The sequence below is a fragment of the Scyliorhinus canicula genome, chromosome 12 (genome assembly GCF_902713615.1).
Source record: "Scyliorhinus canicula chromosome 12, sScyCan1.1, whole genome shotgun sequence".
NCBI lineage: Eukaryota > Metazoa > Chordata > Chondrichthyes > Carcharhiniformes > Scyliorhinidae > Scyliorhinus > Scyliorhinus canicula.
Genome location: NC_052157.1, coordinates 59,158,724 through 59,230,812, shown reverse-complemented (window position 1 = coordinate 59,230,812; position 72,089 = coordinate 59,158,724). Strand labels below are relative to the sequence as shown.

Here is a 72,089-nt window from a genome sequence, read left to right as displayed (position 1 = left end):
AGGGCCTTGGGCCAGTGGGCGAGTTGAAGTTCCAGGAGGGGATGCATGCGGTCGGGATCAGGACGTAGGACTCCGTTTTCCACAACGTAGCCAAGGATGGCTAGGCGAGTTGTGCGGAAAACAAATTTCTCCTTATTGTATGTTACGTTAAGATGCTTGGCGGTGTGGAGGAAATGTTGGAGGTTAGCGTCATAGTCCTGCTGGTCATGGCCGCAGATGGTGACATTATCCAGATACGGGAACGTGGCCCGCAGCCCGTACCGTTCAACCATTCGGTCCATCTCCCGATGGAAGACCAAGACTCCATTGGTGACCTGAAGGGGACCCTGAGGAAGTGGTAGAGACGGTCATCTGCCTCGAAGGCAGTGTATTGGCGGTCCTCCAGGCGGATAGGAAGCTGGTGGTACGCGGACTTCAAGGTAAGATTTTTGAGGTGGCATTGGAAATCTGGACCTAGTAGTAGGGCAGCGCAGAGTTGGGGGAGGACGTAGAGCTTGAAATTTTTGTGCACGACGCCCCGTACTGTAAGGGTTGAGACACAGTACCCACGGACTTCCATGGAATGTGATTCGGAAGCCAGGGAGACGGGTAGTGGTGATGGTCGCTGGGGAACCTGCGGGTGCCAAGTCCCGAAGTGAGACTGTGTCCTCCCACCAGGAGGTAGTCCATTCAGCCCCCTGAAGCCTGTTATACATGAACAGGAGGAGACACATTCTGCCTCCTTGAACTTGTTACACTGTCGATGGTAGCCATGATGTGGAGATGTCGGCGTTGGACTGGGGTGGGCACAGCAAGAAGTCTTACAACACCAGGTTAAAGTCCAACAGATTTGTTTCGAATCACTAGATTTTGGAGCACTGCTGAGGAAGGAGCTGTGCTCCAAAAGCTAGTGATTCAAAATAAACCTGTTTGTACTTTAACCTGGTGTTGTAAGACTTTTTACTTGTCACACTGGAAAAGGAGGAGGCCCAATCCACCCCCTCGAGCCTGTTGAACAGGAACAGGAGGAGGAAGCCCATTCAGCCCCTGAAGCATGATTCATTAATTTGGTTCACTAATATCCTTCAGGGAAGGAAATATGTCTTCCTTATCTGGTTTGGCCTACATGTGACCTGTCAACCCACAACAACGTCACAAAGAGTGAACTGCTTTTGCGGGCAATAGGGAATGGGGAACAAATGCTGACCTCTGCAGTGAAATTCAGATCTCTCACGCAAGAATAAATAAGAAACTGGAGGAGGCCCATTCAGCACCCTCGGGCCTGTCACACGGAAAAGGAGGAGGCCCATTTAGCCCCCACAAGCCTGTTACACAGGAACAGGAGGCTTCCCATTCTGCCCAACCGAGCCTGTTACACAGGAACAGGAGGCTTCCCATTCAGCCCCTCCAAGCCTGTTACACAGGAACAGGAGGAGGCCCATTCTGCCCATCCGAGCCTGTTACACAGGAACAGGATGAGGCCCATTCAACCCCCTTCAGTATTTTACACAGGAAATGGTGGAGGCCCATTCAGTCTCCCCGAGCCTGTTACATAGGACCAGAAGGTGACCTATCCTGCCCCCTTGAACTTTTTACACTGGAACAGGAGGAGGCCCATTCAGTCTCCCCAAGCCTGTTACATAGGACCAGAAGGAGACGCATTCAGCTCCTTTGAAGCTGTTACATAGGGACAGGAGGAGTCCCATTCTGCCCCCTCGAGCCAAGAACATAGGAACAGGAAGAGTCCCACTCAGCTCCCTCAAGCCTGTTAGACAGGAACAGAAGGAGACCTATCATGCCCCTTTGAACTTTTTACACTGGAACAGGAGGAGGCCCATTCAACCCCCACAAGCCTGTTACACTGGAACAGGAGGAGGCCCATTTAGTTACCTCAAGGCAGTTACACAAGAACAGGCGACAGCCCATTCAGCCCCCTCGAGTCGGTTACACAAGAACAAGAAGAGCCCCATTCAGCCCCCTACAGCCTGTTATACAGGAACAAGGGAAGGCCCAATCAGGCCCCTCGAGCCTGTTCTAGAGCATCAGGAGGAGCCCAACCAGTTCCCTGGAGCGCGTTACACAGGAACAGGAGGAGATCCATTCTGCCCCCTTGAACATGTTAAGTGGGAATATGAGGTGCCCCATCCAGACCCCTCTAGCCTGTTACACAGGAACAGGAGGAGGTCCATTCATCCCCCTCGTGTTTGTTGCATAGGAACAGGAGGAGTCCTATTCTGCTCCCTCGAATCAGTTACACAGGAACAGGTGGGGCCTATTCAGACCCCTCAAGCCTGTTACACAGGAACAGGAAGAGGCCTATTCAGCCCCCCCGATCCTGTTATACAGGAATAGAGGAGGCCCGTTCAGCCCCCTCGAGCCTGTTCTAGAGCATCAGCAGGAGCCCAACCAATTCCTTCGAGCGTGTCACACGGAGCATGAGGTGATGCATTCAGCCCCCTTAAGCCTGTTACACAGGAACAGGAGGAGACACTTTCTGCCCCCTTGAACTTGTTACACTGTCGATGGTAGCCATGATGTGGAGATGCCGGTGTTGGACTGGGGTGGGCAGAGTAAGATGTATTACAGCACCAGGTTAAAGTACAACAGGTTTGTTTTGAATCACTAGCTTTCGGAGTGCAGCTGAGGAAGAAGCTGTGCTCCAAAGCTAGTTGTGGTGAACGTATTGTATTAACCATTCACCATGTATTACACTGAATCACGCTGTTGCCCATGTGGGCTCCACCTATGGACCATTGTACAATATAACCTGGAATGTATCATGTTGGTGCCCTTGTGGGCTCCGCCCCTGGCTCCGCCCCCTTGAGGGGAGGTATAAAGAGCAGCTGCCCTGTAGGCAGCTCTCAGTAGCAGAGCAGTCGCACACAGGCACTGTTCTAGTCGATTAAAGCCACTGTTCACTTCAACTCTCTGTCTCGTGTGAATTGATGGTCGCATCACTTGTGATTTAAAATAAACCTGTTGGTACTTTAACCTGGTGTTGTAAGACTTTTTACTTGTTACACTGGAACAGGAGTAGGCCCAATCCACCCCCTCGAGCCTGTTGAACAGGAACAGGAGGAGGAAGCCCATTCAGCCCCCTGAAGCTTATGATTCATTAATTTGGTTCACTAATATCCTTCAGGGAAGGAAATATTTCTTCCTTATCTGGTTTGGCCTACATGTGACCTGTCAACCCACAACAACGTAGTTAACAGTGAACTCTTCTTGAGGGCCATAGGGAATGGGGAACAAATGCTGACCTTCGCCCTCAGGAAGAAATAAGGAAGAAACTGTAGGACGCCTATTCGGTCCCCTCGAGCCTATTACACAGGAACAGGGGGAATCCCATTCTGTCCATCCAAGCCTGTTACACAGGAACAGGGGGAATCCCATTCTGTCCATCCAAGCCTGTTACACAGGAACAGGGGGAATCCCATTCTGTCCATCCAAGCCTGTTACACAGGAACAGGAGGCAGCCCATTCTGCCCATCCGAGCCTGTTACACAGGAACAGGATGAGGCCCATTCAACCCCCTTAAGTATTTTGCACAGGAAATGGTGGAGGCCAATTCAGTCCCCACAAGCCTGTTACACAGGAACAAAAGGAGACCTATCCTGCCCCTTTGAACTTTTTACACTGGAACAGGAGGAGGCCCATTCAACCCCCACAAGCCTGTTAGAGAGGAACAGAAGAAGGCCTATTCAGCTCCCTCGAGCTTGTTACACAGGAACTGGAGGAGACCCATTCAGCTTTCAGCTTGCTCGAGCCTGTTATACAGAAACAGGTGAAGGCCCATTCTGCTCCCTTGAATATTTTAAACAAGAACAGGCGAAGGCCCACTCAGCTCCCACAAGCCTGTTACACTGGAACGGAGGAGGCCCATTAGTTCCCTCAAGGCAGTTTCACAAGAACAGGCGGCAGCCCATTCAGCTCCCTCGAGTCGGTTACACAGGAAAAAGAAGAGGCCAATTCAGCTACCTCGAGTTGTTTACACAGGAACAAGAAGAGGCCCATTCAGCTCCCTCGAGTCGTGGACACAGGAACAAGAGGAGACACAGTCAGCCCTCTCGAGCCTGTTACACAGGAACAAGAGGAGGACCACTCAGCCCCCTCGAGTCTGTTACACAGGGACAAGAGGAGGCCCATTCAGCCCCTTCCAGTCTGTTACACAGGAACAAGAGGAGGCCCAGTCAGCCCCCTCAAGTCTGTTACACAGGAACAAGAGGAGGCCCATTCAGGCCCCTCGAGCCTGTTGCACAGGAACTAGAGGGGGTCCATTCAGCCCCCGAGAGCCTGTTACACAGGAACAAGAGGAGGCCCATTCAGCCCCTTCCAGTCTGTTACACAGGAACAAGAGGAGGCCCATTCAGCCCCTTCCAGTCTGTTACACAGGAACAAGAGGAGGCCCATTTAGGCCCCTCGAGCCTGTTCTAGAGCATCAGGAGGAGCCCAACTCATTCCCTCGAGCGTATTACATAGGAACAGGGGGTGACCCATTCTGCTCCCTTGAACATGTCAAGCTGGAATATGACGTGCCCCATCCAGACCCCTCAGGCCTGTTACACAGGAACAGGAGGAGACCCATTCAGCTGCCCGATCCTGTTATACTGGAATAGAAGAGGCCCATTCAGCCCCCTCGAGCCTGTTCTATAGCATCAGCAGGAGCCCAATCAATTCCTTTGAGTATGTCACAGGGAACAGGAGGTGGTCCATTCAGCCCCCTTAAGCCTGTTACACAGGAGCAGGAGGGGACACATTCTGCCCCCTTGAACTTGTTACACTGTTGATGGTAGCCATGATGTGGAGATGCCGGTGTTGGTCTGGGGTGGGCACAGTAAGAAGTCTTACAACACCAGGTTAAAGTCCAATAGGTTTGTTTCGAATCACTAGCTTACAGAGCACGGCTGAGGAAGGAGCTGTGCTCCAAAATCCTGTGATTCGAAATAAACCTGTTGGTACTTTAACCTGGTGTTGTAAGACTTTTTGCTTGTTACACTGGAACAGGAGTGATGCACGATCAATTGGACAGAGACGAGAGTAGAATACAACTGAGGCTTTATTGCTCTAAGATGTGTGGCCTCCCACAGCAGCTGACGAAATGGCTGCTTCACGGAGGACACACATATTTATACTCCGCCATACCTGTAGGTCGTACCACACATCACCTAATATAGGTGCAACAGTGGTTCACCACATTCACTCCCTGTTAAAATTGAGTCCGGCGGGCGTGGTGGAGAACTATATACAGCAATTGAATTTTACATATACAATATTAGCGGAAATTTTTTTTAATTTTTGAAGTCCAGTGAACCAGTTAGAGGTTTAACCGATCCGGGGCCTTGATGTGCCGTTGGGAGCGATGCAGTGGTGGCGGCGACGCCAATGCTGGTCTGGTCTTCGGTGACTCTGGGAGCGTGCCGAAATCCTCTTCATCCTCGAGCGTGGGCAGGGGGAGAACGGATGGTCCTGGGGGCGTTGCAGCTGAGAGTGCCTGGGGAGGGCGAGGTGGAGGTGGGCCAGATATGTGTGTGTGTGTGGAACCTGCTGGTGTCAGATTCCTGAGGGAGACAGTATCCTGCCGGCCGTCGGGGTACGCCACATAGGCATACTGGGGGTTCGCATGCAGCAACTACACCCTCTCCACCAACGGGTCCTCCTTGTGGAGTTGGACTTGCCTGGAGCTGCGAGCCAAGTCGGGAGCGACACCCCGGATGTGGACTTCCTGGGGAAGGCAAAGAGACGTTCATAGGGTGTGTTGTTAGTGGCGGTGCACAGTAGTGACCGAATAGAGTGTAGTGCATCAGGAAGGACCTCCTGCTAGCGGGAGGCCAGGAGATTCCTGGACCGTAGGGCCAGTTGGACAGCCCTCCGGACTGTCCCGTTCTCCCTCTTTACCTGTCCGTTTCCCCGGGGGTTGCAGCTGGAGGCGATACTCCTGCTGAGCAGGAACTGACGCAGCTCATCACTCATGAATGAGGATCCCCTGTCACTGTGGATGTAGGCGGGGAAACTGAACAGAGCGAAGATTGTGTTGAGGGCTTTGATGACGGTGGCAGACGTCATGTCGGGGCATGGGATGGCGAAGGGGAATCTGGAGTACTCATCGACCGCACTGAGAAAATACGTGTTACGGTCGGTGGAGGGGAGGGGCCCTTTGAAATCCACGTTGAGGCGTTCAAAGGGGTGGGAGGCCTTCACCAGGCGTGCACGATCTGGCTGGTAGAAGTGCAGTTTGCACTCCGCACAGGCCTGGCAGTCCCTGTTGATTTGTGTACTTTCTCGACGGAGTAAAGCAGATTGGGGGCCTTTATGAAATGGTACAACCCTGTGACTCCCGGGTGACAAAGGCTGTCATGCAGGGCTCGGAGTCGGTCTACTTGTGCGCTGGCACATGTACCTTGGGATAGGGCGTCTGGGGGCTCGTTGAGCTTGCCGGGACGATACAAAATCTCTTAATTGTAGGTGGAGAACTCGATCCTCCACCTCAAGATCTTATCATTCTTGATCTTGCCCCGCTGTGTGTTATTGAGCATGAAGGCTACCGACCGTTGGTCAGTGAGGAGAGTGAATCTCCTGCCGGCCAGGTAATGCCTCCAATGTCGCACAGCTTCAACGATAGCTTGGGCCTCTTATTCGACGGATGTGTGCCGGATTTCTGAGGCATGAAAGGTGCGGGAGAAGAATGCCACGGGTCTGCCTGCCTGATTGAGGGTGGCGGCAAGTGCGACGTCTGATGCGTCGCTCTCTACTTGAAAGGACAGAGTCTCGTCTACAGCGTGCATCCCGGCCTTGGCGATATCGGCTCTGATACGGGCGAAGGCCTGTTGAGCCTTGGCTGTCAGGGGAAAGTGGGTGGACTGTATGAGTGGGCGGGCCTTGTCTGCATAGTTTGGGACCCACTGGGCGTAGTATGAGAAGAACCCCAGGCAGCGTTTGAGGGCCTTGGGGCAGTGGGGGAGGGGGAGCTCCATGAGGGGGCGCATGTGGTCGGGATAGGGCCCCAGAACTCCGTTCTGGACCACATAGCCGAGGTTGGCTAATCGGCTCGTGCTGAACACGCACTTCTCCTTGTTGTAGGTGAGGTTGAGGAGAGTGGCGGTGTGGAGAAATTAGGCAAGGTTGGCATTGTGGTCCTGCTGATCATGGCCGCAGATGGTGACATTGTCTAGGTACGGAAAGGTGGCCCGCAGCCCGTACCGGTCGACCATTCGGTCCATCTCCTTTTGGAAGACCGAGACCCCGTTGGTGACGCCGAAGGGAACCCTGAGGAAGTGATAGAGGCGACCGTCCGCCTCAAAGGCAGTGTATGGGCGGTCCGCCTTACGGATGGGGAGCTGGCAGTCGGCAGATTTGAGGTCTACTGTTGAGAAGATCCGATACTGTGCAATCTGATTGACCATTTCAGATAGGCGTGGGAGGGGGTACATGTCGAGCTGCGTGTACCGATTAATGGTCTGGCTGTCGTCCACGACCAATCTGTGTTTCTCCCCAGTTTTAACTACTACCACTTGGGCTCTCCAGGGGCTGTTGCTGGCCTCAATCATGCCTTCCCAAAGCAGCCGCTGGACCTCGGACCTGATGAAGGTCCTGTCCTGGGTGCTGTACCGTCTGCTCCTGGTGGCGACGGGTTTGCAATCCGGGATTAGATTTGCCAAGAGGGAAGGTGGATCGACCTTTAGGGTCGCGAGGCCGCACACAGTGAGGGGTGGTAGGGGCCCGCCGAATTTCAGGGTTAGGCTCTGGAGGTTACACTGGAAGTCCAGGCCGAGTAGTAAGGCAGCGCAGAGATTAGGGAGGACGTAGAGGCGGAAACCACTGAATTCTATGTCCTGGACCGTGAGTGTGACCTACAGTACCCCCGGATCGCCACGGGATGGGATCCGGAGGCCAGGGAGATTCTTTGATTGGCGGGGTGTACTGCGAGGGAGCAGCGCCTTACCGTATCCGGGTGGATGAAGCTTTCGGTGCTCCCGGAGTCCAGCAGGCCAGAGGTCACGTGTCCATCGATGCGGTTGTCAGGTTGTGCGGACGAGACTGGTCGATGGTCACTGAGGCGAGCCGTAGTTGGTAGTCGCTGGTGTCGGATGATGGGGTGCCTGGGGGCACGGGTCCTGGAACGCTGATGGTGCCCATGTGCCATGGGGGAGACAAGATGGCGGCGCCTGAAGATCTTGTGGAGGACGAAATGACGGCACCCATGGGCCGCATGTGGCGGGGGTTGAAAAAGATGGCGAGGAGGGGAAGATGACAGCGCCCATTGGCCGCACTTGATCTGAGGGGGAAGATGGCGGCGCCCACTGGCCACGCATGGTCTGAGGGGGAGAAGTTGGCGGCGCCCACTGGCCACGCATGGTCTGGGGGAGTGTAGATGGCGGCGCCCATTGTGCGTAAACAAGGGGGGTGGGGGCGATTGCTGTGACTGCGCAGGCCTGGCACACCGCGGCGAAGTGCCCCTTCTTACCGCAAGCCTTACAAAGGGCAGCGTGGCCCGGGCAGCGTTGGCGCGGTTGTTTTTGCTGGCCGCAAAAGTAACACCGGGGACCCCCGGGGTTCGCTGGCTGGCGCATGGTGCTGGCGTATTGGCTGGGTAAGGCCCTAGCTGCGGTAGCCGTTTGTTGGGTCCACGATGTGTAGGAGGGGTGGGCCACACGGCTGGGGGCATAGGCCTGAATATTGCACGAGGCGACGGTCATAAAGAACGCTAGCTTCTTTGTCTCTGCGAGATCGAGCATGGCCCCTTCTAAGAGTCACTGGCGCATGAGGTCCGACGCAATCCCCGTAACAAAAGCGTTCCGCATAAGGAGGTTAGAATGTTCAGTGGCCGTAATGGCCTGACAATCACAGTCTCAGACTTGTGGGATTAGGGCCCGCCAGAAGTCTTCTATGGACTTACCAGGGAGTTGAGACCGAGTGACGAGTACGTGTCTGGCAAAGAGCGTGTTCGTCTTCTGGGCGTAATTTTCTTTAAATAGCGCCATGGCACGTCCTGGATCAGCGGAAAGACATTGGAGCTCAACCTCGAGTACAGTATCTGTATTTTCTGAGCCTCCGGAACAGGGCTTGGCGCCGAGTTGATGTACGCCTCGAAACAAGCTAGCCAGTGCTGAAAGTCCTTTTTGGCGTCGCTTGATTGCGGATCAAGCTGCAGGCGATCCGGTTTGATACGGAGGTCCATCTTCTGAAAATCTTAGAGCAATAAATTGATGCACGATCAATTGGACAGAGACGAGAGTAGAATACAACTGAGGCTTTATTGCTCGAAGATGTGTGGCCTCCCACAGCAGCTGGCAAAATGGCTGCTGCACGTAGGACACACATATTTATATACCGCCTACTGGGCGGAGCCAGCAGGCAGGGACTACTGCTCTACCTGTAGTACAGGTCTTACCATACATCACCTAATATAGGTGCAACAGTGGTTTACCACATGGAGGAGGCCCAATCTGACCCCTCGAGCCTGTTCAACAGGAACAGGAGGAGGAAGCCCATTCAGCCCTCTGAAGCATGACTGATTAATTAGGTTCACTAATATCCTTTAGGGAAGGAAATATTTCTTCCTTATCTGGTTTGGCCTACATATGACCTGTCAACCCACAACAACGTCGTTAACAGTGAACTGGTCTTGAGGGCAAAAGGGAACGCGGAACAAATGCTGAACTTAGCAGCAAGATAGATATCCCTCAGGAAGAAATAAATAAGAAACTGGAGGAGGCCCATTCAGCCCCTGTGAGCCTGTCACACAGGAACTGCAGGAGGCCCATTTAGCCTCCTTGAGCCTGTCACACAAGAACAGGAGAAGATCAATTAAGCCCCCCTTGAACCTTTCACACAGGAACAGGGGAAGGCCCATTCAGCCCCCTCAAGCCTGTTACACCGGAACAGGAGGTGGTCTCCTACATCATGGCGGCCTGCTGCGTCCTTCACAACATTGCGCAGCAGAGGGACAACGTGCTGAAGGATGAAGATGAACGTCAGGCCCCGTCCGACAAAGAGGATGAGGGGGGAGAGCCAGGATGGGCAGGCACCGAGAGGCCACACAACGTGTGTGTGTGGGCCGGCATGTACGGCACTCTCAAATCAGCTCCAGGTTTACTGACTGGGGACCTGGACAGCAGCACGGACAGCCCATCCCAACCCCAGAGCCCCCACGCCGGCTGGCCACCACCTCCCATGTTCACCCCCCAACACTCCCCCTCACCCCCTTTGCAAGCCCCTCCGTGATTTTTACCTGCCTGACTACAGTGTGCAGGCTCTAGGTTGACAGTAACACTGGGTCTGGTCCATAGGATGGAGGGCGATGACAACCCGCTCTGCGATGAGCTCTGATGCTCCGCATCGTTTGACAACCTCTGACTCCTGCCCACGGTGGCACTTTCCACCGACAACCTGGGTGATCGCTGCATGCGAGCTGGCCATTCCATCACTCGGTCCCGCCAAACCCCTGGGATGGTGGTGGTGGGGGTTCGGGGCAGGGGTGATGGGGATGGGGACCGTAGCAGTGAGCGCTGGCCATACTGGGGTCCGTGGGCCAAGCCCCCCGATTCTCTGCCCAGCACCCCCACTTGCCACCTTGCGAGATGTTGCAAAGCGAATCCCGCCCATTGTGGGGAGATGGCGTTTTGGCAAATCTGCATATTCGAGTGAAACAACTAGTCTCCTAATATTCAGTTTCCAGAGGCACTGGGATCTATCGCCTTCAACTCGGAGACTTCGGGCGAGTGATGCTCAGTACTGGTCTCCACAAATGAGGACCTGGCAGAACGGTACTTGTGGGGGTTTCCCAGGGGATCAGAGGCCCCAGGTGCTTGCCTTATGGGCACGGTAGCACCTGAGCACGTGCCAGGGTACCAGGCTGGTACTGCCAAGGTGCCAGGCTGGCATATTTTGCACAGCGGTGTTCGGGCCGGGGTGCTCTGCGTGGGTGTTGGTGGGTTCCTGTGGACCCCCTCATAGAGTGTTGGGCCATGGTGGCGGGAGTGGGGGTGGTCAGAGATTGGATCGGGGGTTCCAGAGATCAGGACACCATTCATAAATGGCGTCCCAATCTCTCGCTTCACCAAGGAGTTCTGGTGAGTGGAACACCTTGGTTTAGAAAATGTGGCTATGTGTGGCTTCGACTGCGTGTCTCCCACTAAGACCCCTTATCTAACCGGGGGCGCATTTCATAGCATGGTCTTTCTCAGCGCTGTGATCGCCGGGAAACATGTCGCTAAACGCGCTCACTATGGGACTTTTTTCCCAATTAGTTAAATCGCACCTCAAAATTCCTCATTCAGAGGTGAATGTGCTGCGTTAATCTGATTAGGTGGTAGGGTCGACCCAGCATTGAGGGCATTGGCGATTGTGGCTCGTCAGAGCTATTCCTCATCATCCTCCGTGAACCTGGTGGCTATCAACATGTCACGTGCATGCATGCCTTGTCTGGCCCATGCTATGGCCTCTTCCTCTGGAGACTCAGCTTCCTCGCCCTAATTATGCTGAGCCCTCTCGACATCCTCCTCATCGGAGAGGACTTGCGACTGCTCCGTCTCTTGTTCTGACAAGGGAAGCATGTTGTGTGGAGTGCAGTGATACTGTGAGAGACCCTCTGGGAAGAGTACTGGAGAGCGCCGCCTGATCTGTCCAGACATTGAAAATGTACCTTCAAATTGCCAATGGTCTGTTCAATCAATGAGCATGCTGCAGAATATGTAACATTATAGCTCTCCTGTGAGGCACTCTGTGGCTGATGAAAGGGCCATCCTTTGCCAGGACTGTTTGTCACTGAGGAGCCAACCCTGGATGCGCTGAGGGCGCTCAACAATCTGTGACACAGTCAGCAACTCAAGATATACAACTCATAAGAGTTTCTCACACAGATCTGCAATATCTGCTTCTAGTGGTTGCAGACCAGCTGATATTTGAGAGCGTGGAACCCTTCCCTATTGATGAATTGCAGTGGCTCTTCCCAGGGAGCTCCTAAAGCCACGTGAGTGCAGTCGATGGCATACTGCACCATGGGAATCCGGAAAACGCTGCAAATCCCATTGCTATGGCAGCTTAGCTGACTTCCTCAAAGGAGAACTGGGTATAATTGTGCACCTTGCTAAATAGAGCATCCATAACATCTCGAATGCCTTTGTGAGTAGTTCCTTGAAAAATCCCACTGAAGTCCACAGTGGAGCTCTGGAATGAGCCAACCACAAAGAAGTTCAGAGCAGCGTTGACTTTTAGAGAGCCACTGGCCTCCCAGTCCTTGCAGCGTCAACTCCTCCCGGAGAATGTGGCCAGTGAGACAACACATCCTGGTGTGTGGAGGTATCTGTGGCACTGTCTCACTCATCTGGAGGTATGAGAAGCATATTTTCTACAACCTTGGTCTTGCCAAATGCCTCCACTCAATGGCTCTGTTAGCCTCAGCCTTTGGGTCTTGAGGGAGCCTCAGTTGGGCCTTGTTCATTCAGGTGACATTTTTCCCTTTAACAAGCTGGGTGCAGATGGGACCTTCTGCTCCTCCTGAGTTGCCTGATTGCCAGGATAATGGCAATGTTGCCTGCTCTACCCAAGAGGCACTTGTACTTTCACCATAGTGCACAATGTGAGTTAAGGCCCCGCATAGGAGGCGGTTCAGGGCAGGCTCACTTGGGTGATCCCCAGTCTGGGGGATTGTCTTATGAGCAAAGGTTAAACAGGTTGGGACTCTACTCATTGGAATTTAGAAGAATGAGAGGTGATCTCATTGAAACATATCGGATTCTTAAGGGGCTTAACAGGGTAAATGCTGAAAGGATGTTTTCCCTCATGGGAGAGTCGATGACCACAAAGAAGTTCAGAGCAGCGTTGACTTTTAGAGCCACTGGCCTCCCAGTCCTTGCAGCGTCAACTCCTCCTGGAGAATGTGACCAGTGAGAACACATCCTGGTGTGTGGAGGTATCTGTGGGGGTAGTCTCAGGTTAAATACTGAGATGAGGAGAAATTTCCTCTCTCAGAGAGTTTTGAGTCTTTGGAAGTCATTGCCACAGAGAGCTGTGGGGGCACAGTCTTTCTGTATGTTTAAGGGTGAGATAGATAGATTCTTCATCAATAAAGGAATCAAATATTATGGAGAAAGGGCAGGAAAGTGGACGTGAGGAATATCAGGTCAGTCATGATCCTATTGAATCGTGAAGCAGGCTGAGGGGCCGAACGGCCTAATCGTGTTCCTATTTTGTATGGTCTTAAGGACAGGCATGCCAAACACAGTTCTCTAAACTGTGGCCCAACTCCACAGGACTAACTATGCTCTGTAACATTTCTGGAACACATGCCCAGGACTATTTCTGCTTTCTGGGCCCTGACGAATTCCCTTGCGCACCCCCCCCCCCCCCCCCCGCCCCTGAATTCCACCATGTACCTGTATGCTGTCGTCTCCAGTCATTCCCCCCACCCCCCCCCCCCCCCCGCCAACCCCCCCACCCCCGCCGAGCCGTATATTAATGTGTCCTCCTCCCCAGTCATCCCTCCCAGTGAAGTCTTTCTTCTCCAGTCACTTCTCTTGCCTCTGTCTTGTCACACCACCTCCTCCTCCCACCGACCCAAGTCAAACCATTGCCTGTGGCATTATCATAAATGTAAAAAAATGCAAGGGTTAATGTTATGCCCAAATAAGCCACTAGAGGGAGCTAGATGTAGAACGAGAGACATTAATGCTAAGCCTTGTGAGTGAGAGGTTGAGGAGAAAGCTAGAGGACAGACTGAAGGAAAGATAGTGTGAGTGAGAGTAGATCATACTTATTGTATTAGTGTAGAGATTAGGATTGGATGAGTACAGATTGAATGTTGATTATAAACTGATTGTTACGTAGGAATAGGTGTTGAATCCAATTAAATAATGTTAATAAATCTGTAGCTTTGTTCTGCGGCCATCTAAAATGGCCACCCGCAAAGGATAAAGGGAATTGTGGTCAAGTTGGGACACAGACAGTACACAGCCCCTGTGTGTTGAGCAAAGGAAAACCAGGCCAAACTGAAACTTGCACCTGTTAAAGGTCACTCACCAATTTGCCCAGGACAAGAGAGTCAAATTAAGGAATAGCAACAGTTGCAGACTCCCTGGCGCCACTTCCCCTTATTTTGGAAAGGCCTACGCACTTGGAACAATGGTGACTAGGACCCGCCCAGACATCAAGGTACCCGCCCCCTAATTGGCCAGTATCACTTAGAGTGATCGAGACCCTATCGATCCATTGGACCCTGAGTTAACCCCGTCCAAAAGGGCGCGAAAGAGAAGAAGGATAAGAGGCCCTGCACACTAGGGATCGATCTCTTTTGGTACCGGCCTGTGCCCACACCAATCGCAGCATAATGACCAGCCAAGTTCAAGACCCACGATCGCTATCTGAGAGATGAGCCACAGCCGAGACAAACCTGATGTAGTAATCCACGGGAGGCAGGAGTTCCGTCACCACACCAATATTTATTTACAATAACGATATTACAGGAGCCAGCTACAAACAGTGCTGCTAGCAGTCCAGTCAACTAAAGACTGGCTTACAAAGCCTACACAGGTGATTATATGGACCCCCTCAATGAGCTATCATTGAGGGAGCTCAAACTCCAATTGGCCAACCAATAAAGCCAATTGGAGTTCATTACACCCCTCCCCCTCAAGGTCCGAGGAATTCCTGCCAGCTGGCATTCCTCTGAGCTTCTTCCTGCTCCTCATGTCTGGGTCTGTCACCTTTGTGTCGTCCGCCGGGTCGATCTCCGAAGTGGGCGGGGTGTACCTTATAGGTGCCCGTCTTTTCCTTGACGACCTCCTTGGAAGTTGTTCTTCCTCCTCCTCGGGGAGAGGTGTCGTGGCGGCCTCGTCGAGTGTGTCCATCTCCGACTCTGATGACTGGATGACGGGGTCTGGAGAAATTGCTCGGGGCTGGGTTGTGGGTATCCTTTCCGTCTGGGCTATCCCAGCTTGAGGCGGTCTTGCTTCGCCTGCCTCCAGGTGTGGTTCCGCTGCCCTTATTTGGTCTAGGTGTTTCTTCAGCACCTTACCTCCTATTGAAACCTCATAGGATATGGGCCCTGTTTGGGACTCTACCGTGCCTTTGACCCACGTTGGTCCATTCCCATAATTCTTGACCCAAACCGGTGCCCCCACCTGGAAATGTCTCTGCTGCCGATTATTATCATGCCCCCTGCGTTGGGCCTCCTGTTGTTTCTCCACTTTCCCCGTTAAATTTGGGAAAGGAGACTCAGCCTCGTTCGTAGCCGCCTTCCCATTAAGAGTTCAGCTGGCTGTATGCCCGTTGTGGAATGCGGTGTGGTCCTGTAATCAAACAGCCAGCGGGAGAGCTTTGTGTCTATTGACGCTGCCGGCTGCTTCTTGAGTCCCGCTTTAAGTGTCTGGACCGCTCTCTCTGCCAGGCCGTTGGTCGCTGGATGGTAAGGGGCTGTTTTGATGTGACGGACTCCGTTTTCCTTCAGGAATTTTCCAAATTCCCCACTTGTGAATGCCGTTCCGTTGTCCGACACCAATACCTCCAGAAGTCCATGTGTCGCAAACGAGGCCCTGAGCATTACAATTGTCGATGCTGTGCTTGCCGTGTTTACCCGGTGGACGTCCAACCATTTGGAGTGGGCGTCCACTATCACCAAAAACATTGAGCCCATGAAAGGGCCGGCGTGGTCAATATGCAGGCGGGTCCACGGTCTGCCTGGCCATTCCCATGGGTGCAATGGCGCCGCTGGTGGCACTCTTTGCCCCTGTTGGCACTCCTGGCACCGACGTACCAAGGCTGCTATGTCTGTGTCCAACCTGGCCACCAAACGTAGCTTCGAGCTAGCATCTTCATTTTAGACACCCCTGGATGTCCGTGATGTAACTCAGTTAAGATTGCCTGATGGCCCTGAGCTGGGACGATTACCCAGGCTCCCCATAATAGGATACCGTCTTCTACGGTTATTTGGTTCCTTCTGCTCCAGTATGGGTGCATCTGGGGCTCCACTGGTCTTTCCAGTTCCCCTGTTAGCAGTAAATGCTTCATCTGGCTAAAACGGGTCTTTTTGCGTCCACAACCGAATATGTTGTGCGTCTACTGGTAGCATGTCCAAAAAATTTAGAGTCATTACTGTCTCCTCTACTTTTAGTATTTGCGGCGGAGTGTCCGGGAGGGAAAGTCTGCTCAAAGCATCTGCATTTGCTACTCGCGTTCCCGGTCTGTGCTCCAGAACGTATCTATATGCCGCCAGTAGCAACGCCCAGTGTTGGATTCTAGCTGATGCAATCGGGGGTATTGACTTGTCTTCTTTTAATAACTCTAATAACGGCTTATGGTCCGTCACTATGGTGAATTTCCGCCCGTACAGATACTGGTGAAATTTTTTTACTGCGAATATCACTGCCAGTCCTTCCTTCTCGATTTGGGCGTACTTCCTCTCAGCCATCGCCAAGGTCCTCGAAGCATAGGCTATTGGCCTTTCTTCCCCATTCCTTCCTCTATGGGCTAAGACGGCTCCTACCCCGTAGGGGGATGCATCACAAGTGACCAGCAACTCCTTCCTTGGGTCATAATGCTCTAGGACATTTTCGGATGACAGCTGTTCCTTAATGTCCCTAAATGCTCGGTTTTGGCGGGTGGACCATTTCCATTCTTGCCCCTTTTTTAGTAGCTGGTGGAGGGGTTCTAGGATGGATGCCCTATTTTCAATAAATTTTCCATAATAGGTTACCAACCCTAGAAATGATCGTAACTCCTGGGCCGTGGTGGGAGCTGGGGCTTCTTTTATTGCCCTTACTCTGTCTTCTAATGGATGTAAGCCTGACTCGTCTACTTTATATCCCAGGTACGTCACTTGTGGGGCCAGAAAAACACATTTTTCCCTTTTTAGCCATACGCCTGCCTTTGTGAAACGCCTGAGCACTTCCTCCAGGTTCCTTAAGTGTTCCCTGTTTGTCCTACCCGTGATTAAGACATCGTCCAAATAAATCGCCACCTGCGGTAGTCCCTGCAGAATATTTTCCATCGTACGCTGGAATATAGCGCAGGCTGATGACACTCCAAAAGGTAGCCTAGTATAACGAAAAAGGCCCTTCAGGGTGTTGATCGTAGCGAACTTCTGGGAGCCCTTGTCCAGTTTTAACTGCAGGTAGGCGTGGCTCATGTCTAGTTTCATGAACAAAAGCCCACCTGCCAATTTGGCATATAGGTCGTCTATTTTCGGGATTGGGTATTTGTCCAGCAGTGCGTATTTGTTTACTGTCTGTTTGAAATCTCCACAGAGACGTATCGAGCTGTCTGGCTTCAAAATTGGTACCACCGGCGCTGCCCATTCCGAGAACTGTACTTGTCTGATAATGCCGTCGCGCCGTAACCTTTCTATTTCGTCATCTACTTTCTTCCTTAATGCAAAAGGTACCGGCCTGGCCTTACAAAATTTCGGAAGGGCTTCTGGGTCCACGTGCAAAGTTGCTTTGGCGCCTATGATTTCCCCCAAACCTTCCTGGAAGACCTCCAGGTGTTTTTGGAGTACTCCACTCAACTGCCCGCTTCCACTCTGGAAAATTTTCATCCAATCTAATTTTAGGTCTTTCAGCCAGTTCCGTCCAATTAAGCTCGGTCCGGAGCCCTGTACTATCGTCAATGGTAATCTGAGCAATTGTTTCTCATATTGCACAGGTACATGAGTCGTGCCTAGAACTTCCAGGGGTTCCCCCGTGAAGGTTTTAAGTTTTGTCGATGTTTTTGTTAGTGTTAGTGGCTGGAGTCCATCTTTGATTTTTCTAAATGCTGCCACTCCCATTACTGATACGGCCGCACCTGTGTCTATTTCCATTATTGTCGGCCGCCCGTTCACCCGTGGGGTAATCCTAATGGGTTCTGCTTTCTTCGTTGTAATATTATATAATTGTCCCCTTCGGAGGAGGATGGGGCATCTAGGTTGTGTACTTACCTGAATCCCCACCTGCTATTCCTCTTTTGCCACCTCCTTCTAGGCTTTCTGTCGTTGTTACCCCACTCTGTCTGGTGCCAGAAACGGTCCTTCTCTGTTGGGGGAGCCTCAGCCGGTACTTCCCTCTGTTTCCAGTTAGTCCTGGCAAACTTGGGGGCAGTTCTGGGGTTTTCCTTTTTACCTCTATTCCTCAGGTTTTTCCTGAGAGCGGCTATCTGGTAGCAGGACCCGTTGTGGTAGTCCCTCTCACAGGTATCTACCTCCATTGGCGTGCCCTGTAGTTCCTGCGCCCCACTTGCTGCCTTTTCTAGGGACAGTGCGAGCTGTAACGCCTGCCTGCAGTCTAGCTCCGTTTCCGCCAACAGGCATTTCTGTATTGTGAGGTCGTTTATACCACGCACTAACCGGTCCCGAAGCATTTCATTTAGCGTCGGGCCGAACTCACATTTTTCCGCCAGCCTTCTCAGGCGGGTCAAGAAATTTGTGACTGACTCCCTGTCTTCCTGCTTCGCTGTGTAGAATCTGTACCTACGCAAAATAAGGGGTGGTTTTGGGTCGTAGTGCTCTTTCACCAATCCCGTTACTTCTTGGAAAGTTTTTGTGTCCGGTGCATCGGGATAAGTCAGACTACGTATAATGGCGAAAGCGGAGGGTCCACACGCCGACAGCAGGATAAGCCGTCTCCTTTCGTCCGTCAGCATATCATTTGCCCGGAAGAAGTAACACATTCTCTCCACATACTGGGACCAGTCCTCAATAGCCGGGTCGAATGCCTCTAACCTCCCAAAAAACGGCATTTTTTTAAATGGCAAGGCTTACCCTCCAAGTGCGGCAGCTGGTCTCCGCAAAATTAGTAGTTTACCTCGTTGCCACTGTAGTAATCCACGGGAGGCAGGAGTTCCGTCACCACACCAATATTTATTTACAATAACGATATTACAGGAGCAGCTACAAACAGTGCTGCTAGCAGTCCAGTCAACTAAAGACTGGCTCACAAAGCCTACACAGGTGATTATATGGGCCCCCTCAATGAGCTATCATTGAGGGAGCTCATACTCCAATTGGCCAACCAATAAAGCCAATTAGAGTTCATTACACCTGACGACTTCCAGCCGACACACGTGGGGACTCAGATAAAGGCCTTATCTACCTGCACAGAGCCAGTCATCCAGAAGTTAAGTAAAGGTCATCTTAATTGATAGGTGTAATTCAATGCGTGTGTCATTGCACAGAGAGATAAGTCTTGTGTTGAATAATAAACTGTCTTTTGAACAAACATACTGGTTGTGTGGTCATTTGGTCAATACACAAAACATACTCGCTGCTTGCGGTTTGTTAATAGAAGTCGCAGCATTATTGGCGACTCTGACGGGATCTCGATTAGAAGTGACTTTCTTACTCCCAGAGAGAGCCCACAACTTTCAATTAAATTGGAAAAAGGAAAAAGAAACCGCAAGTGCAAGTTTTGTATTGGCCAAATAACCCAATTTCGGAAGTGTGCACTAACCGTATGCGTAACTAACAGGGAAGGGTAAGGTGAACTTGTCAGATTTGCATGCAAATCTAGAGGGAATGTGAACCGGAATATAACCATAAGCCATACCCGTTGTTCGACTGACTCCTGATTCGCCCTGTTCAAAATTCAAAGTAGAAAAGAGATGGCAGTGCAATTAGTAGAGAAGATGATGAATCCGCAACCCGAGGTTACAGTAGTCGATAAGTCAGAGCAGTGCCCCGTTTGGGAGGATGTGTTGAGGAAGTATTTTAAGTGGAAGGGATGGCCCTTTTGGTCGAATCTTTGTGCAAATACCGAGACAGGTCCAGGAAAGATAGGACAAACTTGGTGGGAGAATCTATGTGAGATTTACAAGGAGAATGCAGTGAAATTTAGAAAGCCAATGGCAATAGCGTTCTGCTTGGCACAGTCATGAGGCACTGAGGAGGTCATAGAGACACTCCGTGGACAGTTAAGAGAGAAGGAGGAAGAGAATCAGAGAAACAATGAGGAACTCCGGAAGATGTTAGCTGCTAAGGAAAGGAAAATTGCCGATGTTAAACGTGCCCACCATCCGCATTTGGTGGGCTGTTCAGTATACCTTAGCAGCTTCCAAACCCAGTATGATAAGGCCTATCAAGACACACAACGTGCAGTCTTGGTATGAGACGGAACAAAAGGCCACTCAGCTAATAAACAAATGTGCTGATTTACAGGCAGCTTTAAGAGTGCTCCATCAGGCCACTAAGGAGCAAAGGCAAAGTACCACTGACCACACCAAGTGCCAGCGAGACACAGACAGACTCCAATTACTACTTTCAGTTCAAAATGGCTTATGTGTACTTCGGGACAGTAGGAAAAGAGGACAAAGTGATGGCCGATTGGGCAGAGTTAAAAGAAAGTGCGCACATATATGTAGAGAGAACTGAAGGTCAAAAGCAACTGCCACCCATCCCAATAAAGAAAAGCAACAGCAGCCCCGACTGGACAGGTCGCACCAACCCCAACGAGTAGTGAAATCGCCCCTGCACCTATGAATCAGGTCACTACAGAAAGACGGGTAAGGGATCATATAGGTCCAGCTATCACCTACACCACCCCACTCACGATAACCCAGTTAAGGGACGCCTGCAATAAGATAACACCATTTGAGTCCATGCAGACCCGCATAACTTCTTTGAGGAGGTGCGCCAACAGAAGGTTTAGATGAGAGGGAGGAAGTATAATTAATTGCATATCCAGCAATGAATCTCGCCGGTTAATTCTGCTGTTGGCATGGTCATTTGATCTGGATTGGGTGGGGGGGATGGTGATTCTGATGTATTGCCTTTATCATGCGTGTTCATGATGACCTAATGCAATCAGATGTGGTTCCCAACATGGCTCGACTGGCTATCCAACCCTCCCCCCACGATGGAATTTGGCAGTGGAAAATTGCCACCTTCTTTAAAGACGGCGGGAAATTGACCTTTTCCTGGTGTCCACATTTTCCCAGCCCACCAATCATGACACCCACCACTGACCAGACTGGAGCGTTACAGTTCCTTTTAACGACAGGGAAAGCACGACCCACTGATTCCCCACTTCCTCATTTTGTGTCAGAGTGAAACATTAATCCTTGTAATTAAATATACAGAGGGAGCAGTGGAGCAAGAGGTCTTTTAATTCAAGCAGAGCGTTTCGGCGGTTACTCCCCAGGCAGGCAGTCAGGTATCCTGGGTAAGTAACGTAACAATTAGATTCACTTCTACACCAATATTGTCCTTGGTTCATGCAGAGACTTTATGAAGTCACATTACTGATATTTAGGTGCTGCACAGAACACCCTCCTGGTTCAAGTACCGAGGGAGATGCAGAGACATGAAATAAATCCAATATCTCAGACTGGCCTGTTGAGTGCCGGTACTGAGGGAGTGCTGCACTGTCAGAGGGTCAGTACTGAGTGAGTGCTGCACTGTCAGAGGGTCAGTACTGAGGGAGTGCTGCACTGTCAGAGGGTCAGTACTGAGGGAGTGCTGCACTGTCAGAGGGTCAGTACTGAGGGGGTGCTGCACTGTCAGAGGGTCAGTACTGAGGGAGTGCTGCACTGTCAGAGGGTCAGTACTGAGGGAGTGCTGCACTGTCAGAGGGTCAGTACAGAGGGAGCGCTGATCAGTCAGGGGGTTAGTACTGAGGAAGCGGTGCTCTATTGGAGGATTAGTACTGAGGAAGCGCTGAACTGTGGGAGTGTTGCACTGTCAGAGGGTCAGTACTGAGGGAGTGCTAGACTGTCAGATGTACTGTACTGTGGGAGTGTTGCGCTGTCAGAGGGTCAGTACTGAGGGAGTGCTGCACTGTCAGAGGGTCAGTACTGAGGGAGTGCTGCACTGTCAGAGGGTCAGTACTGAGGGAGTGATGCACTGTCAGAGGGTCAGTACTGAGGGAGTGCTGCGCTGTCAGAGGGTCAGTACTGAGGGAGTGCTGCACTGTCAGCGGGTCAGTACCGAGGGAGTGCTGCACTGTCAGAGGGTCAGTACTGAGGGGGAGCTGCACTGTTGCGATGCTGTTATTTGGGTGAGACTCTTACCCATTCCGCTGGATGTGAATGTTTCTAATCACCCCAATTTAGGAAGAAGATGGAAGTTCCCCCTTGATAATCGCTCACCGTTTAGGTACCAGGCAAAGGTAAAAAAAACATGACCTAGCGATTATCAAGTTGCCGTTTGTCTAATTTTGCGGTGTTTAAATTGGCACCTTTGTTTCAGCACGGTAGTACAGTGGTTAGCACGGTAGCTTCACAGTGCCAGGGTCTCAGATTCAATTCCCGGCATGGGTCACTGTCTATGCGGAGTCTGCATGTTCTCGTCATGTCTGCGTGGGTTTCATCCAGGTGATCCGGTTTCCTCCCTCAGTCTAAAGATGTGCGGGTTAGGTGGATTGGCCATGCTAAATTGCCGTTAGTGTTTAAAAAGGTTGAGTGGGGTTATTAGAACATAGAACATAGAACAGTACAGCACAGAACAGGCCCTTCGGCCCTCGATGTTGTGCCGAGCAATGATCACCCTACTCAAACCCACGTATCCACCCTATACCCGTAACCCAACAACACCCCCCTTAACCTTACTTTTTAGGACACTACGGGCAATTTATCATGGCCAATCCACCTAACCCGCACATCTTTGGACTATGGGAGGAAACCGGAGCACCCGGAGGAAACCCACGCACACACGGGAGGACGTGCAGACTCCACACAGACAGTGACCCAGCCGGGAATCGAACCTGGGACCCTGGAGCTGTGAAGCATTTATGCTAACCACTATGCTACTGTGCTGGCCACAATTGGGTTACGGGCATAGGGTGGAGGTGTGGGCTTGGGTGGGGTGCTCTTTCCAGGGACTGGTGCAGACTCAATGGGCCGGGTGGCCTCTTTCTGCACTGTACATTCTCTGATTGTATGATTCCCACATTTCAATGGTGGCAAGACTTAAACAAGTTCTCTACTGTCTGCAGAGTGCTGAGGTGGGGAAAGGCGCTATAGAAATCCAGGTCCTTTATTGTTTTACTGTCTTCAAGTCTTGTAACTCTCCTCTGAGTAGCTCTCATCCAACATAGAATCTAATTAGTCTGTGAAGACAATGTCCAGAAACAGTTCTGGGCTGGAATTCTCCACCTGTTGGGATTCTGTTTTGCTGCTCGCTGGGCACCCCACCCACAGGATTCCTTGCAGTGAGGGGAGGCTTCAATGCCATTGACAGGCGGGAAGACAGAATCCCACCACCTGCGAACGGCACCCACTGAGAAACTCGTGGCCCAGGTCCAGAGAATCCAGCCCCTGATCTGTCGCAAGCAGTCAGGCAAGAGTTGAGATCTCATTAACTCCTTTCTCTTCCAGAACTTGAGAGTGAGAAGCTGATGAAATATCTGGGAGTGGACAATGATCGGGAAATCTTACTTCCTCCTGTCACTTCTCCAAGGTAATATCCTTGACAGCTCAGAGAGATTCATGGTTAATAGTGTTTACCTTTAAAACCAGTTTACTTAGTCAAAAGTTTTATCCAGGTACCCTTATTTGCAAGATGAACAAAGGACAAGACAGGTTCACAGTTTAATGCAATTTTATTCACAATTCTATTACTCAGGAAAATATGACTCACAGCTGATCTTTGGGTGTTACCCGCACAGAGTGAAGGAGGCTGGCAGGCTACCATCACTCGATGCTGATATCTTCTCTGGGTTCGAAACCCAGGGTACTGTCTTCTTGCGATGGTTGGGCCTGAGGGGCTCCCAGGTTATCACTGAAGATCTGTTCTATGTTCCTTTCTTTATACTGGTGAGCTAGGATTGAGTCACCAGTATATGCCCACCACTGGCCATTGTCCCAGCCAGACTCCAACCTGTTAAGGGGAAGACAGGATATGCCTGTTTATCCATGGTAGATCAATCAAGACATATTGTCCTCTGAAACTCCCTTTGTCTGACCAGCCATCAGCTCATTATGGAGTCTGATGGCTTCTTTTGTTTGTTCTTTGTCCTGCTGCAAAGTTGATCACCTAGATCTGGAGGTTTGTTACATATGCATAGACTTGGAGTGGGTAATCACAAAGTCCATATTGCAATTACAGGTTTATGCCTTGACTTGATGCTTTTGCAGCCAGTATAGATTCCATCCAGGGTTTCATGAGGCAGTTTCTATTCCAGGCCTATGTGTATCTTCTCAGCCAGTCTTTGTAAAAGATCGTGGGCGGGATTCTCTGTCTTCGGGATCCCCCGTTTCTCCGGCAGCGCACTCATGCCTACGGATCTCCTGACGGTGTGGCCGTGCTCACAATGGGAAACCCTATTGGCCGGCTGCCGGGACGGAGGAACCTGCTACTGGCGGGGGAGCAATGCACCAGAAAATTGGTGCGGTGGGACGGAGAATCCCACCCCATTTTTGTTGAGCTCTGATTGGGAACCAATTCAGCAGTGACCCAGTAGACAAACTCATACCAAGTCCCTTTGACCCATCAACCCTGTGCTCACTGATGTACACTGACTTTCTGTGTGTGAACACCTCAAAATTAAAATTCAGACCCTCATGTTAAAAGCTCTGTACTGTCTTTGTAACTTCCTCCAGACCCCCACAACCTCCCTATGGTTGTAACCTCCTCCAGCCTCTACAACCCTCCCTACAGCTGTGACCTTCTCCTGCCCCTATAACCCTCCTTCACTCTGTAACATCCTCCAACCCCCACAGCCCTCCCTATCTCTAGAACCTCCTGCAGCCCTGATAACCCTCGTTATCTCTGTAACCTCCTCCAGACCCTCCAAACCTCCCTATCACTGTAACCTCCTTCAGCCCCTATAACCCTCCCTATATGTGACCTCCTCCAGCCCTTACAACCCCTGCTATCTCTGTGACCTCCTAATCTTGGGCTGACAAGTGGCAAGTTACATTTGCATCACACAAATGCCAGGCAATTGCCATCTCTTACAAGAGAGGATCTAACTATGGCCCTTGACATTCAATGGCATTACCATCTCTCACCATTGAATGTCAAGGGCCATAGTTAGATCCTCTCTTGTAAGAGATGGCAATTGCCTGGCATTTGTGTGATGCAAATGTAACTTGCCACTTGTCAGCCAAAGATTAGGAGATACCATTGAATCTCTCACAATCAACATCCTGAGGGTTACCATTGATCAGAAACTGAATTAGACGAGCCACATGAATACTGTGGTCACCAGGGCAGGTCAAAGGCTAGGAATCCTACAAGCAACTCATCTCCTGACCCCCCCAAAGCCTGTCCACCATCTACAAGGCACAAGTCAGGAGTGCGATGGAATACTCTCCACTTGCCTGGATGAGTGCACCTCCAACGACACTCAAGAAGGTCGACACCATCCAAGACAAAGCAGCCCCAAGTGATTGCTCCTCCTTCCACAAACATTCACTCCCTCCATCACCGACAAACAATAGCAGCCTTGTCTACCATCTACAAGATGCACTGCAGTAACTCACCAAGGTTCCTTAGGCAGCACCTTCCAACCCAAAAACACTACCATCTCGAAGGACAAGGGCAGCAGATACCTGGGAACCCCACCACCTGGAGGTTCCCCTCCAAGTCACTCACCACCCTGACTTGGGAATATATCGGCATTCCTTCACTGTCGCTGGGGAAAATTCCTGGAACTCCCTCCTGAACACTACGGTGGGTGTACCTACACCTCAAGGACTGCAGCGGTTCAAGAAGGCAACTAACCACCATCTCCTGAAGGGCAACTAGGGATGGGCAATAAATGCTGGCCTAACTAGCAAAACCCACATCCTGTAAAATAATTTTTAAAAAGAGCTCCTAGAACCTTTCCTATCTCTGTAACTTCAGAGAGCCCCAACAACCCTCCCATTCTCTGCAACCTCCTCGAGCACCTAGAATTGTCCTTATATTTCTAACCTCCTCCAATCCCTTTCTCTGTTAACTCTTCAAGCCCCCAGCAATCTTTAAACTCCACCCGAACTGACAACCACTCCTATCTCCGTAACCTCGAAATGTAGTTACATTGTATACCATGTGTTGCCCTATTATATATTTTCTTTTATTCCCTTTTCTTCCCATGTACTTAATGATCTGTTGAGCTGCTCGCAGAAAAATACTTTTCACTGTACCTCGGTACACGTGACAATAAACAAATCCAATCCAATCCAATCTTCCAGCTCCAACAACCCTCCCTATATTTCTAACCTCCTCCAGACCTGACAGCCCTCCCTATCTCTGTGACCTAGCACAGTGGGTTAGCACTGTGGCTTCACAGGGATCCGGGTTCGATTCCTGTTTTGGTTCACTGCCTGCGCGGAGTCTGCACATTCTCCCAAAGTCTGCGTGAGTTTCCTCCGGGTGCTCCGGTTTCCTCCCAAAAGTCCCAGAAGACGTGCTTGTTGTGTGAATTGGATGTTCTGAATTCTCCCTCATTGTATCGGAACAGTCATCGGATTGTGGCGACTAAGGGATTTTCACAGTAACTTCATTGCAGTGTTAATGTAAGACAACTTGTGACACTAATAAATATTATTATTATTACCTCCTCCAGACCCTACAACACTCCCTATCTCTGTAATTTCTTCCAATCCCCACAACCCTCCCTATCCCTGCAACATCTTCCAATCCCTACAACCCTGCCTATCTCTGCAAAATCTTCCAACCCCTACAACACTCCCTATCTCTGTAAGCGCCTCCAGCCCTACAACCCAGATCTCTGCGATCTGCCAATTCCGGCCTCTTGAGCATCGCCCGAGTCCCATCCCTCCACCGTTGGCACAGCTGCCTTGGGGCCCTGAGCTCTGGAAATCCCCCTGCTAAACCTCAGGCATGGACAAGTGGTTGGAACTGTGGGATCTCTGATATACTCACTTCAGTGAGAAGTTGTCTGAACCACAACAGAGGAGAAGTTGGAATAGGCGAGGGGTTGAACCCTCCCACTTTCTGCTTCGGTACGTGCAGGAAGAAAACAGCTCACTGAATCATAAAGGTAAGCCCAACCATTCAGTGCGTAAAGGTGTTAGCTTGGCAGAGTTTCCCTGTTTGTCTCTCAAATGTTCTGCAATCAAAAGTCATTCAGTGTTTGGCCGTAACTGTCCGATCCCACCCAACATCAATGGACCATTGACTGGGCCATCGAAACCCCCGTGGCGGATCCCTTTATGCCGGGGCTGGACAATCCCAGCCTCAGAGTGAAGCAGTGGGGAAGGTGGCCATTCGACCTCTCGCTCATATGTCGGACCTGTAAAAAAAATTCCCCAATTTGTCCCAGTTCCTCGCTGCTCTTTACTCTGTATACCCCCCCCCCCCCCCCCGCAAATGTTTCCGCCACAATGATTTGGTTGACTGAGTGAAAATGATTCTCATCTCCCCCTCTCTTGGAGTCTAATCATCGATGATCTGCTAGAATGCCACATTCTCCCCACTCTCTGGGTGAAGTGGTGCCCCTTGAATGTCCCAGTGGCCGCCTTGTATTGATGGCTCATAGTTCTGGGCCTGGATTCTCAACACCCTGACGGCAAAATCGCATTCGGCGACGGGGCGAAAAATCCGGTTCCGTGCACGAAATCGGGACCAGCGTCAGTTCCGCTATTCTCCGCCCCCAAAAATTGGAGTACACCGTGCCGGGTATCCGCCGCCTCAGGCCATTGCCTGAGGCCCGCCCTGCTATTTTCCATCCCCGACCGGCTGAACTCCCCACGGCCTGGACCACTTATGGTCCCACCGTCCGGGATCCTTGCATTGTGGCTGCGGACTCAGTCCGGGGCCGCCACAATCGGGGAAGGGCTGTGCTTCATTCGGGACTGGGGGCTATGTGTGAGGGTGGTCCGGGTTGGGCGAGCGGCCGATGCGGGGCACTATCTCGGTGGTCCAGGTCCACGGGCTGAGTCCGCCATGGAGCAAGGCACGGCCGCTGGAGGCCGCCGCCGTGCACATTAAAAAATAAAAAAAAAAAAAATTTAGAGTACCCAATTCATTTTTTCCAATTAAGGGGCAATTTAGCATGGCCAATCTACCTACCCTGCACATCTTTTGGGTTGTGGGGGCGAGACCCACGCAGACACGGGGAGAATGTGCAAACTCCACATGGACAGTGACCCAGAGCCGGGATTGAACCTGGGACCTCGGCGCCGTGAGGCTGCAGGGCTAACCCATTGTGCCACCGTGCTGCCCCGCCGCCATGCACATGTGCGGCGTCTGACCCGGAAGTGCAGGGGGCCGTATCGGCAGCTGGAGCTGAGAGCTCCACGACAGCAGCGTGCTAGCCCCCTGCAAGATGGTGAATCTGTGGTCTTTTGAAATCAGTTTTCCTGGTGTAAAAGACCAGTTTGCACGATGGCATGGAGACATAGTCCCAGAAACGGAGACTCCAGCCCCGGTCTCCGCGGATCAGGCCTTGCGAGGACTTGATCAGCTCACGCCCCACCTTAGCCTTCTTTTCACCAGAAAATGGGGATCTAACCTCTCAATCCTTTTCTGATAATGTTTACTCCCACATTTCTGATATTATCCTTGCAAATCGTCTCCAGTGGCTCGATATCCATGGTGACCAGAACTACACACAGAAATCTAAGCATCAGGTTCAAGACAATTGGATATAAGTTCCCTGAATATGTTTCAGTTCTGCTTCCCCTCCAGAAATGATCCACAGTACTTGGATTGCTGGTTTAATCACCATGCTAAATTAACTGTGGAACTGCATGCAGTACTCTAAATGTGGTCTAATCCAGGTTCAAGACAGGTTTAATATAACTTCCCCACTTTTCAATTCGATCCCTGTGGAATTCTCATCTAGTGTTGGCCGTTCTTTTCTTTTGGTTTGCTTACCTGTGGCTGCTGTTAGATTCCCTTCCTCTGCTACCCACCTAGGCTGCAATCCTCCCAGTAACACGTGGCTTCCCACATTGGGCAGAATTCTCCATTTGGGAGGCTCAGGGCGGGATTCTCCATGCCGGGATTCCTCGGATGCATTCCTAATGGTATGGAGAATTGGTCTATTTAGCATCTATTTAGCGGGCTCGCTGCCCTGTTCTCTGGCCTTCCTGGTTTCTCCGGTCCACACGGCCGGGAATCACGCGTGCGTGGATCATTTGTGGTCTCTCCCAGAGTGCTCTGTCGTTGTAGACCTCGCGGATGGCCAAGGAGGCAACCATTGCCCCCTTGGCCCACCGCGAGGTCCACCATACCAGGACCATGCTTGTAGAGACCATCCAAGCAGATCCGAGGCCCCTCCCCAACATGCACTGCCTGCCCACGCTTCCTCTACCAGACCCCCCACTCCACAGCAGGGACCCCTGAATTAAGGTGACCCCCCACGTGGACCACTATAATAGGGAGACCCCCCACAGGGTCTCTTTTAATAAGCGATCACCAAAAAGGACCCCTGGGATAGGAAGACCCCTCATACACACCCCTCCCCACAGAGCCCCCCCCCCCCCCCCCCAGAAAAGAGACCTCCGTTTGGAAGCTCGTGAGAAGTCCAGACAGGGACAGTGAGAAGAGTTACAGCTGTAACACTTACCTCATAACTCCATATGTCTATTCATGAAAGGGGAGCAGCTGTGACCTGCATCTGGTTCCCACTGATCCATTAGCTGCAAGCCATTCATAGCTTTGTCGTAGTGGTCTCTGATTGAAAACTTCTACAAACCATCTGCAGGTTTCATCCATTCATCTCTCATCACTGTTCACTGGCTATAGTGAAACTCCAATTTTGTAAATATTGACCACATCAAAGAGAGGTAAGTGCATGCTAAGCACTAAGTACATTCCAATCACTCACGCATGTGAATTCACTGCAGTTACCACTCTTTGATGGGAGGGAGACCTCTGTATGGGGCCTGTGGTAGTCTATCTGTCACAGGGGTACCTCTGGGGGTCCTCCTATTACAGCGGTCCCTGAGGGGTCCTCTATTACAGGGATCCTGTGGAGGTCTCCCTATTAAGGGGTCCCTGGGGGAGGGTCAGGTTGGGTCGCCCCTTGGGGTGGTGGGGGGCATCCAGGTAATCTGGGTGTGGGGGCTGCTGTGCAGTTCCGGGGGGTGGGAGGGGTGATGTCGGTCGGGGTGGATTTGCAATGCGGGGGGAGGTGGTCAGCTGTGGGACAGCGCTATCGGGCCGCCCACTCAAGATTGCGGCTGATAGTGGGAATCCCTGGGAATCCATTGTACTCCATGCGCACTTCTACAGGGGCTACAGTGGACCTTGCCCTTGGGTGGGCTGTAGGCTGCAGGTTGGGGGGTGTGGGTTGGTGAGGTGGAGGGTGATCACGGTTTTGCCTTTGTATGTCCGACCTCCTCTCTCTCCCTCATTGGCCCCAGTGCCTGTTTCCCGATTTTTAAAACCACAAGTGAAACTCGCCATCGGTAATTCCCACTGGCGGAAGCAGAGCATCGCGGAGGCCCGGAGAATACCGAGTCAGTCCCGCTAATGATATACCAATGGCGTTTACTGTACTGTGGAGTAGAACGCATTGACGCCACTGTCGAGGCACTGCAGATGTGTTGCACATGGCATGCTAGCATGCCCCTGGTGCCCGCCACGATTTTGATGTCACAACCGTTTCTCTGCCCAGCCATGTTTTGCAATTCCGACCTTGGCCGAGGAGAGTCCTGCCCATTGTCTCCCAAACCGAGAATCCAGCCCTACGTTTTGACACTGGGACTGAATTTCCTGTGGTTCACTGTCCCTTTGGGGGAGCTGTTTGGTAAGCGAGTCAGGACATGCAAATGGGTCAGCACTCTGCCAGGGTGCCCAGGTGGCACTGCCAGGGTCGGGCCCTGGGAGTTTTGCCCATGGGAGGGGTGGGTTCCCAGGTGTTTCGGGAAGGTTGGGGGTGGTGGAGTGGGGGGGGGGGGGGGGGGGGGGGGGGGGAGTGCATTCAGAAAGCAAGAGGGGCCGAGGATGCCAATCAAAATGGCACCCCAATCTGTGAACAGCTGTTCATACTGGTGTGATCAGCTTGTCGGCAGGAACTTTCTCCAAGTGCGACCTTGGCACGGAGAGGCTGCCTGAGGCCTAAGTACCGTTAAATAGCGGGGTGATTCTTGGTGCTGCAGCCGCCGAGGATACAAAGCCAAACACTCGCCAAGCGGACATAGGTTAAAGTTCACAGAATCATGGCCATGATTTTCACTTATTATCATAAAAAAATTCTGTTATTAAACAAATACTTTCAATTATTATCTTCTTTTTGTTTTTTTTAATGGGATCCCCACTCACAGATGCTCACCCACTGTCACCCTCACCCATTCACACCCACTCACACCGATACTCACCCTCACCCACTCTCACCCTCGCCCTCACCCACACCCACGCTCACCCACTCACCCCCATTCTCACCCTCACCCACTCTTACTCTCACCCACTCACACCATCACCCACTCACACCCTCACCCACTCACACCCTCACTCACTCTCACCATCACCCACTCTCACCATCACCCACTCTCACCATCACCCACTCTCACCATCACCCACTCTCACCCTCATCCACTCTCACCCTCATCCACTCTCACCCTCATCCACTCTCACCCTCATCCACTCTCACCCTCACCACTCTCACACACTCCCTCCCTCACCCACAGTTAGATTCCCCGGAGCCGGAGTCAATCCCGCCCCCGCCGTGTCCTGAATTCTCCACCACCAGAGATTCAGCACGGGTGGGAATCACGCCACGCTGGTCGGCGGGCCCCCCGCGGCGATTCTCCGGCCTGCGATGGGCAAAGTCCCGCCGCTGACAAGCCTCTCGCGCCGGCGGGAATCAAAACACCTACCTGACCGGCGGGATTGCCGGCGCGGGCGGGCGCCATGGTCCTGTGGGAGGCATGGGGCGATCTGGCCCTGGGGGGGTGCCCCCACGGTGGCCTGGCCTGCGGTCGGGGCCCACCAATCGGCGGGCGGGCCTGTGCCATGGGGGCACTCTTTTTCTTCCGCCTTCGCCATGGTCTTCACCATGGCGGAGGCGGAAGAGAGCCCCTCCCCTGCGCATGCGCCGGAATGTCGTCAGCTGCCGCTGACGCTCCAGCGCATGCCCGGACTTACGCCGGCTGGCGAAGTCCTTTCGGCCCCGGCTGGCGTGGCGCCAAAGGCCGTTCACACCAGCCGGCGGAGCGGGAACCACTCCGGCGCGGGCCTAGCCCCTCAATGTGAGGGCTTGGCCCCTAAAGGAGACTTCCGCCCCTTTGGGGCAGCCCAATGCCGGAGTGGTTCACGCCACTCCAACACTCCGGGAGCCCCCGCCCCACCGGGTAGGGAAGAATCCCGGCCAAGGTCTCAGTCCGGTTGAATGAATATACAAGCAATGTTTATTTCTTGAAGAACTAATTTTAGTACATTCACACAAAATTAAATCGAAAGACTTTTCCAGCGTGCCTTGAAATGTGCTTGAGACACCAATGACTGAAAGCGAAAGCTTCAAGATAAAAGTAACTCCAGATTTACAAATTAAAAGTATTTTCAATAAAAGGCCTTTAAAGTATTTTTTACCAATGCTTCAAGGATTCTCCGACAGCTAAAATTCCTCCCTCTAATCAGTCAAACAGATCACATTCTTAAGGGAATCTTTATCTGGGTTTAGCTCGTTACTTACTTTCATTGGTTCGAGTTCTCAGTTGAGACCCCCTTGATTCGTTCAGGAAAGTGTCAGTCACTTTACAGCCGATTGGTTAATAAGACATTAATCAATTACTCCAAATTAATTATCTCTCCCACGACTCTTGTCCCACGTTCAAACTCCCGACGTCACGTCTGGGCTCACTTAGTTACTCTTTCAGTAAGAGTACTTGCAGTACATTATTCGTAACATTGGAGACAGTCATGGACAGTGTTCCAAAGATTAGCCACTTTTCTAACTTACTCATATTTCTACAAATTCAATCATTTTCAAGAATCATTTTATTTTCCGGTATATTTTAGCTAATATTTTAAAGGACCCCCCTCTGTAATTGTTGAATCCAACACTCACTCTCACCCTCACCCACTCTCAATCTCACCGACCCTCACCCTCACCCACTCACCCGTTCACCCACTCACCCGCTCACCCACTCACCCGCTCACCCACTCACCCGCTCTCGCCCTCACCCGCTCTCGCCCTCACCCGCCCTCGCCCTCACCCGCCCTCGCCCTCACCCGCCCTCGCCCTCACCCGCCCTCGCCCTCACCCGCCCTCGCCCTCACCCGCCCTCACCCTCAGCCGCCCTCACCCTCACCCACCCTCACCCTCACCCACCCTCACCCTCACCCACCCTCACCCTCACCCACCCTCACCCTCACCCACCCTCACTCACCCACCCTCCCACTCACCCACCCTCCCACTCACCCACCCTCCCACTCACCCACCCTCCCACTCACCCACCCTCCCACTCACCCACCCTCCCACTCACCCACCCTCCCACTCACCCACCCTCCCACTCACCCACCCTCCCACTCACCCACCCTCCCACTCACCCACTCTCCCACTCACCCACTCTCCCACTCACCCCACTCTCCCACTCACCCACTCTCCCACTCACCCACTCTCCCACTCACCCACTCTCCCACTCACCCACTCTCCCACTCACCCACTCTCCCACTCACCCACTCTCCCCACTCACCCACTCTCCCACTCACCCACTCTCCCACTCACCCACTCTCCCACTCACCCACTCTCCCACTCACCCACTCTCCCACTCACCCACTCTCGCACTCACCCACTCTCGCACTCACCCACTCTCGCACTCACCCACTCTCGCACTCACCCACTCTCGCACTCACCCACTCTCGCACTCACCCCCTCTCGCACTCACCCACTCTCGCACTCACCCACTCTCGCACTCACCCACTCTCGCACTCACCCACTCTCGCACTCACCCACTCTCGCACTCACCCACTCTCGCACTCACCCACTCTCGCACTCACCCACTCTCGCACTCACCCACTCTCGCACTCACCCACTCTCGCACTCACCCACTCTCGCACTCACCCACTCTCGCACTCACCCACTCTCGCACTCACCCACTCTCGCACTCACCCACTCTCGCACTCACCCACTCTCGCACTCACCACTCTCGCACTCACCCACTCTCGCACTCACCCACTCTCGCACTCACCCACTCTCGCACTCACCCACTCTCGCACTCACCCACTCTCGCACTCACCCACTCTCGCACTCACCCACTCTCGCACTCACCCACTCTCGCACTCACCCACTCTCGCACTCACCCACTCTCGCACTCACCCACTCTCGCACTCACCCACTCTCGCACTCACCCACTCTCGCACTCACCCACTCTCGCACTCACCCACTCTCGCACTCACCCACTCTCGCACTCACCCACTCTCGCACTCACCCACTCTCGCACTCACCCACTCTCGCACTCACCCACTCTCGCACTCACCCACTCTCGCACTCACCCACTCTCGCACTCACCCACTCTCGCACTCACCCACTCTCGCACTCACCCACTCTCGCACTCACCCACTCTCGCACTCACCCACTCTCGCACTCACCCACTCTCGCACTCACCCACTCTCGCACTCACCCACTCTCGCACTCACCCACTCTCGCACTCACCCACTCTCGCACTCACCCACTCTCGCACTCACCCACTCTCGCACTCACCCACTCTCGCACTCACCCACTCTCGCACTCACCCACTCTCGCACTCACCCACTCTCGCACTCACCCACTCTCGCACTCACCCACTCTCGCACTCACCCACTCTCGCACTCACCCACTCTCGCACTCACCCACTCTCGCACTCACCCACTCTCGCACTCACCCACTCTCGCACTCACCCACTCTCGCACTCACCCACTCTCGCACTCACCCACTCTCGCACTCACCCACTCTCGCACTCACCCACTCTCGCACTCACCCACTCTCGCACTCACCCACTCTCGCACTCACCCACTCTCGCACTCACCCACTCTCGCACTCACCCACTCTCGCACTCACCCACTCTCGCACTCACCCACTCTCGCACTCACCCACTCTCGCACTCACCCACTCTCGCACTCACCCACTCTCGCACTCACCCACTCTCGCACTCACCCACTCTCGCACTCACCCACTCTCGCACTCACCCACTCTCGCACTCACCCACTCTCGCACTCACCCACTCTCGCACTCACCCACTCTCGCACTCACCCACTCTCGCACTCACCCACTCTCGCACTCACCCACTCTCGCACTCACCCACTCTCGCACTCACCCACTCTCGCACTCACCCACCTCTCGCACTCACCCACTCTCGCACTCACCCACTCTCGCACTCACCCACTCTCGCACTCACCCACTCTCGCACTCACCCACTCTCGCACTCACCCACTCTCGTCCGCACTCACCCACTCTCGCACTCACCCACTCTCGCACTCACCCACTCTCGCACTCACCCACTCTCGCACTCACCCACTCTCGCACTCACCCACTCTCGCACTCACCCACTCTCGCACTCACCCACTCTCGCACTCACCCACTCTCGCACTCACCCACTCTCGCACTCACCCTCGCACTCACCCACTCTCGCACTCACCCACTCTCGCACTCACCCACTCTCGCACTCACCACTCTCGCACTCACCCACTCTCGCATCACCCACTCTCGCACTCACCCACCTCGCACTCACCCACTCTCGCACTCACCCACTCTCGCACCACCACTCTCGCACTCACCCACTCTCGCACTCACCCACTCTCGCACTCACCCACTCTCGCACTCACCCACTCTCGCACTCACCCACTCTCGCACTCACCCACTCTCGCACTCACCCACTCTCGCATCACCCACTCTCGCACTCACCCACTCTCGCACTCACCCACTCTCGCACTCACCCACTCTCGCACTCCCCACTCTCGCACTCACCCACCTCGCACTCACCCACTCTCGCACTCACCCACTCTCGCACTCACCCACTCTCGCACTCACCCACTCTCGCACTCACCCACTCTCGCACTCACCCACTCTCGCACTCACCCACTCTCGCACTCACCCACTCTCGCACTCACCCACTCTCGCACTCACCCCTCTCGCACTCACCCACTCTCGCACTCACCCACTCTCGCACTCACCCACTCTCGCACTCACCCACTCTCGCACTCACCCACTCTCGCACTCACCCCTCTCGCACTCACCCACTCTCCCACTCACCCACCTCGCACTCACCCACTCTCGCACTCACACTCTCGCACTCACCACTCCCTCGCTCTCACCCACTCTCGCACTCACCCACTCTCGCACTCACCCACTCTCGCACTCACCCCTCTCGCACTCACCCACTCTCGCACTCACCCACTCTCGCACTCACCCCCTCGCACTCACCCACTCTCGCACTCACCCTCTCGCACTCACCCACTCTCGCACTCACCCACTCTCGCACTCACCCACTCTCGCACTCACCCACTCTCTCACTCACCCACTCTCGCACTCACCCACTCTCGCCTCACCCACTCGCTCTCACTCACCCACTCTCGCACTCACCCACTCTCGCACTCACCCACTCTCGACTCACCCACTCTCGCACTCACCCACTCTGCACTCACCCACTCTCGCACTCACCCACTCTCGCACTCACCCACTCTCGCACTCACCCACTCTCGCACTCACCCACTCTCGCACTCACCCACTCTCGCACTCACCCACTCTCGCACCACCCACTCTCGCACTCACCCACTCTCGCACTCACCCACTCTCGCACTCACCCACTCTCGCACTCACCCACTCTCGCACTCACCCACTCTCGCACTCACCCACTCTCGCACTCACCCACTCTCGCACTCACCCACTCTCGCACTCACCCACTCTCGCACTCACCCACCTCGCACTCACCCACTCTCGCACTCACCACTCTCGCACTCACCCCCTCTCCTCACCCACTCTCGCACTCACCCACTCTCGCACTCACCCACTCTCGCACTCACCCACTCCGCACTCACCCACTCTCGCACTCACCCCACTCTCGCACTCACCCACTCTCGCACTCACCCACTCTCGCACTCACACCACTCTCGCACTCACCCCTCTCTCACTCCCCCCCTCTCGCACTCACCCACTCTCGCACTCACCCCACTCTCGCACTCACCCCTCTCGCACTCACCCACTCTCGCACTCACCCACTCTCGCACTCACCCACTCTCGCACTCACCCACTCTCGCACTCACCCACTCTCGCACTCACCCACTCTCGCACTCCCCACTCCTCGCACTCACCCACTCTCGCACTCACCACATCTCGCCACTCACCCACTCTCGCACTCACCCACTCTCGCACTCACCCACTCTCGCACATCACCCACTCTCGCACTCACCCCACTCTCGCACTCAACCCACTCTCGCACTCAAACCACTCGGCTCGCACTCACCCACTCTCGCACTCACCCACTCTCGCACTCACCCACTCCGCACTCACCCACTCTCGCACTCACCCACTCTCCGCACTCACCCACTCTCGCACGCCAACGCCCTCTCGACTCACCCCACTCTCGCACTCACCCACTTCTCGCACTCACCCCACTCTCGCACTCACCCACTCTCGCACTCACCCACTCTCGCACTCACCCACTCTCGCACTCACCCATCTCAGCACTCACCCACTCTCGCACTCACCCACTCTCGCACTCACCCACTCTCGCACTCACCCACTCTCGCACTCACCCACTCTCGCACTCACCCACTCTCGCACTCACCCACTCTCGCACTCACCCACTCTCGCACTCACCCACTCTCGCACTCACGCACTCTCGCACTCACCCCCTCTCGCACTCACCCACTCTCGCACTCACCCACTCTCGCACTCACCCACTCTCGCACTCACCCACTCTCGCACTCACCCACTCTCGCACTCACCCACTCTCGCTCACCCACTCTCACACTCACCCACTCTCGCACTCACCCACTCTCGCACACACCCACTCTCGCACACACCCACTCTCGCACACACACCACTCTCGCACACACCCACTCTCGCACACACCCACCTCCGCACACACGCACTCTCGCACACACCCACTCTCGCACACAACCCACCTCTCGCACTCACCCCACTTCTCAGCACTCACCCACTCTCGCACTCACCCACTCTCGCACTCACCCACTCTCGCACTCACCCACTCTCGCACTCACCACTCTCTCACTCACCCCCTCTCGCACTCAACCACTCTCGCACTCACCCACTCTCGCACTCACCCACTCTCGCACTCACCCACTCTCGCACTCACCCACTCTCGCACTCACCCACTCTCGCACTCACCCACTCTCGCACTCACCCACTCTCGCACTCACCCACTCTCGCACTCACCCACTCTCGCCACTCACCCACTCTCGCACTCACCCACTCTCGCACTCACCCACTCTCGCACTCACCCACTCTCGCACTCACCCACTCTCGCACTCACCCACTCTCGCACTCACCCACTCTCGCACTCACCCACTCCGCACTCCCACTCTGCACTCACCCACTCTCCCACTCACCCACTCTCGCACCTCACCCACTCTCGCACTCACCCACTCTCGCACTCACCACTCTCGCACTCACCCACTCTCGCACTCACCCACTCTCGCACTCACCCACTCTCGCACTCACCCCACTCTCGCACTCACCCACTCTCGCACTCACCCACTCTCGCACTCACCCACTCTCGCACTCACCCACTCTCGCACTCACCCACTCTCGCACTCACCCACTCTCGCACTCACCCACTCTCGCACTCACCCACTCTCGCACTCACCCACTCTCGCACTCACCCACTCTCCCACTCACCCACTCTCGCACTCACCCACTCTCGCACTCACCCACTCTCGCACTCACCCACTCTCGCGCACTCACCCACTCTCGCACTCACCCACTCTCGCACTCACCCACTCGCACTCACCCACTCTCGCACTCACCCACTCTCACTCACACCACCCTCTCCACTCACCCACTCTCACACTCTCACCCACTCTCACACTCACCACTCTCACACTCACCCACTCTCACACTCACCCACTCTCACACTCACCCACTCTCACACTCACCCACTCTCACACTCACCCACTCTCACACTCACCCACTCTCACACTCACCCACTCTCACACTCACCCACTCTCACACTCACCCACTCTCACACTCACCCACTCTCACACTCACCCACTCTCACACTCTCACACTCACCCACTCTCACACTCACCCACTCTCACACTCACCCACTCTCACACTCACCCACTCTCACACTCACCCACTCTCACACTCACCCACTCTCACACTCACCCACTCTCACACTCACCCACTCTCACACTCACCCACTCTCACACTCACCCACTCTCACACTCACCCACTCTCACACTCACCCACTCTCACACTCACCCACTCTCACACTCACCCACTCTCACACTCACCCACTCTCACACTCACCCACTCTCACACTCACCCACTCTCACACTCACCCACTCTCGCACTCACCTGCCCTCACCCTCACCCACTCTTACTCTCACACTCCTTTGCCTACAACCACTCTCATCCTCACCCATTCTTTATTTTTGCAAGTATTTTTAATCAAAATGTTTTCAACAATTATACAATAGAAAACAACCCCACAAAACCCCTCAGTCAACCCCCCCCCCCACCCCAGCAGAAACCAACCCCCGAAAATGCATGACAGGCTTACCCCAACTATTATAGTACCCATCACTTGCCCCCTTCTGAACAAACTTCACCTTTTCCAGGGTCAGAAACTCCAGCAGGTGCCCCCGTCACGCCAAGGCACAGGGTGGAGAAGCTGACCTCCACCCCGACAGGACCCGCCTACGGGCAATCAGCGAGGCAAAGGCTGAAACATCTGCCCCGCACCTGCCTGCAGCTCTGGCCATTCCGACATCCCGAAAGTGGCTTCTAGGAGACCGGGCTCCAACTCCACGTGTAATCCCCGGAAAAAGTACCGAACACCGTCCTCCAAAACCTTTCCAGCTTCGGGCAGGACCAAAACATATGTACATGGTTCACAGCGCCCCTCCCACATCGCTCACAGACATCCTCCACTCCCTCGAACAGCCGGCTCATCCTAGACTTTGTAAGGTGTGCCCTGTACAAGATCTTCAGCTGTATCAGCCCCAACCTCACGCACAAAGCATTTACTCTCTGCAGCACCTCACACCACAATCCCTCCTCCAACACCGTCCCAACTCCTCCTCCCACCTCACCATAACCCCTCCTTTGGCACCCTGTCCTTCTCCAAGATCCTCCCACAAATTGCCGAGACAACCCCCCTCTCTAAACACCGCACTGACAGCACTGCCTCCAACACCGAGGAGGCAGGCACTATCGGGAAGGTCTGAAAGACCATCCTCCCAAATCTTTCATTTCCTAATTCCCCCTCTCTTCCCATCCCCGGAACCTTACATCCATCCCTCCGGCCTGAATCCATGATTCTCGCTAATCGACATTCCCCTCCATCCGAGCTCCCAACCTAAAATGCTGTCTAAACTGCCACCAGACCGTCAACGTGGCCACCGCCGCCAGACTCACTGAATATCTTCCTGGGGTCTTCGGGAGCGACGCTGTTGTCAGTGCCTGCAACCCTGACCCCTTGCAAGAGCCCACCTCCATCCTCACCCACAATGCACCACCCTCCCACCTCCAGCACCAAACCGTCTCTGCATTTCCCGATCAATAATAATACAACAAATTTTGGAGGCCTGCCGTCCCTGTGAAGTATCACCTTCCTAATCCAAGCCACCTTTCCCATCCAAACAAATGAGGTGATCAGCCAATCCACCTCCTAAAAAAGGTCTTGGGCAAAAAAACCCAGTGGGCATTGAAACAAGAACAGCAATCCCCGCAAAACATTCACCTTTACTGCCTGCACCCGGCCCGCTAACGACAGAGGGGGATTGTCTTAGCTCAGTAAATCAGCCTTCACTCTCCCCACCAAGCTTGTGAAGTTAAACCTCCAAAGCCCTGCCCAATCCTGCACCTCTAGGTACCCAAAGTGAGATGCCGCCAGACGAAATGGCAGCCCCCCAACCCCACCCCCCCCCAACCCCTCCCACCCCAGCTCCCACTCCTGGAGGGGAGATCACAGAGTACTCACTTTTCCCTGAATTCAATTTGTTCCCTGAAAACATTCCCAATCTCTGGAGCATTCCCATTTGCTCCCCATAAAGAGCTCGGCTCCGAATTATACAGCAACGAATCATCTGCATATAAGGACACCGTAAGCGGGAATCTCCGTTGGCAGGATCTCGCCCTCCTCCCGCCCCCACTATCCCCTTCCACAACCCCAAGCCCCCCCCCCACTCCCCCACAACCCCAAGCCCCCCCCACCGCCCCCACAACCCCTTCCACAACCCCAAGCTCCTCAGTGAAATAGCCAAGGGATCTATAGCCAGTGCAAACAGAAGGGGGGACATGAGGCATCCCTGCCTGGTACCCGGGTGTAATGCAAAATAACCCGAGTTCATACCATTTGTGCACATGCTTGCCATCAGCTCCATATACCACAGCTGCACACATGCCACAAACTTCGGCCCAATCCCAAATTTCTCCAATACGAACATCAAATAAACCCACTCCACCCGATGGATTACTTTCTGCGCTACTGCCACCTCCATCTCCCTTCCCTCTGCCGGGAAAAGCACCATATTCAACAGCCTCCTCACATTCAAGGACAACTATTCCCTTTACGAACCCTGTCTGGTCATCCCCAATCACCTTTGCAAGGCACCTGTCCAAACATAACCCCAGCACCTTTGGCAGTATCTTGGCATCTACATTAAACAGAGACATGGGCCTGTACGAGCTGCACTCCTCCAGATCCGTGTCCTTCTTTAGCAACAGCGAGACGGAAGCCTGATGCATTGTTTCCCACCATCAACGGCGCCAGCCTATCCTTAAATCTTTTATGAAGCTCGACCGGAAACCCATTGGGCCTTCCCTCCGTGCATCCCCCCAGTCGCCACCTTTCCTCCTCCTCCCCATTGGCTCCTCCAACCCTCCCTTTCCGCCTCTTGATTTCTTCGCCGGTCCCCCTACCCCCTTCACGTTCCACGTCATAATTCTGACTGGTGGACTTCCCGCCCCTCTTACCTGCCATCATCATAACCCTTGACCCTGCCCATCCAGCCAGTCCCGCCCCATCCTTTTGTTACCTTCATACCCCTCCCCCCATCCATTCCAGAATCCCTCATCCACTTTCTCTTGCAAACACCTCACCCAGTCTCATTCTCCTCCCCTCACCATTCACACCTCCCAGGTCCATCAAAATCTGCTCGAACAGGCCCCAACGACTGCGGCCCCTCCCCCAACACACTCCCATTCCCAACCAAACTTTGTTGGCTAGTGCGGTGACCCCTGCCAGAGCCGTCCCTCCTCCCCTCCCCTTCCTCAGTAATCCGGCCCCACATAGCCCAACAACACCCTTTTATCAAAGAACAATACTAAACCGCACCCATGGGCAAAAAAAAAGCAAAGCCAAAGACCCCAAACACATGTAAACAAATGTAAACCAACCCCCCATTCAAGAAACAGAGCAACAAAACCCCAATCAAATATTAAACCCTCTATTAGAAAAACAATTCCAATCCCCACCAACCAAGTTCAAATCCGAACTCTCATCTCAGTCCCAGTCCTTCAGCCTTAATGAACGCCTCCACCATCTCAAAATAAAAATCCTTTGAGTTTTGCTCTCAACTTCGCAGGCTAGGCCACTCCAAATCTCATACCGATGCCATACAATGCTGCCTTCACCCGTCCAAAGGCCATTCGCCTTCGCGCCAGCTCTGCCATCAGGTCTTGGTATATTTGTAAACCAACATTTTCTCACTTCACCTGTCATCTCTGCTTCACCCAGGTCAAGACCTTCTCCTTCACATGGAATGCATAAAGCAGACTCTAACCGCCCATGGTGGCTTATTCGTTTTAGGCTTCAGCCTGAGCAACTGATGCGCTCTGTCCAACTCATAGCGGGAGACATCGTCCCCCTCCCCCATCAACTCCGCAAACATCTCTGCAAAGTACTTGGTCGGCCGCGGGCCCTCCACCTCCTCAGGCAGGCCCACGATTCTCACATTTTGCCTCCTTGACCTGTTCTCTAGGTCCTCCATCTGTGATCTGAGCCCTTTGTTGGCCTCCTCCAGACTCCGCAGCTCCTCACCCATCGAGGTGAACTGGTCGCTATGTTGCATCAATCCCTCCTCCATCCCCTTCAACATCTCTCCTTGCTCCCGCATCTCAACCGACGTATTCATCACTGCCGCCTTTACCGGGACAATTGCCTCCTTCACCCACTCTTTAAGCTATGTCATCATATTCCTCCGAAGCACCTGCATATGTTTGACAAACAGCCTCACAAACTCCACCGACGTCACCTCGCTCAGAGTTTCCACCACGTCGGGAGCGGCCCCACCCAACGACCCAGCCCCGTCATCTTTACTCCTGCAGGACTCACAGCCTTGTTCGATGGCGGTCTTTCGCTCACCCTCTTCTTTCCAACACCCTTTTTCTGGGTCTTCGACATTCCACGTCTTCCTTATAATTTACCACACCAACTCATTCACAGACTACCCCTGAAACAGGGCATAAAAGTTCAATAACCAGAAACTCTAGCAGAAGCCATCTTGGTTACAGGCAAATACCTCCACCTACATGTCACCACCGTGGTGCCTGCTCTTTTATTACATTCCTGTATCATCTTTTATTACACTTCTTTGTGTGTTTTGATATACTACGGAGTGTTATATGTGTCACTCAAACCTTGATTACTGATGAGGTCTTCTGAATCTCAATGAAGAAGACTAGAACTCGTCCAGTAGTAACAATAGGTTTATTGAATAACTATAACAATAATTGTGTGAGTTCTTTACTTTAACATTGATACTAGTGATAAGGTTAACAAGATCTAACTACAGTAACTAAGCGTAACTGCACTAACCATCTGAGCTAATCTGATATTCCAGTCCTGGTCACAGTACCTCCAAAAAAGAGAGAGACCTAATGTGGTTACTTATATACTCCTGTTGGCCAATCCCTCTAGTGATCATCTGGTGCTACTGATTACACATTAACCCCTTATGTACATGCACATACATAGATCACTACACCCCACCGTCAATCACTCTCACCCTCACCCACTCTTACCCTCACCCATCTCTCGGCCCTTCTTGCCTCAGTTCTTCTCTGGACCTGCAGCCGAACTGACTGTGGGAATCTCTACAGGGTTCCTGCGGAATCCCTACAGAGTTCTGTGGAACCCAGTTTGGGAATCCTTTTAGTTAGGATTGAAATAGATTCTGTTGACATTGAGGGCCTGGTGAAAGCTTCTAGTTCAGTCCTAAAGCAACCTCTAAGACTCACGTTAATATCAATGATTAAATGTATTGACTGTGCCCTATTGATATTTGTCTCCCAGTCGGACTGTCACAAGAGTGGAAAGGCCATACTCCAGAAGAGGTGACAGCGCAGGAAGGTTTGTGTGCACAGATTCCATGTCACTACAGTTATCCATCACATTTGGCAAACCAACCCCGACTCGGAATCTGGTATAATAACGAGAAATTGGGCAAATCGTCTGTAGCCTTTCACTCCGAGGATTACAACCACCAGTTACCAAGATTCCGCCATCGGACCTGGCTGTCTGGAGACCTGAAAGACGGAGACTGTTCCCTGATAATAAACAGCTTCACACGGGAAGATGCGGGACCTTATTTCTTCAGAATAGAATTTAACAACCAGGATAAATATAGCTACATTCCTGAAACCTGGCTTCACGTTTCTGGTAAGTGCTGTGTTCTAATTACTCAACAATTCACATCATATACTCAATGGGAAAACACAAACTGTGACGTTTACACATTAACACAAAAGACGTCACAGATAAACCCAGGATATTCCCTGCTGAAATTATTGCAGGAAAACGTGTGGACATAAGCTGCACCTTCAACATAACGTGCATTTGTATTGTAACACAGTGTCTGATTATCAATAACCTGGTGATAGTTTCCAGTTCAGCCCTAAAGCAACCTCTAATACTCACTTTAATATCAATGATTAAATGTATTGACTGTTGTTATGGGAGCGGCATTTCAGAACCCCAAAATGTATCATGGAGTTCAACCAACCTCTCCCTTTAATGTATTGTGCTTTTGAAGCACACGGCTTGGTCTCCAGGTGTGGTATTACAATTATGGACATGTGGGTTTTTAAACACAAAACAATGTTTATTGCATGAATTCAACCTAACCTTTTAAATAAACATTGGATCACTTAACACCCCTTACTTCAAAGATAACCCCGAAAATAATACAACACTAAATAATCCCTCAAAATGTTCCTTCAAACCTCCAAAAAACTTAACACGTTTAAACAGAAACACATCAGGTTAAAGACATTACTATTATGAGTTTAAATCACCCAAATGATTCAGAGATAGTCTTTTCTGGCAGAGATCACCACAGATCCAGCTCACTGCAAACACAGACACACACACACACAGGCACAGAAACTGGCTTTCTCCTTTGAAACAGCTCACAGCAAACCAGCCAGGCACTTTTCAGCTGCTCTCTCAAACTGAAAAACCAAAACACTGCAAAATGGCTGAGCTAAAAACCCAGCTCCACCCACACTCTGCCATCACTTCAGTAATATGAGCTGCTCCATTTCTTAAAGGTACATTGCTTAAATATCCATTTCTTAAAGGTTCTCTCACATGACACTATGCCCATCACTGTTATCAGGTTATCCACTCCCATCAATCTCTTCAATCCTGTTTAAAAACCTTACATATTGCTGAAAAACGCACACTCCTGTAGCGCCTTTCACCACCTCAAGACATGCCAAATCGATTCACAGAGTTAAATAATTCTTGAACTGTAGTCACTGCTGTAATGTGGGAAACACAACAGCCATTTTGTGCGCAGAAAGATCCCAAACCCTTTCACTATCTCAGATCGCCCGAAGAGCATGAAAGCCAGTGAAGTTATTCTTAAAGTGCAGTCACAGTGCAAAGTAGAAGTCACAGCGGTTAACTTATGGAGAGGAAGCTGCCACATACAGCAATGTGAAGAATAACCTGATCACCTGTTTCCAAGATAGTTTCAAATTGTTCCTGCCCGGCCGGGAACAGGATTTAATTTAACTTTGGAAGATTTTGGACAAAGTGATGAACCTGTTCTCCCCGAGCTGTGAGCTGTTTATCCGCCCTCACCCAGTGTGGTCAAATCAAAGGTCACTGAGTGAAAGTTAATTCAGCTGAGTGACAGAGCTTCATCAAGTCTAAAAATAGGAAATTCTTCAATGATCATTGTAATCTTTCTATTCGATATCATCCTTGTAAAAAGGCTTTCTCTTGTGGGACTGTCATTTCTATTTTAACTTATGCTTCACTTTACATATATTAACAAATATGATCCTGTGTGTGTTAGACTTCACAGATAAACCCAGGATATTCCCGGCTGATATTATTGCAGGAAAGCCTGTAGACATAAGCTGCATCTTCAACACAACGTGCAACGGAACAGCACCTGCCTTAACCTGGGACACTGCCACTGACGTACCTGGATCAGCCTCAAACACAGTAACTCAGCATGGCGTCACTCTGACCTATACTTCTGTTCTCAGCCTGACCCCATCACTCAGACACCACGGACAAAATCTCACCTGTAGACTGAGATATCCATCTGTTTCATCGGAGCGCACCCTCGTATTAACTGTGCAATGTAAGTATAGACATCTTTCATTCTTATGCACAGCAAGATCCCACAAGCAACAATATGTATACAACCAGAACATTTCCTTTTGATTGACAAAAATTGGCCAGAGAGATCTCCACAATTAATAATATTATGGGGTCACTTACATCTTATTGGGTGACGAGGCTTAAAAATTCATGCACAAAAAACACCTCTGGGTGCAGGTCTCCCTCACTACAGACCGTCTGACAGTTCAGTGCTCCCTTAGTACTGACCCTCTGACAATGCTGCACTCCCTCAGCACTGACCATCTGACAGTGCAGCACTCTCTTCATACTGACCCTCTGACAGTGCAGCGCTCCCTCAGTACTGACCCTCTGACAGTGCGGCACTCCCTCAGTACTGACATTCCGACTGTGCAGCACACTCTCAGTACTGACCCTCTGACAGTGCAGCACTCCCTCAGTACTTACACTCTGACAGTGCAGCACTCCCTCAGTACTGACCATCTGACAGTGCAGCACACCCTCAGTACTGACCCTCTGACAGTGCAGCACTCCCTCAGTACTGACCCTCTGACTGAACAGCACTCCCTCTGTACTGACCATCTGACAGTGCAGCGCTCCCCCAGTAGTGACCCACTGACAGTGCTGCACTCCCTCAGTACTGACCCTCTGACAGTGCAGCACTCCCCAGAACTGACAGACTGACAGTGCAGCACTCCCTCAGTACTGATCCTCTGACAGTGCAGTTCTCCCTCAGTACTGATCCTCTGACAGTGCAGCACTCTCTTCGTACTGACCCTCTGACAGTGCTGCCCTCCCTCAGCACTGACCCTCTGACAGTGCAACACTCCCTCAGTACTAACACTCTGACAGTGCAACAATCTCTCAGTTCTGACCCTTCAAAAGTGCAGCACCCCTTCATTTCGGACCCACTGACAGTGCTGCATTCCCGCAGCACTGACCGTCCTACTTGCAGCACTTCTTCAGTACTGACCCTCTGACAGTGCAGCACTCCCTCAGTACTGTCTGTCTGACAGGACAGCACTCCCTCAGTACTGACCCTCTGACAGTGCTGCCCTCCCTCAGCACAGACCCTCTGACAGTGCAGCGCTACCCCAGTAGTGACCTATTGAGAGTGAAGCACTCCCTCAGTACTGACCCTCTGACAGTGCAGCACTCCCTCAACACAGACCCTCTGACAGTGCAGCACTCCCTCAATACTGTCTGTCTGACAGTACAGCACTCACTCAGTACTGACTCTCTGACAGTGCAGCGCTCCCCCAGTACTGACCCACTGACCGTGCTGCACTCCCACAGTACAGACCCACTGACAGAGAAGCGCACCCCCAGAATTGACCCACTGACAGTGCAGCACTCCCTCCGTACTGACCCTCTGACAGTGCAGCACTCTCTTCGTACTGACCCTCTGACAGTGCTGCACTCCCTCAGCACAGACCATCTGATTGTGCAGCACTCCCTCATTACTGACCCTCTGGCAGTGCTGCGCTCCCCCAGAACTGACCCACTGAAAGTGCAGGACTCCCTCAGTACTTACACACTGACAGTGCAGCACTCCCTCAGCACAGACCATCTGACAGTGCAGCACTCCCTCAGTACTGACCCACTGACAGTGCATCTCTCCCCCAGTACTGACCCACTGACAGTGCAGCTCTCCCCCAGTCCTGACCCTCTGACAATGCAGCTCTCCCTCAGTCCTGACCCTCTGACAGGTAAGCACTCCCTCAGTACTGACCCTCTGACACTGCAGCACTCCCTCAGCACCGATCCTCTGACAGTGCAACAATCTCTCAGTTCTGACCCTCCAAAAGTGCAGCACCCCTTCATTGCGGACCCACTGACAGTGCTGCATTCACTCAGTACTGACCCTCTGACAGTGCTGTATTCCTGCAGTACTGACCCTCCGACTTGCAGCACTTCTTCAGTACTGACCCTCTGACAGTGCAGCACTCCCTCAGTACTGTCTGTCTGACAGTGCAGCACTCCCTCAGTACTGACCCACTGACCGTGCTGCACTCCCACAGTACAGACCCTCTGACAGAAAAGCGCACCCCCAGAATTGACCCACTGACAGTGCAGCACTCCCTCCGTACTGACCCTCTGACAGTGCAGCACTCTCTTCATACTGACCCACTGACAGTGCAGCACTCCCTCAGTACTGACCGACTGAAAGTGCTGAACTCCCTCAGTACTGACCCTCTGACAGTGCAGCACTCCCTCAGTACTGACCCTCTGACAGTGCAGCACTCCCTCAGTACTGACCCTCCATAAGGAAAGCACCCCTTCATTTCGGACCCTCTGACAGTGCAGCACTCCCTCAGTACTGACCCTCTGACAGTGCAGCACTCCCTCAGTACTGACCCTCTGACAGTGCAGCATTCCCTCAGTACTGACCCTCTGACAGTGCAGCAGTTCCTCAGTACTGACCCTCTGACAGTGCAGCACTCCCTCAGTATTGACCCTCTGACAGTGCAGCAGTTCCTCAGTACTGACCCTCTGACAGCGCAGCACCTAATCAGTAGTAGAGTACCCAATTATTTGTTTTCAATTATGGAGCAATTAAGCATGGCTAATCCACCTAACCTGCACATCTTTTGGGTTGTGGGGGTGAAACCCACACAGACTTGGGGAGAATGTGCAAACTCCACACGAACTGTGACCCAGAGCCGGGATTCGTACCCAGGTCCTCAGCGTTGCAGTCCCAGTGCTAAGCACTGTGCCACATGCCGCCCACTCCCTCAGTACTGACCATCGGACAGTGCAGCTCTTCCTCAGTACTGACCCTCTGACAAAGCTGCACTCCCACATTACTGACCCACTGACAGTGCAGCACTCCCTCAGTACTGACACTCTTACAGTGTAGCACTCCCTCTGCACTGACCCTCTGACAGTGCAGCACTTCCTCAGTCCTGACCATCTGACAGTGTAGCACTCCTTCTGCACTGACCCTCTGACAGTGCAGCACTCCGTCAGTGCTGACTCTGACAGTGCAACACTCCCTCAGTACTGACCCTCTGACAGTGCAGCTCTCCCTCAGTACTGATCCTCTGACAGGTTAACACTCCCTCAGTACTGACCCTCTGACAGTGCAGCACTCCCTCAGTCCTGAACAGTCTGTCTGGATGTGGTGAATGAGATTCACACGGTATTATAGTTACCAATGTCACTCTGTTCCAAGTATATACATGTATCAATATTGTAAGTGCAGTTGCACTACCTGACCACCAGGGGGAGTAGCTCTGGGAGTACTTGAGAGTTTGTACTGGGCTTCCTACTTGGCTCCGCCCAGAACTCCTCCTTCTGGAGCTGCTGTATAAAGATCCGTGCCACAGAGTCAGCTTGCCAGTTCACCAAAAGTTCAACGGCTAACAGGCTGGCTCTGTTGCAAGTATATTAAAACCGCTATTCTAATCCTACAAGTACGTGTCCGTAGAATTGATGGTTCCATCACTGGAGTACTTGCTTTACGGTTAAGAAACCTACATTAATATCACACCTTTCATAGGGTCCCCTTTCCAATGGCCGATGCAGGCCCGATGGGTTGAATGGCTTCATTCTGCACTGTAAATTGTATGATCTTTGATTCACATTCTCAGGGTCTCTGCAAGTGTTTCACTGCCAATGTAAGTTCACTGATCTTTATTTGTTTTTAGATCCACCACAGAATCTCTCAATTACTTCTCTTGATATTATTGATGCTTCATCGATCAATATAATTGAGGGGAATTCTACAGTGATAATCTGCTCTGTCGAGAGCTTCCCAGCTTCTAACCTGACGTGGAGACATCTTAATGTCCCAAAGAACAGAACAAGTTCCAACAATGAGCTGTGGTTGGCGATTCCTCATGTTACATCCAGGGACACTGGAGACTATGACTGTGTGGCAGAGAATGAACATGGAGCAGTGGAGGGGTCCATAACCATCACTGTGGAACGTGAGTGTATACAGACTTCAATAACTGTCTATATAACGGGCGGATTTTGATGTCCTAGGAAGTGAGATTTGCAAAAACACTTTGCGGTAACCTTTTTGGTGATTTTAATAAACAGTTATGTGTGATAGAGGAGTTCCTTGGCAAGTATATGTCCACACACAAATACACAGAAACATACGCAAAATCACACACACTGTGGTGAACCACTGTGTACACCTGTATTAGGGGATGTTAGGTAGCACCTGCACTACAGGTTCGCCGGTAGCCCCTGCTGGCTAGCTCCACCCATAAGGAGCCGTATAAATATCCGTGTCCTCCTTCTGATCAGCCATTTCGCCAGCTGCAGCAGGAGGCCATGCATCTGACTGCAATAAAGCTACAGTTGTACCAATCTGAGTCTTTCATGCAATTGATCGTGCATCACACACACACTTGCTAGTGCATGCAGATGGTGAAATATGCACACACACAGATAGAAGATACACACACTCACAAACAAACACACACATACACACTGGTGCACACAGTTGGTGAAATATGCACACAGATAGAAAATGCACACATGCACATTCTCTCACACACACATACTTTCACCCCCGCACAGACATGCACACTCACACACACACTCTCAAACAGACACACACACACACTCACACACAGCCACACACACACAGACACACTCATACACAGACACACGCTCTCAGATGCACGTGCTCACACACAGACGTATACACACAAGCACATGCAACACATCACTGCTGTTCCTTCACTGTCACTGGGTCAAAGTCCTGAAACTGTTCCGAACAGTGCTTTGTGTACCTACATCACCTGGACTGCAGCGTTTCAAGAAGGCGGCTCAACATCACCTTCTCAAGGGCAATAAGTGATTGGCAATGAAGGCTGGCCGAGCCAGCAACACCCACACCCTGTGAAAGAAATAAAAAATACACACATGGTCAGAGATCTACATCTACATCTACATACACACACCCATGGGGTTTCTTGGCCACCTCTGTTATACCAAATGCTCCTTAGCCTTAAAGTTGTACAATTAGACCTTACTATCGATCAGATTGTGTCATTCATTGGCTGTTTTTACAGGTCGAGGTTCCAATGATTGGAAAGCAGGATTGCTTGGAGCTGGAATCACTTTGGGTGTTGGACTAAGTGGATTTTTCATATTCAAGTGTGTGAAAAAGTAAGCACGAGGGTTTAATTTGCTACTCTTCACCATCCTGGGTTGCGGGGATAGCATAGATACGTGGCTTGAGTAGGGAGCTCTTTGTAAGGGCTGGTGCAGACTCAATGAGCCGAATGGCCTCCTTCTGCACTATAAATTCTATGATTCTATGATCCTCAGCTCAACCTTCTCCCCTCCACAAGAGAAATTGCATTTTCACAAGCTCACTGAATCCCTACACAATTTACAGGGAATTAAATACTTTTTAAGAGCTATAATGTAGGAAATGGGGAAGCCAGTCTGAGCACAGTGAGCTCCCACAAACACCAACAGATTACCTGTCCATGGTTGGGTTGGGGTTCTGAGGGATATAGATTGGTCCCAGAACACTGGGGCGAATTCCCCTCGCTCTCCTCCTAACAGTGTCCACGGGAACGTTCTCATCCACCTGGGAGGGCAGACGGGGCCTGGGTTAGTGCCTTGTCCAACGTAGCAGTCCGCCCTCAGTCCTGACACTAGGAGTATCGACGTGGATTGTAAGGTGCCTTGGGACTGAGATTGTGAACGGTGCAATATAAATGCAAGTGTTGCTTCCGGGAGACTCGAGACACACCCCAAATCCTCGTGCATGAATTAGGTCAGGTCTGGAGCCAATCTTTCAGAGGTCGAGATCAAGAGCCAGATAACATGCTTTAAACGTACCGTGCAGTAAAACATGGACACATAGTTATAACTGTGATCTTCCGCTCCCGTTCTTCTGGGGCTGGTTTGGGCTGAAAATCTTGTGAGAGGCCCAGGTCGTGTTTTATGTTGGCGGGAAGTTGGAAGGGCGGGTGGAGGTTGGCTGCAATTGCCCCTGCTAACCTCCGCTCACCCACCCCCACACCCCACCCCGTGACAGAGCTTCCGACGTCAATGCCGGGACCCCATTATTTGCATGTCATTATCAAATTTCTACTTTGATCATCACTCTTCCCCCCCCCCCCCCCCCCGCATTATGTAGTTCATCCACACCGGCAGGAATTATGACTGATCACTCACGGCGTGCACCTGACGGGCAGTGTCGCTTAGGTGATTGTATCACTCAGCGGAGCACAGTGTCAAGACCGAGCCAGGTGTAAGAGAGTTGGAGGGGTTTGGAGTTAGCTTCATGGTTAGGGCCTTGCATGAGTGGTGTTTCCATTCCAACGTTTGTGTACCGAGTTGGCCAGTAAAGAAAGGCGTCCTGGTGTTTAAAAAAATACATTATTGGCAGGGCCGGAGTGTCATCGTGGGGCCTGCCCTGTGCCATTTTCTTTTCAACATCCCTCGCCATCGGTGCTGGTGGCTTTAACACCGCCTATCCCGTCCGCTGACGCGCTGTACAATAAAAAAATATTAAACTCCACCCATTGTCTGAATGCCAACATGGATCCTACCAAAGGACAAAGCAAGTTGAGAAAGCTGTCACGAAACACGCTGATGTTATCTGCAAGGGTATCCCAACTTGGAACACTGGTTCGAGGGGGTGTATAGTTTTTGTTTGGTTTGGTGTGAGGAGACAAGTGAAATTCCAGTGAGAATAATCAGCCCAGTCATCGCATAACAATTATTAAGACTATTTATTAAGATGTATGAATTATTAAACACAGACAGTTTCTTTAGAATGTACCCCTTGTTACAAAATTTATCTACCATACCGGTACTCTGCAAGACTTCCCCTATTCTCCAAACAACATCCAAATTGAATAACCTGCTATAATTACCACACGATACAGAATGGAGTCGAATCAGGAACTGTCTTTTCCCTAGTCCAGTGAAGATATTTTAATATTGCTGTTACAAAGGTTTTGTCTACTATCTTGACGCTAAGATTTCGAAGAATGTTTGCTGTAAGCTTGGCCTTCGGCCGTGGTGGGTATAAACTGGCCGGCCCGCTTTATGAGACTGATAGATGGTAACTGCCCCCTTCTGGCTTCTCAGAGTCTGGGAAATTGTACCTTTGTTGTTCTTTGATTATATGTATTCAGCTTCCTTTCTTCCCCTCTGCTCTCCTCCTCATCCATTCTCTTCCACCCCTTCTTGCACAATCTCCAATTTCTGACACTTTCAATGGTTTCTGAGAACATCTGCTGCTTCAGAGGGTTCACTTCAGCCACTGGAGCGAGATTGGACAGAAACTCAGTCAGCGATTGCCCAGCTTTGCAATGGAATCTGGACCCGCACCAGTACAAAGGGTTAACAGTGTGCCTTTAAAAATAGACAAAACCTATGATTGAAACAAGTGGTGTTTCCCCACTTGTTCCCTAATACCTGATTTGACTTAGTGGCATTTAAACCCTTTCTTTTTTTTTAATAAACAATTTTATTGAGGTAGTTTTTGGCTTTATAAACAGTTACAGACATCATCAGAAAGAAAGCAAAAAAGGCAAAAATGTGCAAACATCCACGTACTTTCAATACTTCCATCGTAACTTATTGCACAAGCCCGCTCCCCTCCCACCGGTACTACCCGCCATATTTTCCCTCCTACTCTACTCTACCCCCCCCCTCCCCCCCCACCCCCCTGCTGACGCTCACTCTCCCGCAAAGAAGTCAATAAATGGTTGCCACCTCCGGGTGAACCCCTGCACAGATCCCCTCAAGGCGAACTTAATTTTTTCCATCCCCAGGAAACTCGACATGTCCGCAAGCCACCACTCAGTCTTCGGGGGCTTTGAGTCCCTCCATGCCAATAATATTCGTCGCCGGGCTATCAGGGAAGCAAAGGTGAACACATCGGCCTCTTTCTCCCCCTGGATGCCCGGGTCTTCCGAAACCCCAAAAATTGCCACCCCTGGACTCATCACCACCCTTGTTTTTAGCACCTGGGACATGACCCCCGCAAATCCCTCCCAGTACCCCCTCAGCTTAGGGCATGCCCAAAACATGTGAACATGGTTCGCTGGTCCTCCCGCGCACCTAGCGTATTTGTCCTCTATCCCGAAAAATTTGCTCATCCGAGCCACCGTCATATGGGCCCGGTGAACGACCTTAAATTGGATCAGCCCGAGCCTAGCACATGTCGCGGTCGAATTTACCCTACTCAGGGCCTCTGCCCACAGCCCATCCTCCGTTTCCCCGCCTAGCTCCTCCTCCCATTTAAGTTTCAGTTCCTCTGTCTGGGACCCTTCCTCCCTTATGAGCACCTTATATATACCCGAGACTCTGCCCTCCCCTTCTTCCCTCCTAGAGACTATTCTGTCGAGGATCCCCATTGGCGTGAGGCGCGGGAAAGATGGGACCTGTCTACGAACAAAGTCCCGCAACTGTAGGTATCTAAAATCATTTCCCCTTACCAACCCAAATTTCTCCTCCAAGCTCCTCAAACTCGTGAAGCTCCCTTCCAGGAACATATCACCCACCCATCCCGCCCCTGCTCGCCGCCATACTCGGAACCCCCATCCATACTCCCGGGGGCAAACCGATGGTTGTCGCAGATTGGCGCCCAGACAGATGCCCCCATCTCCCCCACATGCCTCCTCCACTGGCCCCATATCCGCAGGGTCGCCACCACTACCGGGCTGGTGGTGTACTTGGCCGGCGGCAGCGGTAGAGGAGCCGTGACCAGGGCTTCCAAGCTGGAGCCCCTGCACGAAGCCGCCTCCACCCGCTCCCAAATAGACCCCGTACCCACCATCCATTTCCTTATCATAGCGATGTTGGCCGCCCAGTAATAATTGACCAGACTCGGCAAAGCCAGCCCTCCCTCACTGCGGTTCCTCTCCAACATCGCCTTCTTCACCCGCGGGGATTTTCCCGCCCAGACAAAGCTCATGAACAGCCCGTTAACTCTTTTGAAGAAGGACTGTGGGATAAAGATCGGGAGGCACTGAAAAATAAACAAAAATCGAGGGAGGATTGTCATCTTTACAGTCTGCACCCTCCCTGCCAGCGACAGCGGGAATGCATCCCATCTCCGAAACTCTCCCTTCATTTGCTCCACCACCCTGGCCAAATTTAACTTATGCAGCCTGCCCCAGTCTCGTGCCATCTGGATTCCCAAATACCGGAAATTTTCCTCAACCAGCCTAAACGGTAGCCCTCTCAATCTGTTCTCCTGGCCCCTTGCCTGGGCCACAAACATTTTACTCTTGACCGTATTTAATTTGTATCCTGAGAACTGGCCGAACTTCCTCAGCATTCCCAGTATAGTTCCCATCCCGGCCACTGGGTCCGACATGTACAGGAGCAGGTCGTCTGCATAAAGAGAAACCCTGTGTTCAACCTCGCCCCTCACCATCCCCTTCCAACCCTCTGCGGCTCTCAGCGCAATCGCCAGCGGCTCTATGGCCAGCGCAAACAGCAGCGGGGAGAGCGGGCAGCCCTGTCTGGTCCCTCGGTACAACCTAAAGTACTCCGACACTTCTCTGTTGGTCCTGATGCTGGCCCTCGGGGCCTGATATAATAATTTGATCCAATCCACCAATCCCTCCCCGAACCCAAACCGTCCGAGCACCTCCCATAGATAGTCCCCCTCCACCCGGTCAAAGGCCTTCTCGGCGTCCATTACCACCACTACCTCCACCTCTCTACCTGCCGGGGGCATCATTATCACATTGAGCAATCTCCTCAGATTGGCCGCCAGCTGCCTACCTTTCACGAACCCCGTTTGATCCTCCCCAATCACCTCCGGTACACAGTCCTCCATTCTACCCGCCAGTACCTTTGCCAGGAGCTTGGCGTCTACATTAATCAGGGAGATTGGCCTGTAGGACCCGCACACCTCCGGGTCTTTACCCCGCTTCAATATCAGAGATATGGTGGCTTGTGACATTGTCGGCGGCAGGGTCCCTCTGTCCCTTGCCTTATTGAAAACCCTCGCCAAGACCGGGCCCACCAGCTCAGAGAACTTCCTATAAAACTCTACTGGGTATCCATCCGGCCCCGGGGACTTCCCCGACTGCATAGCCTTAAGGCCCCCCAATACCTCCTCTACTCTAATCGGGGCCCCCAGCTCTTCCACTCGCCCCCCACCAACTGTTGGGAATGTTAACCCGTCCAGAAACCTTTTCATCCCCTCCGGTTCTTCCGGCGGCCCTGAAGTATACAGCTTACGATAGAAGTCCCGGAATACCCTATTCAATTCTGCCTGGTCCTCCACTTTGCGCCCCCCCTCGTCCCTCACTCTACCTATTTCCCTGGCCGCCTCCCTCCTCCTGAGTTGCTGCGCTAACAGTCTGCTAGCCTTTTCCCCATGCTCGTACACCACTCCCCTCGCCTTCCTAAGCTGTTCCACGGCCCTGCTCGTGGATAGTGCCCCCAGTTCCGCCTGTAGTCTCTGCCTCTCCCTGAGTAAAACTTCCCCCGGGGACTCCGCGTGCTCTTCATCTATCCGACCCATTTCCCTGACCAATCTATCCATCTCTGCCCGGTCTGCCTTGGCTCTGTGGGCCCCAATTGAAATCAGCTCCCCCCACACTACTGCCTTTAGCGCCTCCCACAAGGTCGCCGATGAGACCTCCCCCGTGTCATTCACCTGCAGGTAATTTTTTACACATTTCCGAAGCCTCTCGCAGATCCCCTCCTCCGACAGCAGTCCCACATCTAGCCTCCATTGCGGGCGTTGATAGCTCGCTCCCCCGAACTGCAGGTCCATCCAATGCGGGGCATGGTCTGAAATGGTAATTGCTGAGTATTCCATGTTCTTTACCTCCCCCATACAGTCCCTGCTTAGTACAAAGAAATCTATCCTGGAATATACTTTATGGACGTGCGAGTAAAACGAGTAGCCCCTTCCTGTTGGCTGTCTATCTCTCCAGGGGTCCACTGCCCCCATTTGCTCCATAAACCCTTTCAGCTCCCTTGCCATTGCTGAGAGTCTACCCGTTCTGGGACACGACCGATCCAAAGTCGGGTCAAGGACCATGTTAAAGTCCCCTCCCATTATTAGCCTGCGAGAATCCAAGTCCAGGATCTTCCCCAGCACTCTTTTAATGAAGTCCACGTCATCCCAGTTCGGGGCATATATATTCACCAGCACCACTCTTCTCCCCTCCAGTCTGCCCCGTACCATCAGGTATCTGCCCCCCACTGCCTGCGGATATGCCCTCTGCCTCAAATTGCACGCGCTTGTTGATCATGATTGCCACCCCTCTGGACTTCGAGTCCAAGTCCGAGTGGAAGACCTGGCTAATCCAGCCCTTTCTTAGCCTGGTCTGGTCTGACACTTTCAGATGTGTCTCCTGCAACATAATTACTTCCGCCCTCAGGGCCCGCAAGTGCGCGAACACCCGCGCCCTCTTAACCGGCCCATTCAATTCCTTGACGTTCCAGGTGATCAGCCTGGTTGGGGGGCACATCCCACCCCCCCCACCCCGCCGGTCAGCCATAGCCTTTCTCGGGCCGGCCCCTGGCCCGTGCGTCGCGCCATTCCTGGCCCGCCCTTTGGCTGCCTCCACCCTCGACCTCCTTTCCAGTGCCTATTTCAAGTCCCTCTCCCGTCAGCAGAACAACCCCCCCCCTCCCCTAACCCCATCCCCCGATACCCCCACCCCTGCCATCTACTGGCTGTAACTTCCCCCCCCATCTGACTCCCTTGACTAGCCAATCTGCTAGCCCGGTGACTCAACACTCCGGCGCCTTCCTGTCTCATTCCCATTGTTTCCCCGTCCTCCTCCCCACCCACTGGGGCAAGCCGGCTCCAGTGTCTTTCGCGAGCTGCACAAAAAGCCCAAACAGGAAAAAAAAAACCACAGAAAAAAGAGAAAAAGCACATAAATGTCTATGAACAAAGGAAAGAGTCTCAAATGTTCCGCTTGGCCCCTTTGGCCCATCAAACCGTTGAGCAGCAGTCCAGGCACATTCGGCGTTCCTTCCCACAGAAATCCTCGGGCCCTAACTCGCGTCCTTGGGACCTCCTTTCGGGATCAGCCCCAGGTCCCTCACAAAATCCATCGCTTCTTCGGGCTCGGAGAAGTAGTGGTGTTGACCCTGGTGCGTGACCCATAGCCGAGCTGGGAACAGCAGACCAAACTTCACGTGCTTCTTGAACAGCACCTCCTTGACATTCTTAAAGGCTGCTCGCCGCCAAGCCACCTCCTGGCTTAGGTCCTGATAAATGCGGAGAACACTGTTGTTCCACGTGCTGCTCCTGGCTCTCTTTGCCAACTACAGCACCCGCTCCTTGTCCACGAACCTGTGGAACCTATTTACCATCGGGCGGGGGGGGGGGGTCCGCCCGGCCGCCCCTGCCTTGCCTGCACTCTGTGTGCCCCCTCCAGCTCCAGCGGTCGCGGAAAGGCTTCGGGCCCCATCAGCTGCTTCAGCAGGTCTGCTACAAACGCTGCAGCATCAGCTCCCTCAGCCCCCTCCGGGAGGCCGACCATCCTCAGATTGTTCCTGCGGACTCTATTCTCCAGCTCCTCCACTCTGTCCAGCAGTCTTCTCTGCCGCTCTTTCATGCCGTCAACTTCTAGCGCTGCAACCGTTTGCGCATCCGCCTGCTCCTCCACCGCCTCTCCCAGCTCCTTAACTTTAACATCCTGCGCATCCAGCCTCTGGTTCAGCTGATCCACCGCTTTCTGGATTGGGTCCAAGCTGTCCCGCTTCAGCGCTTCAAAACTGGACTTCATTACCTGGAGCATGTTATCCAGCGCCTGCTGGATTGCTGAGTCCGGGGTCCGTGTGTCCGCCATCTTAGGTCCCAGGTAATTTTCTTCAGGTCCTTGTCTCTGTCCCTTTTTTTCCTTCTTCTTCTGCCTTCTGGAATCCCGCTGTTCCATGTGCCGCAGCCCGCTCCTCTGCACCTTCGCTGCCGCCTTCCTTCGCCCAGCTCCTTAAATTTTACCTCCTGGGCATCTGAAGTGGGTCCAAGCTGTCCCTCCTCAGCAACTCCAAACTTTATTTCCTTGTCCTGGAGGAAGGAAGGTCCGTGGGTCCGCCATCTTACCCTTCAGGTCAGTTTCCTCCTTGCCTCTGTCTCTCTCTTTCTTCCTCTACCTGCTGGCCTCCCACGATTCCATCTGCTGCAACCCGCTCTCCTCTTCTTTCACGGCAGCCTTTTTGCCGCCCCCGTGGTCCCGCTATCGCGGGGAATCAGCTGCTAAGCCCCGCCGGTGTGAGAGCCCGCCGAATGTGCGGCTCACTCGAACATCGCCGCCACCGGAAGTCATTTAAACCCTTTCTAATTAATAACACAGATTGTGCAGCACAGGAAGAGATCATTCGGCCCAAACAGAGCCCATCCGCAGTTGCTCCTCAGACGATAAGTCGGACAAGTCCTGGGTAAGTAACATAACGATAATAAAAATATAATAATAATCATTTTTTTGTCACAAGTAGGCTTAAATTAACACTGCAGTGAGGTTACTGTGATTCTGGTAACAATGATTCTTAAAAATTATCAAAAATTAAACCCCATTATGGGCAGCACGGTAGCACAAGTGGCTAGCACTGTGGCTTCACAGCGCCAGGGTCCCAGGTTCGATTCCCCACTGGGACACTGTCTGTGCGGAGTCTGCACATTCTCCCTGTGTCTGCGTGGGTTCCCTCCGGGTTCTCCGGTTTCCTCCCACAGTCCAAAGACGTGCAGATTAGATGGATTGGCCTTGCTTAAATAGCCCTTAGTGTCCAAAAAGATTCAGAGGGGTTATTGAGTTATGGGGATCGGGTGGAAGTGAGGGGTTAAGTGGGTTGGTGCAGACTTGATGGGCCGAATGGCCTCCTTCTGCACTGTATATTCTATGTTCTGTGTGTTCAGTATCAATGATCAACTCCCATTCATTATCAATAATGAAACACAGTCCAATATCAATAATCAAACCCAACATTTCAGAATCAATAATTAAATCCAACAAGGTTTAGTGTCAATATTTAAACACTGTTCAGTAACAATAATCAAACCCCATTCAGTATCAATAATCAAACCCCATTCGGTATGAATAAGTAAACACCGTTCAGTATCAATAATTAATACCTGTTCAGTATCAATAATCAAACGCCGTTCAGTATCACTAATCAAACACCGTTCAGTATCAATAATTAATCCCTGTTCAGTATCAATAATCAAACACTGTTCAGTATCAATAATCAAACCCCATTCAGTTTTATTAAGCAAACACCGTTCAGTATCAATAATTAATCCCTGTTCAGTATCAATAATAAAACGCTGTTCAGTATGACTAATCAAACGCTGTTCAGTATCAATAATTAATCCCTGTTCAGTATCAATAATCAAACACTGTTCAGTATCAATAATCAATCACTGTTCAGTCTCAATAATCAAACACCGTTCAGTATCAATAATCAAACCTCGTTCAGTATCAATAATCAACCACCATTCAGTATCAATAATCAAACACTGTTCAGTCTCAATAATCAAACCCATCAGTGTTGAGAATAAATAATTAAATTCTATTCACTATCAATAATTATTGTCTCTGTTGCGGGTGGAATTTTCGATTTGGATCATTAACACAAAACACAGATCGATCTGATTGTCTCGCTGTTTATTTCTGTTTCTCTTACAGAAGAAAGAAGAGAAAGAGCTGGAAATGAAATCTGAGCATGGCCTCAGTCCTGATTCGGAAGATAATGTTTATGAAAGCTGTGAGATTGACAAAGATTCTGTGTATGTAAACGTATAGACTGAGCATGTTTGACTTGGACACACTTCAGAAGAATGCAGAACAAAAGGATCATTTGAGTCTCCAAATTACCTCCTGAAAAATCACAGGGCATCCTCTCTTTCAATGTTTCCTAAGTTTTCTGGACTTGCCAGAGTGCCATTTGGACAATTCAACACTTTTAGATTTAGCGCTGGTTTTTGCATGCTAATATTCCCCATTTTCTCATTCTCGTGTCTGGCACTGATACACGCTGGCTTAATGCATCAGTGGCTGTGTTTGTTTATATGCAGCAAGTCCTGTAGTGAAGGGACTTCAAACCAGGGGCCACCTGGCTTCAGAAGCTCTCCACTGAGCTGCTCCACCTCCGAGTAAAAACCACATACCTCAAACCACCAAAATGGTTTCATATGGACCTCCTGTTATGGGCCAGGGTTTAGAGAACATGGAGTTCATCTGACCCACAACTTTTAATAGATTGTGGTATGGGGAGCACACGGCCACTCCACAGGTGTGGTACAGCAGAAATCTCAAAGTATTTTTTAAAGCAAAACAATGTTTATTCTATGAACTCAAGTTAACCTTTTTAAAACATACAGTGAACATCTTAGCAACCATCAATTCAAATACAACCCCCAAAGAATACAAGACTAAGTAATCCTTAATAAATTCCCAAACATCCATAAGACTTAAAAACATGTTTGAACAGAAGCACAGCATGTTCAAATTCACTACTGTGAGCAGTTACCACTTTGAAAACGCCAAATGACCATTCATAAGCTTGCAGAGATTCATGCACATCCTGCTATGATTTCAGCTTCTCCAAAACTAAAATGAAACCAAACCCACCCTGCAGCAAAAAGCCTAAAGGGAAAGTAAAAAGCTGACAGACAGCCCAGTTCCACCCACTCTCTGACATCACTGCAGTAATAAACACCCATTTCTTAAAGGTACTCTCACTACAGGTATTTAAATACACAACCATTTATAAACACCCATTTCTTAAAGGTACTCTCAGATAACACTCCTGATTGGTACTTCCTGATATAAACTCTCAGTGCGATGCCAGGCACATTGGCTGTAAATCCCAGAGATTAGATGATCAATTCGAACTGCAGATAGGCCGATTATAATAGGCAGATTACAGACCATATGCCACCAGCCTGATCTCGTAAAGCCGAAAAGAATTGATCTACAGTTAGATATGGTTTTGTGATTGGGCAGCACTTACTGAACAACCCCAAATACGCTAATAGCTACACTAATAACCAACTCAAGATAATTACTGGAGCTCATGACGTGACTCATTTATACTTGCTCAAAGTGACATACATTCACACACAGGGACCCGTTATCTGGAAACAAAAGGAATATGTTCAAGCCTTGGGCCTATTCTGAATTACCTGCGAGCTCCCTGTTGCTTTCTCAATGGCAGCTCATCCATCATTCAATTACAGCTGGCACAGTGTTATTGCTGGACTAGAAATCCAGAGACCCAGGGTAGTGCTCTAGGGATCTGGGTTTGATCCTCCTCCTGGCAGGAGGTGGAATTCGAATTGGATAAAAAAAACATCCGAAATTAAAGATCTAATGACAGCAACATCAATTGTAAAACCCATTTGGTCACTAATGTCCTTTAGAGTGAAGGAAGATAGGACTAATAATCTTAGGGCAGTTAACCTGCCACCCTTATCTGGCTTGACCTTTATTTGACTCCAGACCACAGCAATGCGGTTGACTCTAAAATGGCTTTGCGAGATACTCTGTTGTATCTAACAACTAGGAAGCCTCAAAGGAATGAAACGGGGACAGCCCAGCAGGCATCGACCAAGGCATGGGAAACAGCAATGCCTGGGGAGGGTGTGGTGGCCAGCATTCAGAGATTATGTCCTGCATTGGCAGGAAGACTCCTGTCTGCTGCCAGGACACTGACTCCCCGCTCATGTATGGATAGCACATGAGGTTCCAGTAGGGGGTCATTTGGGCGTAAGGAAAACTCAAGCAAAATTACAAAAACATTTTTATTGGCCTTGACTATATAAGGATGTAGATGAACTTTTCCGTACATGTTACAGATGTTAGGTAATCGGGAAACCTTAAGCAGTAATCAAACCAGCACCTTTACTACCCATTCCAGCATTTGAGGAATCATTTACTGTGGTCCTGATTGGTTGTGTGGGACCCCTGCTGAAAAAGAAAAGGGGGACTCAGTATCTGGTGACCATTATGGATGTATTTACTAGATTTCTGGAGTCAATTCCATTAAGAAACATTACATCCAAGAGGATTTTAGAGGAGTTAACAATATTTCTTACCAGATATGGACCAGTAAAAGAAATTAAATCGGATCAGGGATCCAATTTTATTTCAAAGTTATTCAAGTAAGTTATGGAAAGCTTAGGACTAAAGTAATTAAGCTCAACTACATATCATCCGAAATCACAAGGGGCATTAGAAAAAAATTAAACTTTAAAGACCATGTTGAGGGCCTGTAGTCAGAATTGTCCAGAGGATTGGGATAAATGAATTCAATTTATACCATTTGCAATTAGGAATGCACCTAAAGAATCATCTTAATTCAGTCCATTCAAATTGTTTTTTGGTCATGAGGTGAGAGGACCACTTAAATTGGTCAAAGAGAAATTGATAAGTCATCTTTCGGAGACGCTGTTGTTGTACTATGTGTCAAAATTTAGGCAGAGATTAACTAGGGCTGCTGAGTTGGCTGGAAAACATTTAAAATTGTCACAACATGTGATAAAAAAAGAGGTGAATAAGAAATCAAAAATTCGTAGTTTTGTTAGTGGGGAGAAAGTATTAGTGCTATTACCAGTGGTGGGTGAACCATTAAAAGCAAGGTTTAGTGGGCATTATCAAATTGAAAGAAAATTGAGTGAGGTGAATTATTTGGTAAGAACACCGGATAGAAGAAAAACTCACAGAAAATGCATGTTACTATCCTCAAAAAGTATTTTGACAGAGAAGGAAAGAAGGAGGAGGTGTTAGTCTTTGTAACTCAGGGAGAAGAGATAAATGCAGATGATTCTGAATTTGACGTTTCTCAAGTTAAACTGAATAATGAAGAAGTATTAAGAAATCAGGATAAATTATTAAGTTACCTTGCAGAGGAAAATCAAAATAGCCTAAAAGAGTGATTACGGCCACATGGAGCTGTATGTGGGAATAAATTAGGAAGAACGAAAGTAATTATGCATGATGTAAATGTAGGAAATGCTATTCCAATTAAACAACATCCATACAGGCCCAATCCACTAAAGTTAGTAAAGGTATAAAAGGAGATTGACAGAATGCTTATGAATGATATCATCGAAGTGAGTTGCAGCAATTGGACCTCACCTATTGTGATGGTACTAAAACTAGTAAGGACACAACGATTGTGTGTGGTCTACAGAAAAGTCAACAAAGCCAGATTTGTATCCCATTCCTTATTTGGAAAACCGTGTTGAAAAGGTGCGATAAACAAATGTTTTTGCCAAACTTGACTTACTTAAGGGATATTGGTAAGTACCTTTATCAGACAGGGCGAAGGACGTTTCGGCTTTCGTGGTGCCAAATGGTGTATATCAGTTTAAATTTATGCCGTTTGGAATGAAAAATGTGCCAGCAGCATTTTAAAGATTAACCAACAAGGTCATTTCTGGATTAAACAGTTGTGCATGGACATTGACGATTCGGTGGTGTTCAGTCAAAGAAGGAGCATTTGAAACATTTAAAGGAATTATTGGATTGACTACAGGATTGGTGGTAAACTTTGCTAAAAGTGAATTTGCGAAATATTCAAGTCACATTCTTAGGCCATACAATTGGACATGGTCAGATTGCCCAACGGAAAGTGAAGACGAAAGCTATTGGGGAGTTTCCAATGCCATCAATGAGGAGAGAAGTTCTCAGATCTCTGGGCGTGAGTGGTTTCTGCTGGAAATTCATGCCAATTTTAGCAGCGTTGTTGCTCCACTGACTGAACGTCTGAAAAGCACACGAAATTTCAATGGATGTCAAAATGTCAGGAGGCATTCGATAAAAACGATGTTAACCACCACACCAGTGTTGATGACACCTAATTATGCCAAGTAATTCAAGATGGCAATTGCTGCGAGTGTTGTGGGTGTTGGTGCTGTACTGCTGCAGGAAGATGATGAAAAGGGGCAGCACGGTGGTGCAGTGGTTCGTACTGCTGCCTCACAGCGCCGAGGTCCCGGGTTCGAACTGGACCACGGGTCACTGTGTGGAATTTGCACATTCTCCCCGTGTCTGTGTGTGTTTCACTACCCACAATCCAAATATGTGTAGGGTGGATTGGCCACGCTAAATTGCCCCTTCATTGGAAAAGAAAAGAATTGGGTACTCTTAATTTATTTTTTAAAAAAGAAGGCGATGAAAGAACCAAAAGGCCTGTTGGTTATTTTTCTCGGAAACTAAATATTTATCAAAACAAATATTCAACCATCGAGAGGGAGACATTGGGCGGGATTCTCTATTGGACTTCGCCAAAATTGGGAAAGGCGATTGGGCGGAGAATCGGTCATGCAGCCAATATCATGGCAGGGTCAGGCGCACGCCAGATCGTCACGCTCTGGTACTTCGACAGTGGCATCACTGTGTTCTACTGCGCATGTACAGGAAACACCGTTTGCATGTCATTAATGGGCACAACCCAGTATTCTCCAGAGCCTGTGTGGTGCTCCGCCTCCGCTTGAAGGAATTCCCGACGGAGAGTTTCACTTGTGGTTTCACACCGTGGCTGCTGAGGAAGAGTGAGGAGGTCGGACATGCAGAGGTGGGACTGTGGGCTGCCAGTCCTGCCGCTGGCAGGGCTGCGTGGGGGTGGCGTGGTGGTGGCTAGGGGATGGGCTGTGTGGTCAGGGTGATCCTCCCATGGGATCGGGTGTCCGAGCATGGATCACCATTGCTGCGAACTTCAAGGCAGCCATCTTGCTGAGCACCCCACTGACTGTCCACTGTGGGCCCTGGTCGTGGAGAGTGCTACCGGCAATATGGGTGCCCCCACTCACTAACCCCCGCACACCAGCTCCCACCCCCACCTTACCAACTGCCCCACCCCCACCAGATGTCACCCACTAGTGGGGCAGCATGCAGCCCACCCAAGGGCAGCAGCCACAGTAGCCCATGCAGGAGAGCACCGGACAGAGCTGCGGAGCATACCACTGGCATGGCTAGTGCCAACCAACCATACACCTGGCAGCAGGGAGGGGCTCCCACATTGCTGGTCACTGACGGGGACATGGGTGCTGTGGGCAGAGTGTCAGGGGGAATGGCCAGGGGTGGTGTGGGGATGGGGAAGAGGGGAGGGGACATGTGGGGACAGGGACTGCAGTGCAGACCGGTGCTACCGTATAGCCCGTTGAACCTAGTTGGACACGGGGGTACGCACCTGGCCTTTCACCCCCTGCAGACAATGCACTTCAGAATTCAACCAAGAATGATGGCCTCTCTGCTAGTCGCTACAGCGCTGGGGGATGCACGAGCTGTACGAGCTGGAGCTGCTTGAGAGGGACCCTGCATCGGTGGAGCTTGCCCTAGTGGAACAGGAGGCAGCCGGTTAGGGTGGAGAGCTGGCCGCCCAACAGGCCGAGGAAGAGGTGGGAAGGTGGTGCCACATGAGGCCCCATGTGTATCGGCAGCACCTGTCATTTGAGGACCTTCCTGAATCGGGTATGCCGCTGGACAATCCAGCTGAGCATGGGACAGTGCGCCATATCTGCCAGATCATGGCGCTACTGGCAACACGGCGGTATGGGGGAGGACACCCGGTCCCGGTGGCCATCAAGGTGGTGGTCTCCCTGAACATTTACACAACGGGGTCCTTCCAGGCGCTGAGTAGGGACCTGTCGAGGCCTCCCATTGTTTCTGTGTCCTCCTTCTCCTTGCTGTTCTCATCGCCAAGTGATCCTGAAAGATACAAGACAGGATGCATGATTGGACCGCAGGTTGGAATGGAGGGTGATGGTGGAGCTTGGGGAGTGATGTGTGAGGTGGTGGAGGTGGTGAAAGTGGAGCGGGCAGTGCGGGGGGGGGGGGGGGGGGGGTGTTGGAGGTGGTGGAGGGGTGCAGGCAGGTGTGGCAGTGGCGTGAAGTGGGTGGAAGGGTAATTGTTGATGTGGGAGTAGTGTGGGTGGTGTGGAGGATTGGTGGTGTGTGGGGGTCTTGGAGGGGTGGGTGACACATGTGCCATGGGGAACCGCAACTCAGTGGGTCTCACCTGCTCACCCGATGCTGGCCTCTACCTCGGTGACCGCCCTCTCTCCTGGCCCACCGATCCGGTCCAGTGCCCACAGCTCAGCCGTGGTGAGGGGCCGTAAGTCTGGCGGTCCCCTCCAGTTCTCTCCCTCTCACACCGGTTGCGAGACAACCTCTCCTGGGGGCAAGACAGAAAATGCACAGTGTTAGACGGTCGACGCATGTAGCACAGGGGGTGGGTGGCTGGTGGCCTTCGTGGCCAGGGTACCAGGCCACGGCGGCCGGTATGGGTGCTGGCAAGTGGTGCAGTGAGGGGGTTCAGTCGCCACTTGAGTGCGGGTGGGGGGGGGGGGAAGGGGGTTTCTGGGTTTGAGGGTTGGGGGGCAAGTGCCAAGGGCATGTTGCTCCCTACTCACCCTGGCTGCCCTGAGGAGGTTGTGCAGTTTTTTTTACGGCACTGCTGTTTGGTCCTGGTGTTATTACCCATGGCGCTCACGACCTCTCGCACTAGCTCCCAGGCCTGGTGCATGGTGGCAGGTGGCAGTTGCCTCCCCACAGAGTACAGGGTGGCCCGCCTTGCCTCCATGGAGGCCAACTGGGTCTTGAGTCCCGCATCGTTGAATTGTAGTGCCACTCTCCTTGCTGCCACCTTGTTGGCTGGGATGACTGTGTGTGGGAGTGGAGTGCTTATCTGAGGCTGCGGCTTGTCAGCCTCACGAGTTTTTCATTGGAATCGGCCTTCCATGTGGGGCGGGTGCTAGCCCATTAATGGTCGATGAATTGGTCTGGGAATAGCACTAATTTTGCTGTCGTAGAACACAACCGATTCAGTCCCGGCGTCAACACTTAGTTTCTGAAACTGAGAATTTTGCTGATTGAGTTTGTTATTGGTGTTGCAACATTTTGACATTTCTGTGCTACCAAATCATCGGAGACAATTGCATATACAGACCTTAATCCATGAAAGTTTTTTGAAAAGTTTAAAGATCAAAATGGAAGACTGTTCAGATAAAGTTATAACCATTTAACTTTAAGATGATGTGGTAGGAACATGAAATGTGATTGCTGATGCCTTATCATGACTGAAGAGTGAGAAGACTGGAACTTTTGAAAGTGGAAGAGAGAGACTGAAATGGACTATACCCATATTTAAATTTGCATGTTTAAATGTAATATGATATGTATCTTATAGAGTATTAGTTGTGTTTAGTAATCAGAAATGTTTAGATCTTTGGAAAAATGAAGCCATCTTTTTACATTGCTGGTTCTTTTTTTTTAAGGGGGTGGTGTGATGAATGTCGGAATTTCAGATGGATTGTATTACAGGTATTTGACACAGTAAGGATTAAAGTCTGGGTTAGTGCACGTGTGATTGCTGCAATCACGGTTTAAAAGATATCCTAGTTTGAAAGGTTGGGAGCCAGGGTTGCAATTAAACCATCGTAAAAAGCTTGGGTAATGGAAATTTGGATTTCCTGTGGAGTTAATTAGTTTTCAGCTTGGTAAGATGATGTAATTAATAGGTGGAATTTTGCAGAAAGCAGTTCTGATCTGAATGAAGCTGTGTCCAGAAGTCAAGCAGTTTTGCTCTCGCTGCAGTTCAGTTAAAAGAGATTAACAGTCTTCAAAGCAGTGCAGACTTGTCTGAGAACAAGATGGTGGGGGGGGGGGGGGGGGGGGGGGAAGAGAGAGAGAGCTGAAACAAGCTGAGAAATATCATCTGAAAACCTACAGCCAGAGTTTCTGTAGGGGTTTGACATGATTCAAATTTTTTCCTTAAAGCAGTGACAAGAGATCTCTCTTTCTCAGAGAACATCCATGTAAAGCAAATATTCCTGAGAGTCATTGGCAGTTAAAGTGGATTGAGAGCTGAGTTAAGAGTATTGTATTCACTGTATTGAGTACTATTGTTTAAGGGGTAATTGTAAGCAATGTTATGGTGTGATGTTAAAGGTTTCAATACTGTGTTGGTAATAAAGTTGGTATTAACATACCATATCCCTACTTCTTCATGTAATCACTCTTGGAGCGAGATATTCTTTCCTCACAGTCTTATAAAATGAAAATAAATATTGGGGTTTCTGTCTCGTTTCTGAGCCACTTGGGATCTTGTCTGGGATCGTAAAAAATGGTCCTCTGATCTGTACCTCTTGAAGCCCTCAGCCATGGTCCTCTGATCTGCACCATTGTCTCGAAGCCCTCAGCCATGGTCCTCTGATCTGCACCATTGTCTCGAAGCCCTCAGCCATGGTCCTCTGTATCTGCACCATTGCCTCGAAGCCCTCAGCCATGGTCCTCTTTGTCTGCACCATTGTCTCGAAGCCCTCAGCCATGGTCCTCTTTGTCTGCACCATTGTCTCGAAGCCCTCAGCCATGGTCCTCTGTATCTGCACCATTGTCTCGAAGCCCTCAATCATGGTCCTCTGTGTCTGCACCATTGCCTCGAAGCCCTCAGCCATGGTCCTCTGAGTCTGCACCATTGTCTCGAAGCCCTCAGCCATGGTCCTTTGTATCTGCACCATTGCCTCGAAGCCCTCAGCCATGGTCCTCTGAGTCTGCACCATTGTCTCGAAGCCCTCAGCCATGGTCCTCTGTATCTGCACCATTGCCTCGAAGCCCTCAGCCATGGTCCTTTGTATCTGCACCATTGTTTGAAGCCCTCAATCATGGTCCTCTTTGTCTGCACCATTGTTCGAAGCCCTCAGCCATGGTCCTTAGTATCTGCACCATTGCCTCGAAGCCCTCAGCCATGGTCCTTTGTATCTGCACCATTGCCTCGAAGCCCTCAGCCATGGTCCTCTGTGTCTGCACCATTGTCTCGAAGCCCTCAGCCATGGTCCTTTGTATCTGCACCATTGCCTCGAAGCCCTCAGCCATGGTCCTTTGTGTCTGCACCATTGTCTCGAAGCCCTCAGCCATGGTCCTTTGTGTCTGCACCATTGCATCGAAGCCCTCAGCCATGGTCCTTTGTATCTGCACCATTGTCTCGAAGCCCTCAGCCATGGTCCTTTGTATCTGCACCATTGTCTCGAAGCCCTCAATCATGGTCCTCTGTGTCTGCACCATTGTCTCGAGGCCCTCATCCATGGTCCTCTGTGTCTGCACCATTGTCTCGAAACCCTTGCTATGGTGCTCAGGGAATGAGCCATGCTTTGGAATTCTCCAGTCATTAGTCATGGCTCTGACATCTTGCCCATTACGGATGTCACACTTGCAGTGTTGGCCTGGGTGCCACACAACTCCAGCAACATCTCCTGCGACTCTGGGACTCCTCTATTTGGCCTTGTAGTCACAGGAATGTAGCTGACAATCCCTCCTGGCATTCCTACCTCTGTCTTTGCATCTCCAACAGCTGAGGGATGAACATATCCAGAGGCATGGCAACTCGCCGGGGCACACCTGTGTCGCAGGATCCAGCTGACCTCCAAAAGTCCAATCCCTGGGATTTTCCCGTCTGGTCTGGGCGGGTCCTAAAGGAGGTAGCTGCTAGACTGGGACTGCAGCAAGTGGTGAAGGAACGAAAAAGAGGGAAAAACATACTTGACCTCTTCCTCACCAATCTGCCTGCTGCATATGCATCTGTCCATGACAGTATCGGTAGAAGTGGTAGTCCTTGTGGAGACAAAGTCCCGTCTCCACATTGAGGATACCCTCCATCGTGTTGTGTGGCATTGCCACCATGCTAAAAGGGATAGGTTTTGAACAGATCTTGCAACTCAAGACCGGGCATCCATGAGGTTCTGTGGGCCATCATAAGGTCAGAAGTGGGGATGTTTGCAGATAACTGCACAATGTTCAACACCATTCGCGACTCCTCAGATAATGAAGCAGTCCATCTCCAAATGTAGCAAGAGCTGGACAATATCCAGGCTTGGCTGACAAGTGACTAGTGGCAAGAGAGGATCTAACCATTGCGGGTAGAATAGTCTCAGACGTGGGTACATTATGGTCAGTGGGAAGCTAGAGGGGGTGCAGGTAGTATTAGTAAATGTGTATGCGCCAAATTGGGATGATGTGGAGTTTATAAAGAGGATGCTGGAGAAGATACCGGACCTGGACTCGCACAGGTTTGTCATGGGAGGGGACTTCAACACAGTTATGGACCCTGCCTTGGACCGGTCAAGCTCAAAAATGGGCAGGGTGCCAGCAATGGCAAAGGAACTAAGAGGGTTCATGGAGCTGATGGGGGGGCTTGTAGCCATCTGGAATGGCTACTTCCAACTAGGTGCAGAGGAACTCGCAAAGCCTGGCGGGTAAAATGGACAAGCCAAGACTCAGGCAGGCTCAGAGTCTGAAATGCATATTTGCCAGCAAAAGTCCAGACGGTATCGAAACTCCGTCCAATTAGTATGGTAATAGGGCCGATTAGCATTTGATGGCCCATCTCCGCCCATCTCCAACAAAACAAAGGACTGGTACTCAAGCAACCGGGACAGTCCCAGACATTTCGGCGCCACTCCCTGTTCAGGGGACGCGTAAACAACGGGGTCAGTAACTGCTCGGGACACGCCCAGCCATCCAGATCCCCGCCAACTTATTGGCTAATGAATCGAACAGAGTGATCAGGGATCACCCAATTAGTAAGGCCGAAATCGAAGGGCTGCCCAAAAGAGCGTGAAACCCCCCACCCCCCGC

The 72,089-nt window shown here is 51.5% G+C and overlaps 1 protein-coding gene across 2 annotated transcripts; it reads left to right on the top strand.

Annotated features, from left to right (window-relative positions):
* Positions 1 to 23,268: 23,268 nt before the first annotated feature.
* On the top strand, positions 23,269 to 61,662 carry LOC119974717 (sialic acid-binding Ig-like lectin 10). 2 transcript variants are annotated; one of them, XM_038813867.1, is made up of 7 exons: positions 23,269 to 23,335; positions 44,236 to 44,601; positions 46,247 to 46,540; positions 50,190 to 50,471; positions 51,573 to 51,669; positions 59,811 to 59,895; positions 61,140 to 61,662. In XM_038813867.1, the coding sequence occupies exons 1-7, from the start codon at positions 23,296 to 23,298 to the stop codon at positions 61,254 to 61,256; spliced, it is 1,281 nt and encodes a 426-aa protein (XP_038669795.1). In that variant the 5' UTR covers positions 23,269 to 23,295; the 3' UTR covers positions 61,257 to 61,662. The 2 variants fall into 2 exon arrangements, with proteins under 2 accessions (XP_038669795.1, XP_038669796.1); XM_038813868.1 differs by lacking the exon at positions 59,811 to 59,895.
* The last annotated feature ends 10,427 nt before the right edge of the window (positions 61,663 to 72,089 follow it).

Bases quoted from the DNA above. Each gene is read 5' to 3' on its own strand.
- LOC119974717 (XM_038813867.1), top strand. From the start codon at position 23,296: ATGATCGGGAAATCTTACTTCCTCCTGTCACTTCTCCAAG. The intron at 51,670-59,810 runs GTAAGCACGAGG...TTAATAACACAG, and splicing joins ATATTCAAGTGTGTGAAAAA to ATTGTGCAGCACAGGAAGAG. The intron at 59,896-61,139 runs GTAAGTAACATA...TTTCTCTTACAG, and splicing joins ATAAGTCGGACAAGTCCTGG to AAGAAAGAAGAGAAAGAGCT.